The sequence below is a fragment of the Castor canadensis genome, chromosome 8, assembly GCF_047511655.1.
Source record: "Castor canadensis chromosome 8, mCasCan1.hap1v2, whole genome shotgun sequence".
NCBI classification, from domain to species: domain Eukaryota; kingdom Metazoa; phylum Chordata; class Mammalia; order Rodentia; family Castoridae; genus Castor; species Castor canadensis.
The window spans coordinates 23925367-23997455 of NC_133393.1; the positions used below are offsets into that span (position 1 = coordinate 23925367).

The window sequence follows — 72089 nt, forward strand, 5'->3', positions numbered from 1 at the left end:
GTTATGCACAGCAATTCATTCTTGAGCCTCTTTTACACCAAAGAGTATGAAAATCCCATGAATACCTTTTAATACAAAAAGAAACATGATGACACATAGTTAAATACAGCCTTCTCTAAACCAGTTCAGCTTTTATCTTCTGCTATCTGAACACAAGGCATGAACAAGTCTCATAGTGACTGTGAATACCCATGACTGAACACAGAGCAGCAGGACAAGGGTCCTGGGCCATCCAGGACTTGTTCAGATGCTTTTGCCACAGGGAATCTGCAGTCCCACAAAGAACCACAGTGATAGACACTATGGAGACACATCTTTTGGCTGGCAGGGGAGTAGTGGAGATTTGCCCCATGGGAAAGCACAGAAACACCAGAGATGATCTGAAACCTTCCTCTGGGGTCTCAGAGTCTCCTCCAAAGAAGAACTGCCAACAGGCACAGGGAGCCTCTCAGAACCACTCACCATGGAGCAGATGGTCAGAGACACATCTCCAGCCCCAAAACTGAAGTATGGAAAGAGAGTCCCACAGAATGAAACCTCAGAGAAGGAGAAAATGTGCGACCCATCAGCCATGTTATAGAAGGAGACACGGCCTTCACTGTAATCCAGGAAAACCCCCACCCTGCAGGGATCCTGCCTAAGGGATAAGGGAGTCTTAGGTTCCATACAGGCACAATATCCATCTTCAAACCGCCCCACAACCTAAAACTCCTTCTCCGGGCACTCTGTGTACCATCCCTTCCTGGTGCAGAGTCCATAGGCTGCTGTTCCCATTCTCAGTCTCCACCTCCCAGTGACACCTTCCTGATGTGATGCCCTCAAGGCCCAGCACACTGAAGAGGCCATCGGAGTTCCCACTCTTGTCCTTCTAGGTCAAGCATGTCCTTTCATGAGAGATGGCAAGATCTGAGTGAGCAGAGTCTGGATGCAGAGTGACAGACCCTGCAGAGAGTTACCAAATCATGCAAGGTCCCTCCTGACCCAAATGAGGCACACAGCTATTCTACCACCACCTCAAAGAATTAGGCCACCTAGGGGAGGAAGAAGCCCCCTGCCCCAAGACAAAAGACTTGTGATTCAAGCCAATGGTCTCCAAGCTGGGGAAGGAATCAGAAGCCTGATTTAGGGGTTAAATATGTCACAGGGCTCTTGAGAACTAACCACAGCTTTATCATTGTCACCTATGCCACCCACCCCAACTCCATTGAAGGTGCCAGCATCTCTGGCACCACACAGAACTTAAGTAGAGACCAGAAGTGATGGAGGCAGCAGGAGGAGAACTAAAAAGAGCACAAAGTCACTCACATGCCTGGAACATTTCCTTCCTCCCATCCACAAGAGAATCACATATTTCATGTTAAGGATTTGCAGACACTGTGCACATTAGGGTCAGCACCAAGTCTAATGAAACATAGTGATGTTGGAATGACATGGGGAAATGTGTTTGAAAATATTGTGCTGATCTAGTTATTCTTGAACACACACACACACACCCACACACACACACACCCACACACACACACACCCACACACACACACACACACACCCTACTGAAGTCTTCCCAGGAAGACTGGCCTTAAAACTTACACCTGCATCGAGATGATGGATACCAAACTGAACAGAAAATTCATTGCCCAGATTTCACTGCCACATTAGGCTCTCTCAAGTCCCAGACACACACCCATCATAAAAGCTAGGGTTTCTTGAGATATAATTAGGGATATTATAATTTCCAAGTCTTTCATTTACTGCTGAAGAACTGACTGAGCTGAACTTGTAGGTTGCCTCTCAGCCATGAGTAGAGAGAGAATTACACCTGCCTGAGGTGAACATGAAGGATGACTGGAAATCATGGCAGGAAGTCAGGACACAGAATCAGAGAAATCTTGCCCAGTTAGGAAGCAATGCAGAGGTTTCTAGGATGGGAGAGAAAGAAGTTGAAGCTTGAAACACATGTATCCATTCAGAGTCAGACATTAGTGACTGACCTCTTCCCATCTCACAGGCCCATAGAAGAAAAACATCCCTCTAGGAGTGGGGGGAAACCAAAATGTTGGATCTAGTCATTTGCCTCCAGCACTAATTGCCTAAAGTGATTGAAAACTTCAAGGAGAAACTCCATTTTGATTAACTATCAAAGATGTCTATGACCTAAGCTTCAAGGTGGATGGATATATTAAATTCATGGTGAGGGGATTTTACAAACATAATCAAGATTAAGGTTCTTGAGAAAGGCAGGTTATCCTGAATTACCCAGGTGGGCCCACATTGATCACATGAACCCTTGAAAGCAGAGACCTTTCTTTGATCTGGTCAGAGAAACAAGATACCATCACAGACAGAACCAGGGTCACAAACATCCTGTGATGATGGATTTTGAATGGAAGAATGGTCTCACGGTCCAAGGAGTGCAGATAGCATCTAGAAGCTGGATAAGAGCCTCTAGAGAGAAACAAAGCTTTGCCCATGCCTTCTCAGACTTCTGACCTATAGAGCTGAATGAACTGTGTAGATTTAAACCACTAAATTTGTGATGTTTTCTTTTGGCAGGAAAAAGAACAACCTCCTTCCTAATATATAGGTGGTATATACAACATGAAATAGAGCACTGACAAGAGAAGGTGTCTGGAGAAAGCATGACATTCCCCTCCACCTGCACATCGGAAGATGAGGACCCAGAAAATCGTACATGTTCTCTGCTGAAAGGGGTAGGGACAGATAGGTGCCTAGACAGCCAGCAAACCAGGGAACTTCTCTGATCAAGAGGAAGAAGCCATGAGGTATACTAATTTTACCACAAGTGAAAGAAACCAGAACATGGACTTCATTTCACTGTCAGGAGATGGGAGAAGCAATAATAACCCCCAAGCAGCTAAATGGGACCTACTCTACTTGGCATATACCAGCCCAAGGGTCTTATAAACCAGATCAGACTCGCCTCCCTATGGTGAGGACCTGAAATGACTAAGAGGAAAGCATACAGCATCTTTTACCCACTATCTCAAGGTCACATGATCTCCTACAAACTCCATCCACCCTTTAGGGAAGAAGAAAGAAAGTTCACAGACCAAAGCAAAGTCTGTATGTGTCATAACAATCAAAAGTGTATTCAATTGGAAAGCTTTGCTCAGCAGGGTAGATCCTTAACAACACTCTTAAAACAATTAAAGAGGTAACATTCTTAAAATGATAAACCTTTTTCTTGCACATTTGGACTTAAATTTGGGCCCACTATTCCTGCTTATACAGGTTCAATCAGATAAACTGGCACTTCCATCCAACTTGATGAAAACTACATCACATAGAATGACTGGGAAGACCAAGATGATCCTCTGAGAAAAGTGAAGTTCAATTTATTCTATATTCTATATTTTTCTATATAATAACTGATAGAGGTCAACAAAGTGGAAGAAAGAGGAGAAAGAGGAAAAAACTGGCATTTAATTTTGAGAATCACCAATGATTCAAGTGTTTCCAGTGCATTTTAATGCACTTTTCACATAATACCACAGAAAATATTTAATTTATCTCTACAACAAAATTAGAGATAAGGGCAAAATAGTTTCTGCTGGGTATTGGGGGGGGAGTGGGAGGGGGTGGAGTGGGTGGTAAGGGAGGGGGTGGGGGCAGGGGGGAGAAATGAACCAAGCCTTGTATGCACATATGAATAATAAAAGAAAAATGAAAAAAAAAAAAAAAACAAATCATCATTCCAATTTTACAAGTAGATGAGAGCAAACATTTGTCTACCTCACATTACTAACCTCTCAGTGTGAAATGGTGAATTAAGTGTAGTAAATGAAATGGGGATTACAATGTAGTAATGTTACTTTGTTGTCAGAAAATACTAGGGATGCATGAAAACAGATAGACATTAATTAAGCAGAGAAGGGAGAGATGATAAAAGAAGACTATCTGACCCTTACTTTTTCATAAACAAGATCCAAGGAGAATCAGTAAGCTTCTTTAAGGTTGTTCCTTATGCTTCCTTGAACCCACAGCTCTCCTCTGTCTGTCTCTCAGGGTCTATATCTTCGATATGAAAAATTTTTCCAGTGCAGAAGAAGGGCATGTTACAAGGACTCAGAGAACACAGATCCTAAACTCACCCCAGAGTTAAAGATTCCCAACTGCTACTGGAAGGTAAGATTCTCTCATTAGCAGAGGAAAATATAATTACTTGTTTAATTTTAAATGGCTAAAATAAAAACAAATCTTTACAGAACTATCTCTAAGAGATATCTAAGCGTTGGTTACATTATATACGCCCAAATACCCTGCAAATTCTCTTTACACTCCCCAATCAGACTACTTGGTTTGATTTTCTGTTTCTTCTTCACCACTCCATGACACCCAAAATTTCTATACATGAGTCTTGGACACTCTGTTTTCTTTCTTACCTTCTTCTTTCTTCCACCACCTCATCTTCTCTTCTCTGATTTGTTTCCCACCCTTCCTCCAGTTAACAATTTTAACTTCTCTGATTTTGCTTTTTACAGTCGTCACACTTTATCCCACAAAATCCCAACCAAACGTCAACCACAACAGGCAAAATACAATTCTCCTGAACAAAAAGAAAATGACTGTTAGCATCAGTAAGTTTCATTTTTGCTCCTGTAACACAAACATAAAGAAGAAATGTTGTACATAATTTCATGGTATCACAGACACTACCACCAGACCATAAACACCCTGGAGCCTTGGAACCCAGAATCACACATCTGTTTCAAAACACCTACTCACTCAGCAACCAAGTACCCTTAGAGGAAGAAATCCTGCTAGGACAATGAGTCAGAACTAGAGCAAACAGAGAGGACATCAATATCCCAGAAGACCAGGAAAAAAACTGGACCAAAAGGGCAGTAATTTCAAATTAAAGGGATACAGAACCAAGGACCTTCTTAATGAAGATCTGAGTCCTAAACTGCCAAGTATAATTTCTGAAATCTTCTGGAGACCAGCAACACCTGACCTACAGTCACTGCCATGCTCCATCCAATCTTTCTTCACAACTCAACTAGCCATTATTACTGCACCAACAAGAAGTGTCAGTTCAATTAGATCAAGGGCAAACATAACAAGGAGATTGGACTTTGATCACATGATAAAGCGAGAGCACACAAGAGAGGTATGAGGATAGGTAAGACACCCAAAAAACTAGATAGCATTTGTTGCCTTCAACACAGAGAAACTAATGCAGATACTTTAAAGCGACAGAGGCCAACAGAAGAAGGAGACCAGGAACTACAGAAAAGGTTAGTTTCGGAAGAATTAATTTAGAAGGTAACACACACGTACAGGAAAGCAATGTGAGTCAACTCCCTGTATAGCTATCCTTATCTCAACTAGCAAAAACCCTTGGTCCTTCTATTATTCCTTATACTCTCTCTTCAACAAAATTAGAGATAAGGGCAAAATAGTTTCTGCCTGGAAGCAAGGGTGAAGGAGGGGAGAGGGAAGTGGTTAAGGGCGGGGGGAGGGGGAGGGGAGAGAAATGACCCATTTCTCAGTACCCTTGGTCCTCTGAGGCCAGGGGGACAGGCCACAACCTGACTCCTCTGCAGTACAATCTGTTCCAGAGAGCTACTTCTCACCCCTTGTGCTGCTCCAACTGGACCCAAGCCATCATCTCCCTGGAGAACAGAATAGCCCAGGACCATTGTCTATCCTCTCCAAACACCCACATCTGTGATCTTTTTAATGTAAGCTAAACAATTTCCCTACTCTTCTCAAAGGGAAAATTTCTCTCCAATTCCCCCAGTGTCTTTCCAATCCCAACCCCTACAGTATCTCAACCCCTGACTTACTTTGCTCCACCAATTCTTCCCTCTTCTGTTCCCCACACCCCAGGCACACTACAAGCTCTGCACTGGCTGCTCTCCATAGCAGCCATCATGCCTAGTAGGTCTTCATGTCTCACTCCCATTCTCCAAAGCTATGTTCCCAACTGCACTGACCACCTCACTGGCACTGCTGCCTGCCCACACCCACCCACCATGCCCCTGGCTGCTCATATGCTGCCCTGCTTCATTTCCCACCACATTCACTTCAGCCTTGTTGGTTTCTTGCATTTGATTTTCACTGTACCCTGCTAGGATGTAAGCTTTATAAAATGGAGACTCTCTGCCTGATTTGCTCATAGAAGAGCACTGAAGATATAGTCAGCTTTCCATTAATATTTAGGAAATATGAATGAATGAACGAATGCTAAAAGCAACCAAAAATCAGGAAGACATACATGAGAGGGAAGTATTTTCAAACTTTTAAGATTTTGTACTTTCAAATTAAAAAAGAAAAACTTGTCCTTGAACACATGTCAAGATATCATTCACTTATTTTATGAATAAATGTCTCACCCACTTAAAAAAATTTTTTTGAGACAGGGTCAGGTTGTGCAAACCAGGCTAGCCTCAAACTCATCCTTCTGATCCCAAGTGCTGGGATTATATGCCTGTGACACCAAGTATGGCTCATCTTAATAATTGCTAATAAAAACTTATTAAATTGTTAGTAAAAATTTATGGTAGCAGTAATAGCATGACCTTTCTAGATCACAGGCCCAGACAAATTTCATCCAGTCCTGATGAGCAGCTGGAGAATCCCCACACTAGAGAAAAACAAAGGAAGAGGACTAGGGACATTCTCACCTGTAGCTACCCCAGTGGGCAGCTGGGCAAGAAGCAGGGAGGTGATATGGCAGAGTACAAAGTGACTACAGCAATCCTCCATGTCCTCAAAGCTGGGGAGAGAAGCAAGGGAGTCAGGCCAAGACCAACAGGCAGCACGCAGAAGGCAGGTCCAGGCCAGAGCTCTGGTGCCTCAGCAGAGACAGCGGGGCTCAGGGCTTGGGTCAACCTCCTTCAGGAACAAAGCATTTCCACTGGTTCATCACACTAACAGAGTGCTAGGCCCCCACAGCCATGACACTGTCAAAGAGTTGACCCTGGGCTCCTCCCAAACCCTTCCCGGATGACTGTGGTTTTAGGAAACCATTAGGGCTGCCTGGGAAGAAACTGCTCCTTTCCTTCCCACCCCAGTCTCAACCACAGTGCCAGCCCTACTTTGCCCAGCCCTACTTTGCCAAAAAAAAAAAAAAAGGCCCTTCCATCTCAGCACCTGGAATCCTCTGGTAGAAATCAACCCCCATCTATTCATTAGTCACACAATAACTGTGACCGCCAGGGCAGAGAGCCCACATAAACCTACCTATACTCATGAAGGACATGCAGGCTCCGGCATGCCCCTTGTCTGCCACCCCATAATTTGACCAGATGTCACCTAGGAAGCCTCAGAGACAAACACATTCTCAAGGAGGATTCAGCACCTACACGGGTACCCAGCACCCTGTCCTCCAATTTTGGTTTAGTTCACCTGATCTTGCATCTCAGCCTAGTCCCTGCTATGACACAGGAGATGCCTTGCCTGGGCAGATGCTAGGAACTTACCTCAGACAAGTCAATCCTCACCCTCTCTCTTTGGTGAAGATTTCTGTCTGAGAGGTAAGAGACCCTTGGTGGAGACACAGCTGCAGAGAACATAAAGACCTTTTGTCTACCACAAACCAACTGCTGTTTGGAAGCACAGGAGAGGCAGCCTCTTGTTCTAGGAAAGACAGACTCTGCGGGTGACTTGTGGACTCCCCTGCAGGCTCAGTCACTCTCAGTGTGACTTCTCCTGTTTCCTGGGCTGCCCAATGGACAGAGGAACAGCATTTCTCTCCATGATTGAAGTGCAGATGACAGGAATTTATATTTGTAGTCATAAAATGTAATTAGAACAGAGCCTGCTCTTAGTAATTGCTACAGAAATATCCTTAAAACAAATGAATTCAGGGCATAATCTTTGCTGGGTCTGCCTAAAGCAAGACAGTTGTACTTGAACGCTGCCACCCCCAACATTCCACTGCCACCCCCAACATTCCACTGCCACCCCCAACATTCCACTGCCACCCCCAACATTCCACTGCCACCCCCAACATTCTCAGCATCCTCCTGCCTCCAGCTGCCCCTGGTTTCTTACTCATGGCCCACTTGTGTCTTCAAAGCCAACGTACCTGCTTCTCTGTGCTTCCAGCTTTGAAAGACTGTCACCTCCTAATGCATCTCTTAACACAGTAGCTGGAGAAACTTCAGAACCCCAGAGAACCCAGCCGAACCCAAATCTTCCCTCAGAGTTCACCTGCCCTGAGCAGCTCTCACAGAGCCAACTCCTGCTTCCAAACCCCATGTGGCTCAGGATTCCACATCTGAGAGTAAAATGGTTCCCAGGAGAGTGGAGAAGTTGCCATGGCGTCTGCAGAGACTCTCACACAGGGGACCCACTAAGCCCTCCCAACAAGAACATCTCCTCTCTGTCTCCTTCCACAACCAAAATCCAAAGCTTGCAAAAGTAGCATGGGCAGCATGTATGCCCTGCCATGTAGATATTGCTCCCTTTATCAGGAAGAAAGCAGCTGGAACAGAGCAGCAAAAAGTTTCCCCAAAGCACTACAGACAAACTCCATTTAGAGGTGAAATGTCACCACCAATCTCTGCCCAAAGGAGAGAATTCCCAAGGCCTAGAGACCTCAGGAAAATGAAAAGACAGAAAAAACAAAATGAATCCCTAATTAAGTGTCAGGAACTAGACTACACAAATTACAGCTATGCCATTTCATTGTCACAACTGCAGAGATGAAGTCATAAGCACTGACATCCTGTTACATCAGTTCAGTAATTCCGAGTCGAGGTAGGTTGGGGCCACATCTGCCAGGAGACTGCTCCACAACACCAAGTCGCCAGCCCTCCAGCACAGCCCCACCCCAGCTCCAGATAACTCAAAGTGAGAAAAGCCAGAAAGAGACTTTGGACTCCTAATGCTTCAGTTATTCCACGGACACAAACCTTGTCTCCCCTGAATCCCAGTCCTTTGCCCTCCATCTTGGGAGAAAGAAGTGAGAGACACTGACAAAGGACAGGTAGATTTCTTTGAGAACACAGCAGAACTTGAAAACTACTGGCAGAGGACATCAAACATGGACACTGTCCTCTCCCAGCTCATCAGGATCACTGTCCAGCTAGTTGGACAATAAACACTGTGCACTGATTCAAATGTGATTTTTCTTGTTGACACCACAAATGATCCCAATGCTAACGGGGTTAACATTTTACTTTCCTTTTTAACAGACATGTAATAGCTCTTATCTTTTACTTATTTCAAGTGCTGTTTAAGTGGAATCAGATAAATGCTAAGCCATAAATCAATGGTTAATGTAAAAGACATGAAATGTACCAGGATTCTAAAATGTGACGGTGGATGTGAAGTGTTCAGCCCCTTTACTTAAAGGTACAGTCCTACAAGACTTACCTTATCTTAACAAGGTTAAGAGGAGGAGTTCACTGGGCTATGTTCTACTGTAAGACAAAGTTTAAGTTTGTTTTTGTTTGTTTTTTGGGGTTTTTTTACTGCTTATTTCAAGGAAAGAAAAAGAAAAGAAAAACACATACAAGGGCAGGAAGAACGGCTCAGGTGCTACAGGGCCTGCCTATCAAGTACAAGGCCCTGAGTTCAAACCCCAGTACCACCAAAAAGAAAAGCACACACAAGCCAATGGTTTTAGTTCAAGTTTAAATTTTTCCTCCAGTCCTTATCCCACATGAGCCTGGATGGTGGGTTAGCTCTGTGAGTGCCTACTAAGCAAAGGCAGTGGCAGGGATGCCGTCCTTCCTCTGAGCCTGCCCATATAGTCTCTGGTGAGCAGACCCCTCTCAGCCAAGACCCCTCTCCCCAACCACAGGTGGCTGAGGGACATCTTAACACCATACATCTCTGGCTTCTGAACCCTGGAGCAATAGGCCCCTTAGCTCTCAGGGTTTGAAACTAAAAACCCAGGGCCTGACAATCCATCCCCTAGGCCTTGGGTACTCAACGGTCAGGACTGCCAACATTTGAACACTTGCTCCTTGCCTGCTTACAGTTTCTATCCTGGTAAAGTAGAAGGACCCCAGCAGTTGACTGGAAAGAGCTCCATGGACGTATAGGAATCAGCTGCAGAACGCTCCTGGCTGGAGCACCTGTCCTACCATGCTCAGAGTGACCAGTGTGTCCTGCTTGCTATTCTGAGATCTCAGGGGAGTTGAGGGGCATCACTCCCATCAAAGCCCAGAGATAGATGAAGATAAAGGAGTGAGGCCAGAAGAGGAAACATATTCTTATAGGATATTTAAGGAACGTTATTAGGCTAATAAGAAACAAAATAAACGGAAAGAAAGCAGACAGAAGGCAAGATGTCTTAAAGAGGAGGAGGAAGGGAGGGGTGGGGTCCTCTGGGCATTCAGACTGATGCATCCAGAAAGTAAGTATGTGCCCAGAGCAGCTCAAGCACTTTCCCCAGTCACTGCAATGCCAGAAGTCAGTTGCAGACAGCCAGCTCAGGTATGTGCTGGTGACGGGGTAACCCTCTCAGTGCCCCATAATAATTTATGGACCTTCCCAATCCATGGTCAAGGTGAAACAGGCAAGTCCTGGTGGACGGGATTTCAGAATCAAACTAGCAATCTCAAATATTGGCCTCTGACTCTGAGAGAATGAGAGTGCTCTGGGGCAGGGGAGGCAGGAGAGGCCCTGTCCAGCCTGAGGGGCAGCTTCTAGCACTCCCCAGGATGCTGGCTACACTGTCCCTCTCCTGTCACAGAGACACTTCCCCCAGGTATAACTAGGGCCCAAGGTAATAATCACTGACAAATCCTCAGATGTGAATCACTCACTGATTCTGAGCATTTTCTACTTCATTTCAGTGCTGTTTTAGTATAATTTGTTGTTCTTACTGTCCTCATTTTACAACTGCAGTATTGAAGTCAACAATGTAGAGAAATCTACCTGAGGTCACAGGGTCATGTGGACAAACCCTGACAGGAGCCAGATCCACCCCAAATCCTAGCTGAGGTCTAAATGGGGAACCACCAGATTGGGAGCACCAATGCCAAGGTGCTCCAGGGTTCTGGGAGACAGACAGAGAGGAGACTGAGAACACATTAGAACTATTATAAAAGTTTTAATCTTACCTTTTTTAATGTTATTTGTATTTGTTTTTAATAATCCGTGTGATGTTACACACACACATGATGTTACATGCATGTTCAAAATATTTTACTGAAAGGAGGACATATTCAAAGGGGTTTGAAAAGTCTGGGCACAGTGGCTTACCCCTGTAATCACAGCTACTCAAGAGGTAGCTGAGACCTGGAGGTGGGGAGGATTGTGGCTCGAAGCCAGCCAGGACAAAAAATTACTGAGACTTCCCCGCCATCTCAATAAATAATGTGGTAGTGTTGTTTTGTGCCTGTAATCCCAGATACAAGAGAGGCATAGGTAGGAGGATCACCTTCCAAGACCAACCTGGGTCAAGACCAACCCTATCCAAAAAATAACCTAAGCAAAACTGGCTGATGGAGCCCCTGAGTTCAACACCCTGGTACTGAAAAAAAAAGGATAAAGAAAAAAGTGGGGTGTTGATGCACAGGAAATCAATGCCAGTCAACTCCCTATATAGCTATCCTTATCTCAACTGGCAAAAACCCTTGGTCCTTCCTATTATTGCTTATACTCTCTCTTCAACAAAATTAGAGATAAGGGCAAAATAGTTTCTGCCAGGTAGCTAGGGGGTATGGGGGGAGAAGGGTGGGGGGGGAGAAATGACCCAAACATTGTATGCACATATGAATAAAATAAAAATTAAAAAAAAAAGTGGGGTGTTGGAAAATTCCTCTAAAGCAGCCAGCCTCAGAAAGGGAAGCAGCAAGCAGAAGCAACAAGCAGACCCCAGCAAGAGGCTGATCCATGGGTAGGGAAGTAATTCTAAGCCAATGAAGCCACCCAGGTGGCCTTACCTGGTTTATTCAGCCTCTGCTGCCCCCTTGTGGCCAGCTCATGGCAGCCAGAAAGATGATTTCCCAGCAGGAAGCCTGAGAGGTACTGCCATACAGACAAGAAAGCTTAGAAATCTGGAAGGCAGAAAAGGAAACCAGACATAGAATAATAGCACATGCAGTAGGATTCCAAATATATGATGTTACAGGAGTCAGGCTGGGTGCCGGTGGTTCACACCTGTAATCCCAGCTTCTCAGAAGGCAGAGATCAGGAGGATCGCAATTCCAAGCCAGTCCAGGCAAATAGTTCACAAGACCCTAGTTTGGAAACACCCAACACAAAAATGGACTGGCAAAGTAGCCCAAGTGGTAGACCACCTGCCTAGCAAGCCTGAAGCCCTGAGTTCAAACCCCAGAACAACCATAATAAAGACAGAGAGAGAAGGAAGGTGTGGTGACAGACATTAAGAGTTCTCTACCATAGAATAAAAGACAAAAAAAAAAAAAAAAGAGTTCCCTGCCAGGCTGAGGGACATGGATAGTTAGAATAGGCTGGGACCTATGGGTCAATGCTCCATAGCTTGACTGTGTGGGGGCAGGGGCGGCTACACAATGTGCATTTATGCGAAAGCTCTACACACTGGAGATCATTGCATTCATCCTACACAGTGGGAAGAATCCTGCTTCTTGCTGAGTAGTCCTGGGACCCAGGCACAGTTCTTCTTGCTCGGGACTCACCTATGAAATACAGGTGATATACTTCTGCTCTTGTGAAGACGTAATGCAAGAAATGATTCACTGAAGTGCCAGCTCCTATGAGGATTAATTTCACAAGAAAACTGACACCTCACAGAAGGCAGTGTGTGGGCAAAGTCAGCAACTCTCCCTTCAAATTAGTCTACCCACACTGCTCCCCTGAGAAGGTGAGAGTGAGGATTTCCCTCTTCTTGGACTCTCACCCCAATACACGACTGCATCTTTGCAAAAAACCAAGGCCAGACCTGTTCTGCTATTTCACCCACAGCAAAAGCTTTTCTCCAACTCCAAGCCCCACCCCTTAAAACCCTATGAGGAGAGGGAAACATAGTTTCTGCTGAAAAGGAGCATGGTCCTGAGGAGAGGGACCCCATCCCACAGGAACCTCAGCCCTTGCCCAGCCCCTGTGAGGACCAGAGTGAGAAGAGAGATGGAGGGCCCAGGGCAGTCAAATTCCACTGAGAAGCTTCAGCTACAGAGATGTAGTGAAGGGGCTGTGTCCTGGCTGAGGGCAGATAAGGAGACAGTGAGGGATTCTGAGGCACAGGAGCTATGAACCCCACACACTGTCCCAAGCATGAAGGGGTGCGGGAAGGAAGCTGTAGTCAAAGAGGAAGTCAGACACTGAAGGAGAGAGCTGAAGAAATGCCCATCCCCTGTCCTCCCACCACAAGTCTCCCCTAGTGCCTCCCACTGGACAAAGCCAGGGAGATGCCTCCGGCAGGGGGCATCAGTCTCCCAGGTGACAATGCAGGAATGAGAAGGGCACAGAATGGATGAGGAAGGAAACAGATTAATCAACCCAAAAAAGAAAGTCAGAAACAGGAGCAGGAGGTGGGGAGGTTAATATGAGAACCCTGATTCTTCTCTACTTCTGACAGCTTCCCAGGTGACTCACTGTCATTTCTGCCTATTGCTGACTCTCCCTCAACAAAGATGAAAACACCAATGACTGACTCAGTGACAAGGCCAGTGAGTGGGGAATACAGGTGCACTGGGACATGGGAGAGGTTGACCAGCAGTCCAGGGCAGTTTTCAGATGAGAAAGGATAAAGAGAAGAAACTGAGTTCTGTCCCAGAGCAGAGCCCTTAATGTCTGAAAGCGGAAAGCAACAGCCCAGCCACCTGGAGGGCCCACAGAGCCCCTGCTTCCACTTCTGCTCCACCCCACCCTGCCCCTGCTGCTGACTGAACATCCAGGTCCTTGACTGAAAGGACAGTGGCCTCCCAACAGGAGCTACGACTGCCTCAGGTATGGACTCTACCCATGCTCGGCCCAGGAGCCTCCCCAGAGGTAGCCCGTCCACCTCTGCCACCACCACCTCCAAGAGGGAGGAATGGGCTTCCGTGTCCCATCAGTTTACTCAAGAAGTCGAGGGGCTCGGTGTACGCGTGTTTGTTCATTGGTTTGTTCTAAACCACTTTATTGAGGCATGGCTGACCAACAAAAAGCTGCGTGTAATTAATTTATATAAACTGGATAAGTTTGGAGATCAGTATACATCTGTGAAATTATCACCACAATCTATGTCAAAAACATTATCTCTCATCAGCCTTTAATCCTAGCTACTCAGCAGGTAGGCATCAGAAAGATGGTGGTTCACAGCCAGCCCCAGACCCTATCTCGAAAAAATCCATCACCAAAACAAGACGGGGTAGGGCTGCTGGTTTGGCTCAAGCAGTAAGAGTGTTGGCCTGGCAAGCCGTGAGGCCCAGAGTTCAAACCCCAGTGGCAACAAAGGTATTTCTCATCTCTAAAACTTTCCTACATTGAAAAATCTGGAGATGTCCTAAGCTTAATTACAAAGGTCCAAGGGTGGAAGAGGGAAGAGACAAAAAATATTAATCAGATAAAAGGTAAGACTGAAACGGGCAAAAGACTGTTCCACACTGAAAGCTTGACTTAAAGCCCCTAGAAGCCAACCTCAGGTACCACTAGGTACCACTACCCCGGGCTTAAGGATAAGCACTATATACACTTCCTTTCCCAGATTTCTAAGTGCATGGCTCTGAGCTCTCTGGCACACCTCATTCTGAAAGCCAGTGGCTACTGGCCTGACTGTCCAGCAAGGTGGCTGGCTGGGATCAGCATCAGAGCACTATACACACTTCCTTTCCCAGATTTCTCCCTGGGGTGAACTCCCAGCCCCTGCCCCATACCCCTGTCCTCAGGCCATGTAGCCCTTCACACTAAAGATGCTTCCCGGCCCCCTCTGGACTTCCCAATGCACCTGCCTGCTCACGGACAGCCCACACTTCGCCCCTGGCTCCAGCACTTCTCATACCTGCTCTCCTACGTGCCCTCCTGCACATTCTCACACATCACTCTGCCCTCACAGCCACCCACGGAAACCAGTCCCTGGATCAAGAAGCATCCTCAGTTTCCCTTTCATGAGTGCCCCAACCAAGTCTTTCCTGCCAGGCAGCTCTGTTCAGTTTTCTTATACTGCTCACTGCCATTAGCTATCACAGAGAACGAAAGAGATACCAGAAATTCCCAGGTCACACCTACAGTTTCAAATTGTCCACCAAACCTGCTCCCCATTTCCTCTGTATCTTTCTTCCTTGGCTAGAAAGCCAGGAAAGCAGATGAAGGGACTCCAAACATTGTGACTGATAGCCCCTCCCCAAGGTGGCCTCCCCTTGCCTTGATCCTTCCCATTTGCCTACCCCATTGTGGGGTGAAGGGCCTGTCCTGCCCTGGAGCTGCACCTACTACATGTATCACCCCTCTACCAGGGGACAACTGCCGTAACTTCTGAAGGGCTGTGCAGGCACAGGCTACACCTCCATCCCCTGGGACTAATCAAAGCGATGGGACCCTTGGTGGCTAGAAGTCCAGTGACCACATATCAAGGAAGCCTTCTCCTAGGGAGCAGTGACAGGCAGGGTATAGTAACCAAAAGAGATGTTGTGGGTGGAGTGAAAAGAGTCCTCTCTCTTCTGTTTCAGAACCTTCCTAAAGGTTTGCCCACCTCTCCAGCCTCCCAGGTCACATAAGAGTAAAGCCCTTAAATAATCCCAGGATCTCCTATGTGAGCAGTGACAGCCTCCACCCACATCCAGCCAAGAGCACTCCTTTGGGTAAGAAAGGGTCTTTGCCACCACCACCTTCTCTGACGAGGAGTCATTATCCCAGACAGAAGTGCTCTCCACGGCAAAGACTTAGTCATCTAAAATGGATGAATAGGAAAACGAGATTGTGGTATAAGCTAGGAGAAACCATCAAGGGATAAATTTGGGGGAAGGAGCGTTTGTAAGAGGCCAGGGATGAGAAGAAAGAAAGAGACTCAAACCCTGTTGTGGTTTGGATAATTTCCCCCAAAGTTCCATGTGTTAAAGGGTTTTTTCCCAGGGGGGCACTGCTGCAAAGTGCCTAACTTTAGCAAGTGAGGCCCAGATTCTTAGGTCATCGGGGGCATGATCTTGAAGAGGAATTATGGGACTTCAGTCTCTTCCTCTTTCATTATATGGCTGATGAGATGAGTGGTTTTGCACCACTATGTGATCCTGTCACAATGTGCTGCCTCACCACAGCCCAAAACAATGGGACCAGTCAGTTATAGACTGGAACCTCCATGAATCAAAATAACCATTTCCACTTTATAAGTTACTTATCTCAGGTATTTTGATATAGCAACAGAAAGCTAACTAATACAAGCTCTGACAAGTAGGACAACAGAGGAACCAATGTGGTCCTGGTCCAGTTGAGGATCCAAGTCCTGTACTCAGGTCACTTGAAAGGCCCTCAGTACTCTCCTTTTCCAGAAAAAGCTTAACTCTCAACTTTTATCCATCCAGCTCCTCACCTCTTGATGTCTAAGAACCTAAATGCTACTGTGAGCTCAAGTTAAAGCTGTCTGATGCATCCATGTTGCAAGTTCCCTGTGGCTCCTTGGGGCTCCCTATGGCTCTAAACTCCATGGCCCTAGAAAAGGCTAACATGCACAGTTCATATGACACCACTGTGTACAGCCAGCTCAGAGAGTCAGCCCCTGAGGGACACAAAGAGGATTGGGAATGTGTGCCCCAAAGTGGACCCAACAGGGAGCCCAAAGAGACCCAGGCAGAGCCCAACCCTCCAGGACTGGATCTTTGGCTCCTAACACTGTCTTTGATCCATCCTTTTCCCTGGGAGTCCATCAGCCTGCTCAGCCTCCTCAGGGTAAGATCACTCATTCCAGCAAGCGAACTCTGTCAAGGAGAAACTAAACAAGTTAATTCATAATGTCAGGCAGTGCTGTGGGAAAACTGTAGGGTTACCTGTAAGAGGATGACATTTGAGCAGAACCCTGAAGAAAGTGAGGGCAAAGCTGGGCGAGTGTCTAGGAGAAGAGCTTTTCTCTGGCAGACCAGGCAGGTGGGGAAGGGTCCTGAGGAAGGACTGTGCATATCCAGTCTAAGGAGTAGCCAGGAGTCTGAAAGGCAGAGCTCCAAGAGGGGGAGAAGAGGTGGGAGGGCACCTGGGCAGGACAGCAGTTCTCAGACCTCAGTGAGCATCCGTTCCACAGGAGGGTTTGTCCAAACACAGCTTGTTGGACTCCCACCCAGGGTTTCCTATTCAGCCAGTATGAGACACACCTGGGACTCACCATCCCTAACAAGCTCCCAACAGGTATTGTCTCTCCCAAATACACTGGGAAACCTGGAAGGAAGGGTACTGGGAGCCAGAGATCTTTCCTGGCAGAAAGACTCTCCTATTGCCTAAAGCTGAGCCAGACTCAGAGGCCGCATAAGGACTTCAGGCCTTGGACCATGACTGTGTTAGACTGGGGCCTGAGGCCGGTGGAAGCACTTCACCATCAGCACAGGCCAGGACTGGAGATACTACTTCCTGGAGTGTTTACCAGACACCCAGGGCATGCGGGCTGTGAGTAAACCAAGGCAGCCCAGTCAGGTGACAGCTGCAGGCCTCACCACCTCCAGCTGCCCTGATGCCCTGATGGCACGCTGCAGCCTGACCCCCCACCCACACTGTACATCTCAGATCCTCTGCCCCTCACTGAGTCTGCCCCTTGAGTCAGTCCTGGACAGCAGGCCCTTATCCCCAGCCAAACACCTGCTGCCCCACCACAGTATCAAACCCTGCCCCTATCACTTCCCTACCTTCACCCAGTCCATCCTAATCCCCACCCTCCTGCCCCCATGTCCACACAGGCCCCGAGGCTCAGTTCCAGCTGTGTAAGGCCTTCCTCCTGATGGAGAAAACACTATGATTCCACTGTAAACACATCCAACAGTCCCCAGTCCTCAATAAGTGTTTGGTAAAGTTTGGCAAGAGAGACAGAAAGACAGAGAAAATGTGCAGATTCACAAGCCCTTTGGGTGCCTTGGGCTTGGAGCTTAAGGATATTTACTGAAGGCCAAGCAATTGTTTTTCTTATGTTATTCTTCCTATCAATCATACTTAAGAATTCCTTATATGCTTGTGAATTTTACATATTTTAATAGACTTCTTCCTTGTTCTAGACCCCAGCACATGAGTGTTTTTCTCTTCAGAGAAAAAACATAAGGCATTAGCCATGCATTTAACTTTTGCCTATTTATGTGATTGCTTCTAAATTTAAAATGAAGGATAATAATCCTTGATCCTGTGAGCCCAGTAAAAATGCAAACTCTGTCCTCAGGGTTGATTGTCAATCTTGCTGGGAAAGGGATATCCCCAAAAGCTACCAGCTCTGAGTCTTCTAGAACCTCACCAAGTCTCCAACTCCCTTTTTACTCAACACCTACTCACTGACCCACACCAGTCCCCAACCTCCGCTGATAAGGTCTGAGTGCCAAGGTCAGGTGTGTGATGGTGAAAGGGGCTGCACAGGTCTCTGACTTGGGAAGGACACACTCTGGCTATGACAGGAGCCACTCTTAGCCCTATTGGCTCCCAGCCCTGGAGAGCTGGCATTTCTCCTACCCACCCCTTCCTCCTGGGCCAGGCTTTCCAGAAGGAACTACCATGAAGGGCTTGTCCAGGGAATCTACATTGTCAAAGATAAACACAGGATTTACAGTTAAAGTAAGGAAAATATATTTCCTTCAGTAACTATTGCCACTAGGGGAAAGAGCTGGGCTCCATTCCAGTGTGTGCAGAGGTGATATGGCATCTTGAAGGAGATCAAAGGGGTGGGATGTGGTTCATTGCTGGAGCTACACGAAGGCAGGAGGCCCTGGGCTCAACAACAACAACAGCAATAATAATAATAATAATGCAAGAATGAGGGAGAGGTCAGCAGGGGCTCAGAGTCAGAGAAGTGAGAAAGTAAAAAGGGTTGGTCAGTGTAGGTGTGACTAGGCCAGCAATGTTAGCTGGCAGTTATTGAAGTTCTGATTCTGTCCTCCCACAGAGATCTGGACATACAGGCCTTTCCTTGATGACTGCATGTCAAAGAGATGACTCTCAGGCTGCAAGCATGGCTCACGTGGTAGAGTGAGCCCCTGCCTGGCAAGCTCAAGGTGCGGGGTTCAAACCCCAGGACCAGAAAAAAAATAGAGAATGACTCTCAGGTCCTTGGGATATGCTTCTGAATTATGAGATACCTATTTACAGTTGTCAGCCCTTTTGGAGTAAATACCCTATGAAAGAGAGACCAGGGGACTATCTAGCAACAGGTGTTGGTTAGAACAAATAGTAAATCTTCCTGGCAGCACTGAGCTTCCCAAGGCAGCACTTTAAGGGAACCTGTGGTCACCCCAGGGACACAACCTCATGCTGCTTTAGCTGGAGTTATGTCTGTCTGTCAATGCAGGGGTGGGAACAGAGCTGTCACATGCTGACAGTTCTGCAGGGCTCACTCCTGGGTCAGCTCCAGAGCCACTGTCCAAATGCCCCTGGGGCGGGGAGGGGGGTTGTCTAACAGCCTTCTCTGAAACTGGAAAAGGATTATTTAGGAACTATTGAAAGGAATATGACCATGTTTCTACTAACAAAAAGAATAGGGCCAGGCATGGAGGCACACACCTGTCATCCCAACTACTTCAAGTGGTAGAGCGGGATCGTGTTCAGAGCCTAGCCCAGGCAAAATTAGTACAAAGAGTAGGCTGGCAGAGTGGCTCAAAGTGGTAGAGTGCTTGCCTAGCAAGCATAAAGTCCTGAGTTCAAATTCCAAAACTGCAAAAAAAATAAATAAATAAAAGTAGGAGACACTTTCTAAAAAACAAACTAAAAGCAAAGACACTGGGGACGTGGTTCAAGTGGTAGAGCACTTGCCTAGCTCGAGGCCTAAGTTCCACCCCAGTGCTGCAAAAAAAATGAAAAGGACAAATCCCATTCATGTATGAAAATGGAGAAATGAGACCTGCTGAAACTGTTCCAGGAACGGGCAATGGGGAGATAAAGAATGATGGAGGGGGTGAATTCAACTATGATATATTATAAGAACTTTGGTAAAGGTCACAATGTACTCCCATTACAAAAATAATTTTTTAAAAAAGCCCAAATCCCAAGCATTATAAAGTTTGTCATTTCTTGATCATTTATGTGTCAGACTCTATATAAATATTTCTTGTGCAATTCTCACAAAATTCCTCTGCATTAGATTATTATCTTTTCTTTACCGATGAGGGAACTGAGCGAGGCTCAGAGAAGTTACTAACACCATGTGTCAAGTCAGTGGCAGGGAAGGCAGGACATAAACCCAGTGTGCCAAACTCAAAAGCTGTTTTTCTACTGTATTATATTCTTCTCCCACACCAAAAAAAATAAGTAAATCATGACATTTTACTGAAAAATTATGTAACCAGAGTTAGAAGTACTGATAAAATAAGGCCCAAACCTTCCCGTGAGCGCTCAAGAACTGAGGTGATGTGGCACTGCCCTCATCACCAGCCCTGCTCTGCCTTTATCTGTGACCTCTGCAGCCACATCTGACCAATGGGCAGGACACTGGGTGCTGATCCCAGGACTCAGGTCACCTCGCAGGGGGAGGTATTAGAGGGGCTGGGTGTGGCGGCACAGGCCTGTAATTCCAGCAACGTAGGAGGCAGAGTCTGGAAGGTCTGGGGTTTGAGACTAGCCAAGCAAAAAGGTTAGCAAGATTCCCATCTCCATCAGTAAACTGGGCATGGAGGTATGCATCTTTGAGTCCAAATACTCAGGAGGCGTTAAGTAAGTGATCGTGGTCTGAGGCCAGCCACAGCCAAAAACACAATATCCTGTCTGAAAAATAAAGGCAAATGGGTTAGGGTTGTGGCTTGAGTGGTAGTGCTCCTGCCTAGCAAGTGCAAGGCCCTGAGTTCAAATCCTAATACAGAAAAAAAATGGGGGGATTAAAAATAGACCAGTGTTTCCAGAATCCTGAATCCTGTGGGAACCTCTCAGGGGCTGTCTGAGGGGTGTTCTCAGGAGAAGCCACACAGGACCAGAGAACTGATCCTGTATCTCTTTTCTTTTTGGGACCACAAATATGATTTTTTTTCTGTATCATTACTTTCTTGCTTATGTTCCATATTCCAAAAAATATGTTTAAAAAGTAAGGCACATGAAAAATTGTGTAAGCTCCATATTATTCTAAAATCCTCCTGGCCAATAAAAGCATTTCAATTACAGAACTGCAAATATCTGGAAAAGGAGGGCTGGCAGAGTGGCTCATGCTCTAAGAGCACATGCCTAGCAAGTATGAGGCCCTGAGTTCAAACCCCAGTGCTGCCAAATAAATAAATAAATAAATAAAGTGGATATGGTCCATTTGTTGCATGCAGAATATCTGAATCATTCTTACGTTTCACTCATGTCAGTCAGCAAACCCAAGCTTTGCTTTATAAAAATATAGTTACTCTTACAGCAAAGCTCTAACCAGCTTACTCACATGTGTACAGCCAGGTCCCCAAGTATTAACTGTACAAAAATCTACAGGAGCAACAGCATCTAATTGTGTCCTGTTCCCTTTCATCACAGCTAAGGGATTTGGCATTTCTTTAAATGTTGTTTTGATATTGGCAAGGCTTGGTTATGCAATGCTGAAGACCAGGAAAGATACAGCTCATAAGCCACCAGAGTTCAGCCATCCTAATCTGTGTTGAAGCGCCTGAATATGTCTTTCAACCTCTGTGAGATGATGCAGCCCTGCATGAAGTCATCAAACGCCATCTGCCCTCCACCTTGTCTGTCAGACTTTCAGATGAGGATGTTGTGGAACTGGTCAGAGAGCAAGTAGCCCAAACCTGAGAGTGCTTGCTTGAGCTCGTTCTTGCTGATCATCCCGGAGTTGTCCCTGTCATAGGTGCAGAAGACATTCTGCCAGGGTGTGACGCTCTCCCCACACCCAGGAATTCGCTCAAGTTCTCACCAGCCTTGTGCTCCTGGTCAAACACAGCAATGACTGACCTGACAGTCACCGGATTAAATGGGGTCTGTGTGCTATTGGAGAGTGCTTGCTGAGGCACATTGTCTGATATCCCCCCACTTCTGTCTTTATCGACCCACATTCCTCAGGAAGCTCTGGTCCAGATGCACTGGGCCATCCCTGAGGCCTGGAGGTAGAAGTAGAAGTAGGTGGCCATGGGCTGAGGCTCCAGAGACAATGCAGCTCCACTCCAGGGCTCCACTTCTTCCTCTACAGAAATGATTTTGATGTACAAATCTCTATATTTGATGTAACTTTCTTAAAAAGTAAGAAAAACCACAGGCAATACCATCACTAAGATGGCTTTCAGTTCCAAAGTCTTTCAACTCCACAAGCGACACTTAAGTCCCTGCCACCTCTCTCCCCTCCCTGAGAGCACTCCTGCTTTGACTTCTGTGATGAGGTCACTCACCGTCCTCACGACATGTGCTTTTCAGTGGGAATGAAGGGTCTTCATATCTGAAAATCTGTTACACCAGTGTTTTGACCCCAGAGGCTTTTCTTATTAGAGTTCACTGTTATACAAAAATGTCAATTAACCAGAAAGATCACGGGGGGTGTCTGAGGAACGGAGGCTGTCCTGTTGGCCTGACTTCATGAGGACAACAGTTACGTTTAATGAGGGCACAAGGGTTTGGCTTAGCTCAAGGTGGATAGTCCTTTCTTGTAGAATGAATGAATGAAGGCTCAGGACTTTTCTATGATGGTCAAGGATAATGCAGGGCTTCAGCTACTCTGCAGAAGGTGTAGCCATTCTCCACCACCCTCAGCTGCTCCTGTGGCTACCATTATCAACCTGCCAGTCACTACCTCCCGTCACCATTCATTAAAAATTTCAGTAGTACACTCCTATAATCCCAGCACTTGGGAGGCTAAGGCAGGAGAATTGCAAGCTCTGCTTAAGGAAAAATAGAAGATCAGTCCCTTGAGTCACTGTCTTTCTCTTCATCTTACTCCTACTACCATTCTTGGTAACTACTCTATAAACCAAGAAATTCCACTTGACACCCTGAGGCCCTGACCTCCTCACCTTCAAGGACCTTGTCTTCTGCCAACTGCAGCTTCTCACGCCACAATCATGCCTTGATCTGTAGACCTGCGACCTCTTCATAATCTTGAAGTACCCCCACTCTGCTCACCAGGTGTCTTCAGATCTTTTCTTCTCAGGCTCTCTTCCCCCAAATTTCTCCACTTCCTAGACTCCAACCCTTTTGATCCTGGCAGTATGAGATCCCTTCCCATTCCACCTTGCCCCTGTTAGGTTTTAAGATCCAGCACACTTAACTCCCATTACCCTCACTTCCTCCATCACACCAACATGGCAAAAGCCAAGCTCTGGACAAATCCCACTTCCCACCTGCTCTACACCAGCATCCAAGCAGCTGACACGGCGGGATAGTAACACTCTGCCATGTTTGTGAATTATTAATGATCACAAACTTCAAGTTGGTCCTCACATTTTCTTCTTCATTACACACCTTCTCTCCTTACTTCCAAATGATTATTCCTTGCCAACAGGTACTATCCTCTCAACTTTTTTCTGTAAATCTAAAAAAGTTCTAAAAAATAAAGTCTATTTAAAAGAAAAGAAAAACTTAACATTGATGGATATCAGGGTTGTTTTATTTTTATAAAAATAAATAAGTAAAATTCTTCCCTAGCACCCATGCTGTGGTCATTCATTCTAAAGAGAACAAAGTAACATGATTATTTTGACAACAAGAAAGCCCTCAAAGACCAGGATCACATCAACTTGAGACACACGCTTGGCAAATATGGGACAAACTGAGCAATGACTGAGTTCAATCCCCAGTCCCACAAAAAAAAAAAAAATAACCCAAGGCACATTGGCATTTATAACCTATTCTAACCCTCAGCTCTGAGCAACCACTAATCTTTCTGTCTCTGCAGATATGTTCACTGTGGATACTTCAGTAAGTGTATTCATACAATATATATTTCAAGTCAGATTACTTTCATAGCATGTTTTCGAGGTTCATTCGTGGTGTAGCATGTACCAATATTTCATTCCCTTTTATTGCTAAATAGTATTCCGTTTTATGAATATATCATATTTTGTTGACCAGTTCGCAAATTCACACATATTTGGACTATTTCCATTTTACAGTATTGTGAGGAATACTGCTATGAATGTTCTTATGCAACTATTTGTGTGGACATGAGCTGTCGTTTTTCTAGGGTAGATGTCTAGCAAGGGAAACGCTGGGTCATATGATACATCTGTGTTGAACATTTTAAGTACTTGCCAAGCTAGCTTTCACTTCCAGGTCAAGCTGACACTAAATACAGACACAACTGTGGGGTTAATATATAAAACAAACACAAGAAACTATGAAAGATGGGAGAAAATGGCAGACTGGCAAGAATCGCAGGACCCAATGAACAGTATGTTGTTGAGTTCTCTGGGTTTTGTTTTTGCCTCGAATATATGAAACTGGGTGCTGGAAAAGCCAGCAACTAGGAAAATGCAACAGGCACAGATTAAAAAATTCCCCCCAGCTGGGTGCCTGTGGCTCAAGCCTATTATCCTAACTACTCAGGAGGTAGAGATCAGGAGGATCACGGTTCAAAGCCAGCCTGGGCAAATAGTTTGCAAGACCCTATCTTGAAAACACCCATCACAGAAAAGGGTTGGTAGAGTGGCTCAAGGTGTAGGCCCTGAGCTCAAGCCCCAGTACTGGAAAAGAAAAAAATTCCCCCCAAAATCACTAGACCAGGAAGGGACATCCTGAGAAAATAGAAAACTTTAAGATAAGTACTTCTACTCCAGACAAACACCAAAGAAAAAAATATGCCCCACTCCCACACCTGCCAGCAAGGCTGAGTGGGGTGTTTAGATGAGGTGGTACCCCCACCTCATGCTGATATGGTCAGAGAAGACCACATGGAAAGCCAGGAATTTCAGCCTGCCTGGTGGTACCAAATGCCATCACAATGTCCCTAGAAACCAGATGGGGAGCAGGAAGGAGGTGCTTCACACTTTCTCAGCCAATCTGTGTCAGCAGAGGCCTAGTGGGGAACCTGGACTTCTACCCCCACCTGACACCAATAAGACAGCACCTTCTCCTCTAGTGCCACATCAGAGGCTACCTACTAAAACAGATTTAAATAAGATCCAGAATCTCATAACATAAAAGTCAAAATGTCCAGGTTGCAAGTGAAAATCACATGCCTTACCAAGAATCTGGAAAATCTCAAATTGAAGAAAAGATAATAGACACCAATACCCAAGAGGACGAGATGAGGGAATTATCTGACATGAGTGAAATAGGTAGGTGTTTACAGCAAATACTAAAAATGCTTCAGAAACCAATTACAAACATTCTTGAAACATATCAAAAATAGTATTGGCCACAAAAACAGAAGCTACAAAGGATAGACAAATGGAAATTTTAAACCTGAAATAAACAATAATAAAAATTTTACAACTGAATAGATTGGATCAACCACTGAGTGGAGAATGCAAAGAAAAGATACAGTGATCTTAAAGATAGAAGATACCAATTACTCCATCCTGACAATAGAAAAAAATGAACACAGGATCAGAGATTTATGAAACTGTAACAAAAGGAGCTAATATGCATGTTATAGAAACTCAAAAGGAGAAGAGAGAGTAGAACAGGAGAAGCATTCAAAGTAATAATGGCTGAAAACTCCAAAAGTTCCTGAATTAGTCAATACTTATAAACAGGTATTCAAGAAGCTAAATGAGCCCGAGACAGCATATTTTTCTGTGTTTTTTCACTGTTAGTAGATCTTTTTTTGTCAAAATGTCTTTTCAAATCTTTTGTTCATTTTATTTATTTATTTATTTATATTTATTTTTATTGTTTTATTATTCATATGTGCATACAAGGCTTGGGTCATTTCTCCCTCTGGCCCCCACCGCCTCCCTTACCACCCACCCCACCCACTCCCTCTCCCCCCAACCCCAAAATACCCAGCAGAAACTATTGTGCCCTTATCTCTAATTTTGTTGAAGAAAGAATATAAGCAATAATAGGAAGGAACAAGGGTTTTTGCTGGTTGAGATAAGGATAGCTATACAGGGCGTTGACTCACATTGATTTCCTGTGCGTGTGTGTTACCTTCTAGGTTAATTCTTTTTGATCTCACCTTTTCTCTAGTTCCTGGTCCCCTTTTCCTATTGGCCTCAGTTGCTTTTAAAGTATCTGCTTTAGTTTCTCTGCGTTAAGGGCAACAAATGCTAGCTAATTTTTTAGGTGTCTTACCTATCCTCACCCCTCCCTTGTGTGCTCTCGCTTTTATCATGTGCTCAAAGTCCAATCCCCTTGTTGTGTTTGCCCTTGATCTAATGTCCGCATATGAGGGAGAACACACTATTTTTGGTCTTTTGGGCCAGGCTAACCTCACTCAGAATGACGTTCTCCAATTCCCTCCATTTACCAGCAAATGATAACATTTCATTCTTCTTCATGGCTGCATAAAATTCCATTGTGTATAGATACCACATTTTCTTAATCCATTCGTCAGTGCTGGGGCATCTTGGCTGTTTCCATAACTTGGCTATTGTGAATAGTGCCGCAATAAACATGGGTGTGTAGACGCCTCTGAGTAACCCGTGTCACAGTCTTTTGGGTATAGCCCAAGAGTGGTATTGCTGGATCAAATGGTAGATCATTGTTTAGCTTTTTAAGTAGCCTCCAAATTTTTTCCCAGAGTGGTTGTACTAGTTTACATTCCCACCAGCAGTGTAAGAGGGTTACTTTTTCCCCGCATCCTCGCCAACACCTGTTGGTGGTGGTGTTGCTGATAATGGCTATTCTAACAGGGGTGAGGTGGAATCTTAGTGTGGTTTTAATTTGCATTTCCTTTATTGCTAAAGATGGTGAGTATTTTTTCATGTGTTTTTTTGGCCATTTGAATTTCTTCTTTTGAGAAAGTTCTGTTTAGTCCACTTGCCCATTTCTTTATTGGTTCATTAGTTGTGGGAGAATTTAGTTTTTTAAGTTCCCTATGTATTCTGGTTATCAGTCCTTTTTCTGATGCGTAGCTGGCAAATATTTTCTCCCACTCTGTGGGTGTTCTCTTCAGTTTAGAGACCATTTCTTTTGATGAACAGAAGCTTTTTAGTTTTATTATGTCCCATTTATCTATGCTATCTCTTAGTTGCTATGCTGCTGGGGTTTCATTGAGAAAGTTCTTACCTATATCTACTAACTCCAGAGTAGTTCCTACTATTTCCTGTATCAACTTTAGAGTTTGGGGTCTGATATTAAGATCCTTGATCCATTTTGAGTTAATATTGGTATAGGGTGATATACATGGATCTAGTTTCAGTTTTTTGCAGACTGCTAACCAATTTTCCCAGCAGTTTTTGTTGAAGAGGCTGCTATTTCTCCATTGTATATTTTTAGCTCCTTTGTCAAAGACAAGTTGGTTATAGTTGTGTGGCTTCATATCTGGGTCCTCTATTCTGTTTATATCATTCCCGTACTAATCAACCCACTGCCAAATTAATTATTCTACCCATTATAATTATAGGAACAATAATTAAAATTACAAACTCCCACTGACTAGTAATATGAGCGGGTTTAGAAATTGACATATTAGCATTCGTCACTGGTCTTCATTTCTGTTTTTGTGCCAGTACCATGCTGTTTTTATCGTTACTGCTTTGTAATATAGTTTGAAGTCAGGTATCGTGATACCTCCAGCATTGTTCTTTTGACTGAGTATTGCCTTGGCTATACATGGCCTCTTGTGTTTCCATATAAATTTCACAGTAGAGTTTTCAATCTCTTTAATGAATGTCATTGGAATTTTGATGGGAATTGCATTAAACATGTAGATTACTTTTGGGAGTATAGACATTTTTACTATGTTGATTCTACCAATCCATGAGCATGGGAGATCTCTCCATTTTCTATAGTCTTCCTCAATCTCTTTCTTCAGAAGTTTATAGTTTTCCTTTTAGAGGTCATTCACATCTTTTGTTAGGTTTACACCTAGGTATTTGATTTTTTTTTTTTTTGAGGATATTGTAAATGGAATTGTTTTCATACATTCTTTTTCAGTTTACTCATTGTTAGTGTATAGAAATGCTAATGATTTTTCTATGTTGATTTTATATCCCGCTACCTTCCTGTAGCTATTGATGATGTCTAGAAGCTTCTGAGTAGATTTTTTTGGCCTGCAAATAGGGATATTTTGACAGTTTCTTTACCTATTTGTATTCCTTTTATTCCTTCTTCTTGCCTAATTGCTCTGGCTAGGAATTCCAGTACTATGTTGAATAGGAGTGGAGATAGTGGGCATCTTTGTCTGGTTCCTGATTTTAGAGGGAATGGTTTCAGTTTTTCTCCGTTAAGTATAATGCTGGCTGTAGATTTGTCACATATAGCTTTTATAATGTTGAGGTACTTTCCTTCTATTCCTAGTTTTCTTAGAGCTTTTATCATGAAATGATGTTGGATCTTATCAAAGGCTTTTTCTGCATCTATTGAGATGATCAAGTGGTTTTTGTCTTTGCTTCTGTTAATGTGGTTTATTACGTTTATTGGTTTTCGTATGTTGAACCACCCCTGCATCCCTGGGATGAAGCCTACTTCGTCGTGGTGAATAATCTTTTTGATGTGTTGTCGAATTCAGTTTGCCATTATTTTGTTGAGGATTTTTGCATCAATGTTCATTAAGGAGATTGGCCTATAGTTCTCCTTTTTGGAGGTGTCTTTGCCTGGTTTGGGGATAAGTGTAATACTGGCTTCATAAAATGTGTTTGGCAGTTTTCTTTCCCTTTCTATTTCGTGGAACAGTTTAAGGAGGATTGGTATGAGTTCTTCTTTAAAGGTCTGATAGAATTCAGTGGAGAATCCATAAGGTCCTGGACTTTTCTTTTTGGGGAGACTCTTGTTGCTGCTTCAATTTCATTTTGTGTTATAGGTCTATTCAGGTGATTAATTTCCTCTTGGTTCAGTTTTGGATGATCATATGTATCTAGAAATCTGTCCATTTCTTTAAGATTTTCTAATTTAGACTGATTCCAATGGGGGCTAGAGGTAGGAAGCAGAAAGTGACCCTCCTATAGTGAAATCTTGGAGAGATGCTGGAGACACACTTTGCAAGCATAATCACCGAGAAAAGGCATAACTTTGACTCCTCCACATCTCCAGCCGGCGCAGAGAATCTCCACTTCACGTTAAATGGAGAACCGATGAGGGCCCCCGGGGCCGCCAGTGGCCGGCGCCCATATGGCTTGGGAAGACGCGGACCAGTACAGGGACAGTAACAACACCAAGGACAATGACAGGAAGACAGAAAAAACAAGGAAACCAGTTTCCCCACAGCAAAAAATTAGTACAGGAACCAGAGGGGAATGAAGAGAACAGAAACTCAGAGCCAGATTCCAACAAAATGAAGATAAACTATGCCAAAAGACCCAATGAAGCCCACAAGAATAATTTAAAAGAAGACATACTACAAGTACTCAATGAGAATTTTATAGAGATGATACTGGATAGGGTCAACCAAAATGTACAGGAGACACTCAAGAAATTCCAATACAATAAAAATAGAGAATTTGAAAAAGCAAAAGAAGAAATAAAGGAAACCATAGAAGCACTGGATAAACACCAAAGTGAAAGAGAGAACACAATGAATAAATGGATAAATGAACTCAGGACAAAAATAGACAACAATAAAGAAGAAAACAGCCAGGATATGGAAAACCTCAGAAAAAAGAACGAAACAGAACTGCAAAACAAAACAGAAGGCCAATCCAGCAGAATAGAACAAACAGAAGACAGAATCTCAGAACTTGAAGATGAAATGGTAATTAAAGGAAAAACTGAAGAACTATTAATTAAACAACTCAAGACCTGTGAAAAGAAAATGCAAGAACTCACTGACTCCATCAAAAGACCAAACTTGAGAATCATGGGCATTGAAGAAGGAGAAGAGGTGCAAGCGAAAGGAATGCGTAATATATTCAACAAAATAATAACGGAAAATTTCCCAAATCTAGAGAAAGATATTCCCATACAAATGCAAGAGGCCTCCAGGACACCAAACAGACCAGATCAAAATAGAACTACTCCACGACATATCATCATTAAAACAACAAGTTCAGAAACTAAGGAAAGAATATTGAAGGCTGTAAGAGAGAAAAAACAAGTAACATACAAAGGTAAACCCATCAAAATCACAGCAGACTTCTCAACAGAAACATTAAAAGCAAGAAGAGCGTGGGGTGAGATCTTCCGGGCACTGAATGAAAATAACTTCAACCCCAGGATACTCCACCCAGCAAAGCTATCATTCAAAATAGATGGAGCAATAAAAGTCTTCCATGATAAGCAGAAACTAAAACAATATGTGACCACAAAGCCACCATTACAAAAGATTCTGCAAGGGATCCTGCACACAGAAAGTGACACCCAACTTAACCATGAAAAGGCAGACAGCACCAAACCACAGGATAAGAAAAAGCAAGACAGTAGAGAGTAACATCAAGTTAGGTACACACAATCAAACCTTCAAACAACTAAGATAACTAAATGGCAGGAATCACCACATACCTATCAGTACTAACGCTTAATGTTAATGGACTTAATTCACCCATCAAAAGACACCGTTTGACAAAATGGATTAAAAAAGAAGATCCAACAATTTGTTGCTTACAGGAGACTCATCTCACCGACAGAAATAAGCATATGCTTAGGATGAAAGGCTGGAAGAAGATTTACCAAGCCAATGGCCCCCGAAAACAAGCAGGAATAGCAATACTTATCTCTGACAAAGTAGACTTCAAACCTACATTGATCAAACGAGATAAAGAAGGACATTCCATACTAATAAAAGGGGAAATAGACCAAAAGGAAATAATAATCATCAATCTGTATGCACCCAATGACAACGCACCCAATTTCATCAAACATACCCTGAAAGACCTAAAAGCATATATAAACGCCAACACAGTGGTTGTGGGAGACTTTAACACTCCATTATCATCAATAGACAGGTCATCCAAACAAAAACTCAATAAAGAAATCCAAGATCTAAAATATGCAATAGATCAAGTGGACCTAGTAGATGTCTACAGAACATTTCATCCAACCTCTACACAATATACATTCTTCTCAGCAGCCCATGGAACCTTCTCCAAAATAGATCATATCCTAGGGCACAAAGCAAGCCTCTGCAAATATAAGAAAATAGAAATAATACCATGCATACTATCTGACCACAATGCAGTAAAAGTAGAACTCAACAACAAAAGTAAAGACAAAAAACATGCAAACAGCTGGAAACTAAATAACTCATTACTTAATAAAGAATGGATCATCGATACAATAAAAGAGGAAATTAAAAAGTTCCTAGAAGTCAATGAAAATGAAAACACAACCTACCGGAACCTATGGGACACAGCTAAGGCAGTCTTGAGAGGAAAGTTTATAGCCATGAGTGCATATATTAAAAAAATTGAAAGATCCCAAATCAATGACCTAATGATACATCTCAAACTCCTAGAAAAACAAGAACAAGCAAATCCCAAAACAAATAGAAGGAGAGAAATAATAAAAATAAGAGCTGAAATCAATGAAATAGAAACCAAAAAAACCATACAAAGAATTAATGAAACAAAAAGTTGGTTCTTTAAAAAAATAAACAAGATCGATAAACCCCTGGCAAACCTGACTAAAATGAGGAGAGAAAAAAACCCAAATTAGTAGAATTAGGAATGCAATAGGGGAGATAACAACAAACACCATGGAAGTCCAGGAAATCATCAGAGACTACTTTGAGAACCTATATTCAAATAAATTTGAAAATCTAAAAGAAATGGACAGATTTCTAGATACATATGATCATCCAAAACTGAACCAAGAGGAAATTAATCACCTGAATAGACCTATAACACAAAATGAAATTGAAGCAGCAATCAAGAGTCTCCCCAAAAAGAAAAGTCCAGGACCTGATGGATTCTCTGCTGAATTCTATCAGACCTTTAAAGAAGAACTGATACCAACCCTCCTTAAACTGTTCCATGAAATAGAAAGGGAAGGAAAACTGCCAAACACATTTTATGAAGCCACTATTACACTTATCCCAAAACCAGGCAAAGACACCTCCAAAAAGGAGAACTATAGGCCAATCTCCTTAATGAACATTAATGCAAAAATCCTCAACAAAATAATGGCAAATCGAATTCAGCAACACATCAAAAAGATTATTCACCACAACCAGGTAGGCTTCATCCCAGGGATGCAGGGGTGGTTCAACATACGAAAATCAATAAACGTAATAAACCACATTAACAGAAGCAAAGACAAAAACCACTTGATCATCTCAATAGATGCAGAAAAAGCCTTTGATAAGATCCAACATCATTTCATGATAAAAGCTCTAAGAAAACTAGGAATAGAAGGAAAGTACCTCAACATTATAAAAGCTATATATGACAAACCTACAGCCAGCATTATACTTAACGGAGAGAAATTAAAACCATTCCCTCTAAAATCAGGAACCAGACAAGGATGCCCACTATCTCCACTCCTATTCAACATAGTACTGGAATTCCTAGCCAGAGCCATTAGGCAAGAAGAAGGAATAAAAGGAATACAAATAGGTAAAGAAACTGTCAAAATATCCCTATTTGCAGACGACATGATCCTATACCTTAAAGACCCAAAAAACTCTACTCAGAAGCTTCTAGACATCATCAATAGCTATAGCAAGGTAGCAGGATATAAAATCAACACAGAAAAATCATTAGCATTTCTATACACTAACAATGAGCAACAGAAAAAGAATGTATGAAAACAATTCCATTTACAATAGCCTCAAAAAAAATCAAATACCTAGGTGTAAACCTAACAAAAGATGTGAAAGACCTCTAAAAGAAAACTATAAACTTCTGAAGAAAGAGATTGAGGAAGACTATAGAAAGTGGAGAGATCTCCCATGCTCATGGATTGGTAGAATCAACATAGTAAAAATGTCGATACTACCCAAAGTAATCTACATGTTTAATGCAATTCCCATCAAAATTCCAATGACATTCATTAAAGAGATTGAAAAATCTACTGTGAAATTTATATGGAAACACAAGAGGCCACGAATAGCCAAGGCAATACTCAGTCAAAAGAACAATGCAGGAGGTATCACAATACCTGACTTCAAACTATATTACAAAGCAATAACAATAAAAACAGCATGGTACTGGCACAAAAACAGACATGAAGACCAGTGGAACAGAATAGAGGATCCAGATATGAAGCCACACAACTATGAGCAACTTATCTTTGACAAAGGAGCTAAAAATATACGATGGAGAAATAGCAGCCTCTTCAACAAAAACTGCTGGGAAAACTGGTTAGCAGTCTGCAAAAAACTGAAACTAGATCCATGTATATCACCCTATACCAAGATTAACTCAAAATGGATCAAGGATCTTAATATCAGACCCCAAACTCTTAAGTTGATACAAGAAAGAGTAGGAAATACTCTGGAGTTAGTAGGTATAGGTAAGAACTTTCTCAATGAAACCCCAGCAGCACAGCAACTAAGAGATAGCATAGATAAATGGGACCTCATGAAACTAAAAAGCTTCTGTTCATCAAAAGAAATGGTCTCTAAACTGAAGAGAACACCCACAGAGTGGGAGAAAATATTTCCCAATTATACATCAGACAAAGGACTGATAACCAGAATATACAGGGAACTTAAAAAACTAAATTCTCCCAAAACTAATGAACCAATAAAGAAATGGGCATGTGAACTAAACAGAACTTTCTCAAAAGAAGAAATGGATGGAATTGGAGAACATCATTCTGAGTGAGGTTAGCCTGGCCCAAAAGACCAAAAATCGTATGTTCTCCCTCATATGTGGACATTAGATCAAGGGCAAACACAACAAGGGGATTGTACTATGAGCACATGATAAAAGCGAGAGCACACAAGGGAGGGGTGAGGATAGGTAAGACACCTAAAAAACTAGCTAGCATTTGTTGCCCTTAATGAAGAGAAACTAAAGCAGATACCTTAAAGCAACTGAGGCCAATAGGAAAAGGGGACCAGGAACTAGAGAAAAGGTTAGATTAAAAAGAATTAACCTAGAAGGTAACACCCACGCACAGGAAATCAATGTGAGTCAATGCCCTGTATAGCTATCCTTATCTCAACCAGCAAAACCCCTTGTTCCTTCCTATTATTGCTTATACTCTCTCTACAACAAAATTAGAGATAAGGGCAAAATAGTTTCTGCTGGGTATTGAGGGGGGGAGCGGGAGGGGGTGGAGTGGGTGGTAAGGGAGGGGGTGGAGTGGGTGGTAAGGGAGGGGGTGGGGGCAGGGGGGAGAAATAAACCAAGCCTTGTATGCACATATGAATAATAAAAGAAAAATGAAAAAAAAAAAAAAAGAGAGCTGACAAACTTTAGTCTTACACATATGCATCTGGGGACCTCTAAGAAACTTCGAACTGCTAACAATTGAATTAAAAAAAAAAAAAAAAAACCTTAGAAAAATCTTCTAGTGCCTAACCCAAACTTCTGTATTTGAAACTGTAAGAACAATCTAAAATACTCCTATTTAAATAAAAGCTCTATTTTTCTAAAAAAAAAAAAAAAAGAAATTCAAATGGCCAGAAAACACATGAAAAAATGCTCACCATCTCTAGCAATAAACGAAATGCAAATTAAAACCACACTAAGATTCCACCTCACCCCTGTCAGAATAGCCATCATCAGCAACACCACCAACAACAGGTGTTCGCGAGGATGCGGTGAAAAAGGAACCCTCTTACACTGTTGGTGGGAATGTAGACTAGTACAACCACTCTGGAAACAAATTTGGAGTCTACTTAAAAAGCTGGACATCGATCTACCATTTGATCCAGCAATACCACTCTTGGGGATATACCCAAAAGACTGTTACTCCAGAGGCACCTGCACATCCATGTTTATTGCGGCACTATTCACAATAGCCAAGTTATGGAAACAGCCAAGATGCCCCAGCACTGACGAATGGATTAAGAAAATGTGGTATCTATACACAATGGAATTTTATGCAGCCATGAAGAAGAACGAAATGTTATCATTCGCTGGTAAATGGATGGAATTGGAGAACATCATTCTGAGTGAGGTTAGCCTGGCCCAAAAGACCAAAAATCGTATGTTCTCCCTCATATGTGGACATTAGATCAAGGGCAAACACAACAAGGGGATTGGACTATGAGCACATGATAAAAGCGAGAGCACACAAGGGAGGGGTGAGGATAGGTAAGACACCTAAAAAACTAGCTAGCATTTGTTGCCCTTAATGCAGAGAAACTAAAGCAGATACCTTAAAGCAACTGAGGCCAATAGGAAAAGGGGACCAGGAACTAGAGAAAAGGTGAGATCAAAAAGAATTAACCTAGAAGGTAACACCCACGCACAGGAAATCAATGTGAGTCAATGCCCTGTATAGCTATCCTTATCTCAACCAGCAAAACCCCTTGTTCCTTCCTATTATTGCTTATACTCTCTCTACAACAAAATTAGAGATAAGGGCAAAATAGTTTCTGATGGGTATTGAGGGGGGGAGCGGGAGGGGGTGGAGTGGGTGGTAAGGGAGGGGGTGGTGGCAGGGGGGAGAAATGAACCAAGCCTTGTATGCACATATGAATAATAAAAGAAAAATGAAAAAAAAAAGATTTTCTAATTTACTTGAATATAGGTTCTCAAAGTAGTCTCTGATGACATCCTGGACTTCCATGGTGTTTGTTGTTATCTCCCCTTTTGCATTCCTGATTCTACTAATTTGGGTTTTTTTCTCTCCTCATTATAGTCAGGTTTGCCAGGGGTCTATTGATCTTGTTTATTTTTTCAAAGAACCAACGTTTTGTTTCATTAATTCTTTGTATGGTTTTTTTGGTTTCTATTTCATTGATTTCAGCTCTTATTTTTATTATTTCTCTCCTGTTTGTTTTGGAATTTGCTTGTTCTTGTTTTTCTAGGAGTTTGAAGTGTATCACTAGGTCACTGATTTGGGATCTTTCAGTCTTTTTAATATATGCACTCATGGCTATAAACTTTCCTCTCAAGATTGCCTTAGCTGTGTCCCAGAGGTTCCAGTAGGATGTGTTTTCATTTTCATTGACTTCCAGGAACTTTTTAATTTCCTCTTTTATTTCCTCTTTTATTTCCATTGTTCATTAAGTAGTGAGTTATTTAGTTTCCAGCTGTTTGCATGTTTGTTGTCTTTAATTTTGTTATTGAGTTCTACTTTTACTGCATTGTGATCAGATCGTATGCACGGTATAATTCCTATTTTCTTATACTTGCTGAGGCTTGCTTTGTGCCCTAGGATATGATCTATTTTGGAGAAGGTTCCATGGGCTGCTGAGAAGAATGTATATGTGTAGAAGTTGGATGAAATGTTCTGTAGACATCAAGTAGGTCCATTTGATCGATTGTATATTTAGATCTTGGATATCTTTATTGATTTTTTTTTGGATGACCTATCTATTGATGATAATGGGGTGTTAAAGTCTCCCACAAGCACTGTGTTGGAGTTAATATATGCTTTTAGGTCTTTCAGGGTATGTTTGATGAAATTGGGTGTGTTGACATTGGGTGCATGCAGATTGATGCTTATTATTTCCTTTTCGTCTATTTCCCCTTTTATTAGTATGGAATGTCCTTCTTTATCTCGTTTGATCAATGTAGGTTTGAAGTCTACTTTGTCAGAGATAAGTATTGCTACTCATGCCTGTTTTCGGGGGCAATTGGCTTGGTAAATCTTCTTCCAGCCTTTCATCCTAAGCCTATGCTTATATCTGTTGGTGAGATGGGTCTCCTGGAAGCAACAAATTGTTGGATCTCCCATTTTAATCCATTTCCTCAAGCAGTGCTTTTTGATGGGTGAATTAAGTCCATTAACATTAAGTGTTAGTACTGATAGATATGTGGTGATTCCTGTCATTTAGTTGTCTTAGTTCTTTGAACGTTTGATTGTGTGTACCTAAGTTGAGGTTACTACCTACTTTCTTGCTTTTTCTTTTCCTGTGGTTTGGTGCTGCCTTTCTTTTCATGGTTAAGTTGGGTTCCATTTTCTGTGTGCAGAATCCCTTGAAGAATCTTTTGTAGTGGTGGCTTTGTGGTCACATATTGTTTTAGTTTCTGCTTATCATGGAAGACTTTTATTGCTCCATCTATTTTGAATGATAGTTTTGCTGGGTAGAGTATTCTAGGGTTGAAGTTATTTTCATTCAGTGCCCAGAAGATCTCACCCCACGCTCTTCTTGCTTTTAATGTTTCACTTGAGAAGTCTGCTGTGATTTTGATGGGTTTACCTTTGTATGTTACTTGTTTTTTCTCTCTTACAGCCTTCAATATTCTTTCCTTAGTTTCTGAACTTGTTGTTTTAATGATGATATGTCGTGGGTTAGTTCTATATTGATCTGGTCTGTTTGGTGTCCTGGAGACCTCTTGCATCTGTATGGGAATATCTTTCTCTAGATTTGGGAAATTTTCTGTAATTATTTTGTTGAATATATTACGTATTCCCTTCGCTTGCACCTCTTCTCCTTCTTCGATGCCCATGATTCTCAAGTTTGGTCTTTTGATGGAGTCGGTGAGATCTTTCATTTTCTTTTCACAGGTCTTGAGTTGTTTAATCAATAGTTCTTCAGTTTTTCCTTTAATTACCATTTCATCTTCAAGTTCTGAGATTCTGTCTTCTGTTTGTTGTATTCTGCAGGATTGGCCTTCCGTTTTGTTTTGCAGTTCTGTTTTATTCTTTTTTCTGAGGTTTTCCATATCCTGAGTGGTTTCCTCTTTAATGTTGTCTATTTTTGTCCTGAGTTCATTTATCTGTTTATTCATCGTGTTCTCTGTTTCACTTTGGTGTTTATACAGAGCTTCTATGGTTTCCTTTATTTCTTCTTTTGCTTTCTCAAATTCTCTATTTTTGTTGTCTTGGAATTTCTTGAGTGTCTCCTGTACATTTTGGTTGACCATATCCAGTATCATCTCTATAAAATTCTCATTGAGTACCTGTAGTATGTCTTCTTTTAAATTATTCTTGTGGGCTTCATTGGGTTCTTTGGCATAGTTTATCTTCATTTTGTTGGAGTCTGGATCTAAGTATCTGTTTTCTTCATTTCCCTCTGGTTCCTGTACTAATTTTTTGCTGTTGGGAAACTGGTTTCCCTTTTTTTTTCTGTCTTCCCGTCACTGTCCTTGGTGTTGTTACTGTCCCTATACTGTGTGCAATTAAGTATTTTCTAGCTTGTAATAATAACAATGGTAATATATACAATGGAAAGGTGAGAGGAGATGGAAAGCAAGAAGTTAAAGAAAAGGGAAAAACAGACAGGTAGGAAAAAACAAAACAAGGAATCAAACAAGAAAGTTTCAAAGGTATAAACAGGGAGTGGTAGTGTACTAATCAACAGTAAGCTGGACAGGCCTTAGAGAGACAGAGAGAGGATTGAAAATAAAAAATAAAAAGAATAAAGATAAGAATAAAAATAAAAATAAGTAAATGAAAGTAATATATGTATACAAATAAAATAAAACAAAATGAAAATAGAACAAAAAAAAAACCTCCAAGTTCAAATGGAATGAAGTTTCAGTCTTAATAATTTTGGTGTCCATCTCAGTCTCCAATCCTGGAGATGGTGCTTCAGATGTTGTTCTGTAGTTGTCTCATCAAAGGGGTGCATAAAGTAGAACAAAACTGCACACAAAAAAAAATTTTCTTTAAAAAAAAACCCACAGTGTCCCAAGTTCAAATGCAATACAGTTTCTGTAAGTTTTTCAGCATGCAGGTGTAGTTCGGTTGTTTTCTCATCAAAGGTAGGGAGAAAAAGAAAAAAAAAGAGTCTGGAGACAGTTCTGTGAATGGTATCTGCAGCTGTGGCTTTCCTGCCCACTGCTGTCAGCCTGCTGTTGCTGGAGGCGTTATTTATGCAGATCTCAGGGGTGAGCTTAGCACTCATCTGGCCCTGCAGGCTTTGTTTACTCAGAGTTCTCCTGTGCTCCAGCCTCTGCTAAAAGCTTCCCCTTTCCAAGCACACTGGGGGAGGTGACACTGCATCCACTTTCTCAGGCCTGCGTGTTTGTTTACAGTTCACATGGGAAGTGGGTCTTTCCCCCTCTCCTGCAGAGATTTCCTCCCACCGCCACTTTTACAAGTTTTCCCACTCGTGATTACTGGGCAGTGCTGCTGCTCCTGCCAGTCGCCATGTTTGTTTACAGCTCAGGTGGGAAGTGGATCTTCCCTCCTCTCCTGTGGAGTTTTCCTCCCTCCGCCACTCTCACAAGTTTTCCTGCTCCTGGTTGCTAAGCACGTGCCCCCACTCCCGCCAGAGCCTCTCCGGCCAGGACCGGCTTGTTTATTTACAGTCCCGGGAAGGATTCCCTTCCCCTACTCTTCGGTGCTCAGTGTGCCCCACCCTCTTTCTGCATGTCTTTATTGTTCTTATTGCTTTTTACTCAGTTTCTCTTTTTTCCCCAGGTGGAGGTCGGTCTGTCCAGGGGAATATGCTGCTCTGGCCCAGGCTTGTCTGTGGGAGTACCACAGTACCACTAAGCTCACCTTGTCCGCGTCTTCCCAAGCCGTCTGGGCACGGGCGACTGGCAGCCCGGGGGCCCTCCTTATTTATCCCTTTAACGTGAAGTGGAGATGCTCTGCACCGGCTGGAGGTGTGGAGGGGTCAAAGTTTTGCCTCTTTTTGGTGGTTTTGCCTGCAAGGTGTGTCTCCAGCGTCTCTCCAAGATTTCACTATAGGAGGCACACTTTCTGCTTCCTCCCTCTAGCTGCCATCTTGGAATCTCTCTTTTGTTCATTTTTTAATTGCCATAGTTGAGTTACGAAAGTTCTTTCTATAGGTTGGCAGAATGGTTCAAGCAGTAGAGCAGCTGCCTAGTTAGCATTAGATTCTGAGTTCAAATCCCAGTACCCCAAACAAAAAAAATTGTTTCAATATCTTGGATACAAGACCCTTATCTGACACATGATTTGCAATTATTTGCTCGCATACTGTTGCTTGTCCTCTCACTTTCTTTTTTTGTAGTGAAAATGAATGTAAAGTTTATTCAGAAAGGAATACACTTCCAATAGGCTGAAAGAAGGTCATCAGTAGAAAGACAATGAGCATGACCTTTTCACTTTCTTGATCATCAGTGGGATTCTGATAGGGAATGCATTGAATCTATAGATCAACTTGGTAAGTACTGCCATCTTAACAATATTAAAACATTAAGTCCTCTGACATAAGAAAATGGGATGCTTATTCATTTAGATTTTTAAATTTTTCTTTCAATAACATTTTATCATTTTGAGTGAATGAGTTTTGCCATCTCTTATTAAATTTATTCCAGAGAAATTTATTCTTTTGATAATATTGGAATTGTCTTTCTTAATTTCAATTTTGAATTGCTCAATTGCTAGAACAATGACAAATATATTTGGATTTTGTGTATTGATCTTGTATTCTGGCATCCTGAAAAACTTGTTTATTAGTAATAGTAATATTTGGAGGGATTTGTTATAATTTTATGCATACAAATTCATGTCATCTACAAGTATAGTTTTACTTCTTCCTTTTATTTCCTTTTTACATCCTCCACCCAATTTATACACTTGCAATTTCTTTTTCATGACTACTTATGCTGGCTAGAATCTCCACTACAATGTTGAATAGAATTTTGTTCCTAAATTTAAGAAGAAAACATTAATTCTGCAACTATTATGTTAACTTTACATTTTTTATAAATGCTCTATCACAAGTTGAGTAAATTCCCTTCTACTTATAATTTGTTGAGAGTCTTTATTGTAATCATGCATTGGATTTTGTCAAAAATTAATTCTGTGCTGAATGAGATGATTGCATGATTTCTGTCCTTTATTCTAACAATATGGTATATATTATATTACTTGATTTGGAGGTGTTGATTACTAATTCAATGTCTTTACTTGCATGGTTTATTCAGTTTTTCTCTTAAGTCAGTTTTAGCAATTTGTATCATTCTAGGAAATTGTCTATTTCATGTAAATCATCTAATTTGTTGGCACACCGTAGCTGATAGTATTTTCCTATATTATTTCATTATTTCATTCTCATTTGTAATAATGTATGTCTTCTCTTTTTCTTGGTCAATATAACTAAGGATTTATAAAGTTTATCTTGTCAAAAAGGCAACTTTGGGCCTGGCTGGTAGTGCACCATGCAATTCCAGCACTTGGGAGTTGGAAGTGGAAAGATTATAAGTTCAAGGCCAACTGGGATACATAGAGAAACTTCATCTCAAAATGAAAATGGTAACTTTGAGTTTCGTAAGTTTTCTCTACACTTTTTTTCCTATTTCATTTCTATGTCCATGTTTATTCTCTTCTTACTTCTGCTTGCTTTGAGCTTAATTTGTTCTTTTTCTACTTTTTTTATGGTGGAAGTTCAGATTATTATGATTGTTATTCTATATTCTTTTCTAATATTAGTGTTATGGACTTTAAACTCCCTATAACCCTAGTTTTATCTGCACCTCAAAAGTTCTGGTATGTTATGTTTTCATATTCATTCAACTCAAAATATTTTCTTTTTTATTAGCATATATCAATGCAAAAATAATGAGTTCAAAATACTTCTCATTGATTCACTGGTTATTAGAAGTGGTTGTTTAATTTTTACACACTTGTAATTTTCTCATTTCCTTTTGTTGTTGATTTCTAATTTAAATCAATTGTGATTAAAAAACATACTTTGTCTGATTTCAGTCTTCTTAAGATTATTGAGTCTTGTTTGGTGGTCTAACATTTGTCTACCCTGAAGAATGACCCAGTGCACTTGAAAAAATACATTATATTCTGCATTTTTTTTTTTTGGTGGTACTGGGGCTTAAATTCAGAACTTTATGCTAGCTAGGCAGATATCCTACCACTTGAGCCATTTGCAAACTCTATATTCTACTATTTTTTAGCAACATGTTCTATAGATGTCAGTGAGGATTAATTAGTTGATAGCATTGTTCAAGTCTTCCACTGGAAGACAGTGCTCAGATGTCATTCCTCTTTGTGGACTATAGGTAACTGGTTCCCCAAAGATATATTCTTTTCAGATGCATCTCATCTCATGAATGAATGGATGAAAAGGACTGGATACCTCACCCCAATTCAGGACAACTCTGTGAGGCCATCATTAAATCCAGATTAAATCTCAAAGTCTGCTTCCTGGAGACCCAACCTACATAGCCCTAATTTAATAAAATTATGGCAACTCTGGTTTCAAAATACATTCCAAATCAGACAGCTTCTCACCATGACCCTGTCTTCTCTCACAGTGTAGAGAATGGAGAAGGTTTGGAGAGGAAGATTAGGTAAATTCTTCATAGGTGCTATCTAAATCTGTCAGGGAACCATAAGATGAGATCACTTAGGGACAGATTTAAAAATAGAAAAGATCCAGCAATTGAGGCATAGACACTAGTGTAAGAAGTTAGAGAATAACCAACCCCCAAGAAAGTAGAGAGGTCTGGGGGGATCAAGGAGGCCCCATGTACCTTGAATTTATATTTATAAATAATCTATAAAGAGATTATGTTTGTACATAACTTACCAGGATGGATCAGTCTTGCTTATTTTTATGTCTGCAATGAGCTCTCATCTTCTCTGTATTCAGTCACAATATCAGAGCTCAGCTCATAGGTTGATCCTCTTAAGGTCAAAATCCCTACAACTGAAGTGTGAATGATTGACAGATTTACTTTTCCCTGGGGATATACTATGAAAGAAAAGTCAGTTGAGCCAATGAACCTCTATTTGTTGGGATATTGTAAGGAAAGGGGTAATTCTACATGCCCCTAGCATGCAGCAGCTTTGGAACTGCAACATTACTAGAAGCCAGGAAGTCTGGGACCCAGGAACAGCTCATACAGCCTGAGCAGGTGCACAGTGACTTACCTTAGACAGGATAAGGCAGTAAGTGAAGTAGGCACCTTGCTGACACTGTCCTTAAACTAGCTTCAGCTCCAGCCCTCACGCATTCTTGGTTCCCCTTCCACATAACCTTTTCTCTGTCTCCATTCTATTTCTTTTTTCTCTCAAGCTCAAGAGTAAGGTCCCAGTCTCTTTTCAAACAAAGGGTGTGAGATCAGCAACAAGGCAGAAACGGCAAGTTCAATTCTTTCCACCCAGGTCTTTGTGGTTCCACAAGAAATTTAATGTCTCTTCCAATTTTCCTTTTACTCACTAGTACCGAAACCCTCCAAATGCAACTAGAGAGTACAAAAATAGGGACTTTGCACACTAGGTTTTCCCTTCCAAGATCACTGCAACCTCCGCTGCCTCCTCAACTAGGGAAGGTGATGGAAAAAAGACAACACCAATAGGACAATGAGCAAAACCACAGACAGGAAATCACAAAAGAAAAATATGAATAACCATTGCACGAATGAAAGTTAACCTTTACAACAAAATGTGGGGTTTATTTTGGTGGGGGGTATTTTTTGTAATGTGTTTTTTTTTTTTCTTGCTGTCATTGTTGCTATTTGAGAGGTCTCTGTCTGTAGTCCCAGACTGGCCTCAAATCCAATTCTTCTTGCTTCAGCCTTCCAAGTGCTGGGATTATAGCTGTGAACCACCACACCAGCACAAAATGCAATTTTAAAGCAACAGTGAGATCAGGATGGCAAGGCCAGTAAGACCGTGCACTGCCAATGATATCAGACCTCATTGCCCTCTTCAGCACTTTTTCAACCTCTTCCCATGTCCTACCCTCTCAATAAAATGACTAGACCTCCAAAAGAAAATCAGTAATATGATACATTTCACCCTAACTGGCAAGGTTTAATACCTAGGACTGGCAAGAAAAGGGTTAAAGACACTACTGAATAAAATATAAAATCCTTCACTGCTCCCTGAAGGATGACATGGTCACACTTAAGGACAAAGAGTTTTGGTTCAGTAGCTATCCTTGACACAGTGGTTTCACTTCTAAAAGTTAGTCTCAGGAAATAGCCACACAAATATGTAGGTTTAAGAATATTTACTGCAAAATAATTATCATATTTTTAAAATTTGAGACCCAGCTAAATGGGCTTTGATATGAATCTGATTTAAATGAACCTAAAGTTCACCAAACATTAGAATTTGGGGCAACCATTAAGGATGGTTTTGGTGACATGGAGGCGTAACTCAGTAGTAGTGCACATGTTTAACGTGTCAGGTCCTGAGTGCAATACCAAGCACGCACGCACACACACACAGAAACACACACATGCACAGAAACACACAATCATGGACACACACACAGGGACACACACACACACACACACATATACACACACACGGACTCTCACATACACATACACACACACAGCTAAACATCAGATATACCTAAATTTAGGAACATTCTACAAAAAAACTAACCCATAGTCTTTCAAAATGTCAACATAAAGAAAGGAAAACTAAGTCTAAAAACCTGTACTCATATTAACTGAAACTAAAAGGACCTAACTTCCAAATACAGTATAATGCATGTTTCTATATTAGATCCTGGACCTAGAACTAAAATTGTCATAAAAGACTTTCTGGGACAATTGGAAAGTTTTGAATATGGACTATAGATTATAGTGTTATATCAATCTAAGGTTTCTGATTTTAACTGTACTATGTTATATAAAAGAATGCTCTTGTCCAAGGGAAGTTCACATTGATGGCTTAGAAGTAGATGACACCTTATGTGTCACTCACTCTCAGATGGTTCATTAAAAAGAAAAAGGACTGGGCTGGTGGAATGGCTCACATGGTAGAACACCTGCCTAGCAAGCATGAGGCCTTGAGCTGAAACCCCAGTACCACAAAGAAAAAATTATGACAGTGTGTTTCACATGACTGTAATCCCAGCAGTTGGGAGTCAGAACCAGGAGGGTTGCACATTCCAGGCCAGCCTGGGCTACACAGTCAGACCCTATCTCAAAAACAAACAAATGAAAACTACAAGTCTGTATTTGTAGAAAATAATGATAACTAGGCACTCATGGTTCATGCCTGTAATCCTAGCTACTTGGGAGGCTGAGACTAGGAGGGCCAAGGCTTGAGACCAGCCCAGGCAAATAGTTTCTGAGACCTCCATCTCCAAATAACCAGAGGAAAATGGACTGGAGTTGTGGCTCAAGTGGTAGATTACCTGCTTTGCAAGCATGAAGTCCTGAATTCAAATTCGGATCCCACCAAATAAAGAAAATAATGAGAAAGCAAATGTGAGCAATACCAATTGGTTAATCTGAGTACAGGGTATCCTGGTATTTTTAGTGGTCTTGCCCCTTTCCAGTAGGTTTTTAATTTTTTGAAATGAAAAGGCTTTAAAAACAAAAAAAAAGAAAAGGGCAGTGCAAGTAAAGTACGCTCCTTGGCAGAGGAGGTGCTTAGGTGTCCAGGCTACATCCGGGGAACCTCAACACTAGATGTGCTTGGCTGTTATAGACACTACTGCCACCCTAGGCTCTGGATTCTTGGTGATACTGGAGGAGCATGGTGTGTGGCTGGCCCCCAAGCTGTCCTGGGTTGACTTAAGAAGGTAGAATGAGCCAGCACCAGTGGCTCACACCTGTAATCCTAGCTACTCAGGTGACAGAGATCAGGAGGATTATGGTTCGAAGCCAGCTGAGGCAAATAGTTCATGAGACCCTATCGTGAAAAAACCCATCACAAAAAAGTGGACTGATGGAGTGGCTCAAGGTGGAGGCCATGAGTTCAAACCCCAGTACTACCAAGAAAAAAAAAAGATAGAATAAACTTTTCAAGGCAATGAATTCCCTCTTGTGATTTTATTTACTCTGATTTTATGTCCTGACTGGCATCCCAGGGTCCTCTTCAGTGGAGGAAGGCAGAGATGAGTAGAGGAGTCGAGTAAAAACTACCCAAATTCAGGGTTTATTACAGATAATCCAGACTGCAAAATTTAGAATTTTAGAATTGGAGTGGACTTTAGAATAGAATATAATTTAGAGTAGACTGTGATCATTTATTATTGATAATGACAGTCTTAACACATTCCTCTCTAGAGGCCAAAACACCCCCTAAACAGCCCAGCGTCTTGCCCATTCCAAAGGAGAAAAAGAAGTCCAAGCAACAGCCAAGTTAAGGCCTGGAAGTCTCCTGGGTTCCTGCTGCCAAAGTGAGTGGTTGCAAATTATGATACATTGCAGAGCCTCAGAAGGACCTGTACTGACCTGGAGCTAAGTATCCTCTCTGGGAAAGGGAATAAGGAAGTCCTTTTACCACTCCACACCTCTGTTTCCACGTCCTGCCCCTCCTGGAACACAAGGATAGCCAACTTGCAATTCCCATCTCTAGAAAAGAGAGAGCATGTCCACCAACAGAAGGGCTTGGACTGCCCCCAGGGGTCCCAGAAGCCAAGAAAGCTCTCCCTTCTTTCACCTGTCCCCCAGCAACTCTGTCCTTCTTCTCTACTTCCCCAGTGGTTGTCAGGGACAGAAAGCCCCTCCCTCATCCCCCTCAATGCTTTTCCACCCCTCCTTCCCATCACTAGAGTGTCCAGGACATTGTGTGATTCAGGAAACAGCTCAGACTGAGGCTTGAAGCAGGCTGAGGAGAAGGAAGGGACAATAGGAGCAGGGGAGGTAGCCAGCCTCTGCAAGGCTCTGGGGGTCCCTGCCTAAAGAGGGAGAGGGGATCTGGGCTTGGGGAAGGGGCTCTGGAATGCAGCCGCCTTCCCAGGTGCTGCTGCTGCCACTGCTGCTCCACCACTACTGTATTTCCCAATTGTCATGACCAGAGGTGAGGCATGACGGGGGGGGGGGGGAGGGGTGAGGATGGTTTCTCCCTTAGGAGGATGTCCGATGGAGTGGGAAAGAGAGCCTAACCTCAGACTTTGAGGGGATACTGGATGAAGGAAATTCTTTTCCCCAGTGGAACCAGCCCACAGGGAGAGCAGAGGACTAGGACTATAGGAGGTGCTGCTCAGACTCAGGTTTAGGGCCTGGTGCCAGGGGCGGTGATTGCTAGGGGGATGAGTGCAAGGGTGTAACCAGGGAGAATCCAGTTGGCCTTGGAGCTGAGGCAAGGGGCTCTCAAAGTCACACTAAAGGAGGAAAAGGGAATAGACTGACCACCTGCTAAGGGAAGAGATGAGAGAAGAGCTGGCGATGGATGCATAGAAGGTCAAGGGCCCACCAAGTCCCTTTCCTGTCCAGCTGTCCCCACCCCACAGTGGCTCAATACTAGGCCCTTCCTGAAGGAAATCCCTTCCAAGTCTCAGCCATTCACCTCCCAGGAGCCCTCCCAGCACCCTCCCCCTCCTGATCGCTGTTGTCCTGCTTCCAGGGATGGAGCCAGGCTGGACTTGGGAGGCCAGAGAATAAACAGGAAAGGGGGTGGGGAGTAGTATCTAAGAAGCCTGGGATGGAGGGAGCTGGGGCATGGAGACCACATGAGGACTTGGACCAACCAGAGTATGAAGCAGAAGGAGGATTACAGTACAGGTGGGCATTAGGGGCTGCTTCAGGCAAATCTCTGAGGAGCACCTGGAGGATGAAAGGACAACACAGGCCCCTCAGCTCCATCTCATCCTCATGTTCCATCTCCAGGGCTGCTGTGCAGAAGTTTTAGAACATAAGAATAGAAGATGAATTTGGGATAAGACCCCAAAAATCAGAGGCAACAAAACCAAAAGTAGACAAATGAGAGGTCAAATGAAACGCCTCTGCACAGCAAGGAAAATAATCCACAGAGCAAAGAAACAAAATACAGAATAGGAAAAATGTTTGCAAACTATACATCTGACAAGGAGTTAGTACACAGAATATATAAGGAACAAATTCAGTGATAAATAAATAATTTAAATTTAAAATAGTCAACAGATATTTGTCAAAATAAGACATGCAAAATGGACAATACACAAAAAAAATTCAATATCACAGGCATCAGAAAGAAAAATACAAATCAAACCACAATGAGACACTTTTGGAGCCATCTTGGCCATTTTTCTGGGATTTACTATATGTCTGGAATTTACCTGGGTTTCTCCACACTGAGTCTGCAAGCAGCTTTCTCTACCTCTGCAATACTGCACACCCCCAGCTAGCCCTGAAAGGTTTCCTATAACTGTACCCACATTCTATAAAGGGGTGGGGGTAGCAAATTCTGTAACTAACTTGTTTTCCTGTAACTCACCCACATACTGCAAAAACCCCATACACTGCAAAAAAAAAATCCTGGTTGCATAACCCTGCCAGGTGTATATAACCCATCTCCAGACACGGATCAGGGCTCAGGGCCTTGAGAACTTATCTCCCCTGAGTCTACTAGCATAATAAAATTCCTGCTTCCTCCAAAGTGGTCTCGGTGACTTTCTTTTCCTCGCAGTCTCCCGCAACATTTCTGGTGCATTGGCCAGAAACAGGAGTGACCAAAGTTGGCATTTTTGCCTCCCTGGCTGTCAGGCTATGGACCAACTCCTGAGCATGCAACCCAGCCAAGGTGCAACTGGACACTTAGTCCAGACAGCTAGGGGAGACTCCCACGGAGACTGAGACCTCAGGTCTGTGCATGCCAACAGAACCTGGATAGAGACCTCAGGAACCAGGAAAACTTGGAGCAGGGCCCATCTGGAATAGGTAGGACAGGGGGCCATCAGAATAGGCCCATCCATGAACAGATGTAAAAGGGGTTTGATCATCCCCTAGGTGCCCACCAGTACCCTTGAATCTGATTTTTTTTTTCATTTTTGGGATTATTCTATGGGAAGCTGGGATACATTCCACACCAGGTTTGTTGGGCTAAGGAATGTGTGATGTGTAACAGCATGAAAAGCGTGTGACTTTGCTCACCACAAGGTGTGCAGAGTTCATTTCCAAAAGCCAGAGACACTCTCAGTTGGTCTAGGGTGAACCTCCTTGGGCATGGACTCGCTACAGCTATGAGACATCTGAAATATCTCTGCAAGGAGAACACCTAGGGATGGACAAAGTGAAAGTTGTCTGCCTTCCCTTTGTGTTGGAAACTGAGGACCCTGCACCTCATTTCCAAAATCCCTGACCCTCTTGTACCTTGCCTCAACATGGGTGGGAGCCAAAGTAAAAGCACTCCTTTACAATGTATGCTGGACAACTTCAAGAAAGGGCACACAGGTGATTACAGTGTGGAGCTCACGCCCCAGAAACTTTGGAAATTCTGTCAAATACACTGAGTGTCCTTTAAGGTTGGATGGCCCCCAAGGGATCTCTAGATCATGAAACCATTCGTAGGGTCTATCAGGTAGTGACAGGGACAACAGGTCACCCTGACCAGCTCCTCTACATAGACATATGGCAGACATTGTCACCTCATCCTCCTCCTTGGCTAAAGAAATGCTTTGGGAGGATTCCATGATGGTGGCTAGAGGGAGGAGGCAGAAAGCATGCCTCCTAAAGTAAAATCTTGGAGAGATGCTAGAGATACACCTTACAGGAAAAACCACCGAGAAGAGGCAAAACTTTGACTCCTCCACACCCCCCAGCCTGCGTGTAACATTCCCACTCCACAATAAATGGAGAAACCAGGAGGGCTCCCGTGCCGCCACCAGCACCCAGACAGCTTGGGAAAACGCAGACCACAGGTGAGCTAAGCAGCACATGGTACTCCCACAGACAACCCTGGGCCAGATCGGCATAGACCCCTAGACGGACCGACCCCCACCCAGGGTTAATAAAGAGAAACTGAGTAATAAGCAATAAGAGCAAAAAAGACACGTAGCAAAAAGGGCAGGGCGCCCTGAGTGCCGAAGATGGGGGGAGGGGAAATCCCTCACGGAACTGTAAATAAACAAGCGAGCCAGAGAAGGCAGGAGCAGCGGCACCGGCCCAGCAACCAGGAGCGGGAAAGCTTGTAAAAGTGGCGGAAGGAGGAAAACTCCACAGGAGAGGGAAGAAGGCCCACTTCCCATTGAACTGTAAACAAACATGCAGGCCTGAGAAAGCCAGTTCAGTGTCACCTCCACCAGTGTGCTTGGAAAGGGGAAAGCTTGTAGCAGTGGCATCACGCCCAGGAGATCTCTAACTAAACAAAGCCTGCGGGGCCAGGTGGGTGTTAAGCTCACTCCTGAGATCTGCATAAATAAAGCCTCCAGCAACAGCAGGCTGAGAGCAGTGGGCAGGTGAGCCACAGCCTCAGATAGCCATTCACAGAACTGTCTCCAGAGTCCTTTTTTTTCTCCCTACCTTTGATGAGACAACAACCAAACTTCATCTGCATGCTGATAAACTTACTAAAACTGTATTACATTTGAACTTGGGACACTTTGTGGTGTTTTGTTTTGTTTTGTTTTGTTGGGTTTTTTCCCCTTTGATGAGACAACAGAACTACTTCTGAGACACCATCTCCAGGATTGGAGACTGAGGGACCAATATCAAAATTATTGTGACTGAAACTTTATTGCACTTAAACTTGGAGATTATTTTTTTCTCAATCCTCTCTCTGTCTCTCTAATGCCTGTTCAGCTTACTGTTGATTAGTACACTATCTCTACCGGTTTATCTCTTTGAAACTTTTGGTTGGTTGGTTGGTTTGGTTTTTTTGTTTCTTTGTTTTTCCCTCTGTTTTTAACTTCTTTGCTTTCCCTCCCTCTCACCCTTCCATACTAAATATCACCCTTGTTATTATTATTACAAGCTAGAAAATACTTAATTGCAATGATGGGAAGACAGAAAAAACAGGGAAACAAGTTTCCCCACAGCAAAAAATTAGTACAGATACCAGAGGGAAATGAAGAAAACAGATACTCCGATCCAGATTACAAAAAAATGAAGACAAACTATGCCAAAGAATCCAATGAAGCCCACAAGAATAATCTAAAAGAAGAAATCCTACAGATAATCAATGAGAATTTTATAGAGATGATACTGGATATGGTCACCAAAATGTACAGGAGACACTCAAGAAATTCCAACACAACAAAAATAGAGAATTTGAAAAAGCAAAAGAAGAAAGAAAACAAACCAGAGAAGCACTGTATAAACACCAAAGTGAAACAAAGAACAAGATTAATAAAGAGATAAATGAACTCAGAATGAAAATAGAGAACATTAAAGAGGAAAGGATTCAGGATATGGAAAACCTCAGAAAAAAGAACGAAACAGAATTGAAAACAAAATGGAAGGCCAATCCAGCAGAATAGAACAAACAGAAGACAGAATCTCAGAACTTGAAGATGAAATGGTAATTAAAGGAAAAACCAAAGAACTATTAGTTAAACAACTCAAGGTCTGTGAAAAGAAAATGCAAAGACTCACCGACTCCATCAAAAAACCAAACCTGAGAATCATGGCAAGAACAAGGAGAAGAGGTGCAAGCAAAGGCAATGCGTAATATATTCAAAAAAATAGTAACAGAAAATTTCCCAAATCTAGAGAAAGCTATTCCCATACAGATACAAGAAACCTCCAGAACACCAAACAGACCAGACCAAAATAGATCTACTCCACAGCATATTATCATTAAAACAACATATACAGAGTCCCAAGAAAGAATATTGAAGGCTGTAAGAGAGAAAAAACAAATAACATACAAAGGTAAACCCATCAAAATCACAGCAGACTTCTCTACAGAAACATTAAAAGCAAGAAGAGCTTGGGGTGAGATCTTCCGGGCACTGAATGAAAATAACTTCAACCCCAGGACACTCTACCCAGCAAAACTATCATTCAAAATAGATGGAGCAATAAAAGTCTTCCATGATAAGCAGAACCTAAAACAATATGTGACCACAAAGCCACCACTACAAAAGATTCTTCAAGGGATTCTGCACACAGAAAGTGAAACCCAACATAACCATGAAAGGGCAGGCAGCAACAAACATGAGAAGCAGGGTGCTTCTGCTGGTATCAGAGCTAGCAAGGTGTATGGGTTTGGAACCAGCAGGTGCAGAGTCACTGTTGCTTGTTTGACTGTCTGGAGATTTTGCACTGTGCGATAATCATTGGTGCCTGGCTTCTGAACTGGCAGCAAGGGAGTGTTCAGGCAGACTGACAAGATCTCAGGATTCCATACTTTAAGAGTCTCTGGAAAACTAATGCAGATACTTTAAAGCGACAGAGGCCAATAGGAGAATGGAACCAGGAACTAGAGAAAAGGTTAGTTTGAGAAGAATTAATTTAGAAGGTAACACACATGAACAGGAAAGCAATGCAAGTCAACTCCCTGTATAGCTATCCTTATCTCAACTAGCAAAAACCCTTGGTCCTTCCTATTATTGCTTATACTCTCTCTTCAACAAAATTAGAGATAAGGGCAAAATAGTTTCTGCCGGGTAGCAAGGGGTAAGTGGGGGTAAGGGAGGGAGCAGGGTGGGTAAGGGAGGGGACTGGGGTAAGGGGGAAGAAATGACCCAAACATTGTATGCACATATGAATAAAAAAAAGAAGAAGAAGGATCAAGACACACTGGTTATACAGTGGTATCTCTGGATGCAGTCCTGTAACCACAGGCAGTGGCTCCAGGCACATCAGCTCAAAAAGCTGAACTCATTGCACTGACGAGTGCCCTCCAACTGGCAGCTGAGAAGACTGTTAACATAGACACAGATTCTATATATGCTTTTACCACTTTTCATGTACATGGGGCCATATACAAAGAAAGAGGACTAATTACCTCAATAGGAAAAGACATAAAGTATGGGTCCGAGATTCTTGAGTCCTTGGAGGTAGTGTGGGCCCCCAAAAAGGCCTCTGTTATGTATTGTCCAGGGCATGAGAAGGGCAAGACTCCAGTAGCACTGGGAAATCAGAGAGCAGATCAGGAAGCTTGTGCAGCAGCTCTCTGGGCTCTCCCTGCCCAGCCTATGGCTGTAACTGCTGCACTCCTCCCAAAACCACTGACAGAATGTGTTCCACATTGCTCCAGTCATGAATGTGAGTGGTTCACTCAAGAGGAAGGAAAATATTGCAAAGGGGGATGGCATCAGCTTGCAGGGGGGCAAATAGAGATTCTAGAGACATGAACCCCCACCTTTGTGAACAACACTCATAAGGACTCTCATATGGGAAAGTCGGCCCTTGAGTAGTTGCTGAGCCAACATTTCTGTGTCCCCCACCTCACCAGCCTAGCCAGCAATATTTGTAAGCAATGTGAAACATGTGCAAAAATAACCCCAAACAGGAGTCCGATATGTGGGTAGGTCCCCTTTTGAACACTTGCAAACAGACTTCACTGAAATGCCTCGAACCAGAGGCTACAGATACCTTCTGGTGAACGTGTGCATTCTCTGGGTGGGTAGAGGCGTTCCCCATCCGAACAGAGAGGGCCCAAGAAGTGGTCCGTGCCTTACTAAAGGAAATAATTCCCAGGTATGGGATTCCCATCTCCATTGGGTCAGACAACGGACCAGCTTTTGTGGCAGAAGTTGTTAAACAACTGATAAAGGGGCTAAAAATAACCTGGAACATTCACACAGCATACCAGCCTCAGTGTTCAGCCAAAGTTGAGAGAATGAATTGATACTGAAAACTCGGATGAGTAAACTCTGTCAGGAGACACACCTGACTTCAGAAAAGGTCTTGCATTAGTTTTACTTAGGGTCAGGTGTAGCCCCACCAAACACACTAGATTCTTGCCCCCTGAAATTCTCTATGGAAGGCCAACCCCACTAATAAAGAACATTAAGGGAGATTTAAAAGAGATAGGAAACCTAACTTTGCTCAAACAGATGCTCGCTTTGGGAAAAGTGCTCAATGACCTACACTGCCATGTTCGAGAGAGAATCCCTATAAGCTTAACCACTGATGTACATTCCTTTAGGCCAGGTGATCAGGTTTGATAAAGGAGAGGAATCTTCAGCCTCCTCTTCAGCCTCTCAAGCCTTGGTGGAGAGGGCCCTATTCAGTGATCCTGACTACTCCCACAGCAATCAAGATGGCAGAGATCACTCCGTGGATCACCCCAGAGAAGAAAGCAGCTGCTGAGTGGAAGAGTCAAGTGGACTCCAGCGATCCACTCAAACTGACCTGAAGAGGGGACCTTCAGCCTTGCCCTAGTCACAGACTGGAAGTTGACTAGTCAACACATGGCAGAAGCTTAAGGAGTCAACTGCACAGTTGACTTCCAGGGGAATGTTGGAGCCATCTTGGCCATTTTTCTGGGAATTACTATATGTCTTGAATTTACCTTGGTTTCTCTACACTGAGTCTGCACACAGCTTTCTGCTACCTCTGCAATATTGCACTTCCCAACTAGCCCACCAAGGTTTCTTGTAACTCTACCCACGTTCCATAAGGGGGTGGGAGGTAGAAAATTCTGTAACCAACTTGTTTTCTTTGTAACTCACCCATATACTGCAAAAACCCCATATACTGCAAAAAAAACCCTGCTTGCATAACCCTGAAAGGGGGTATATAACCCATCTCCCGACAGTGATCGGGGCTCAGGGCTTTGAGAACTTATCTCCTCTGAGTCTGCTAGCATAATAAAATTCCTGCTTCCTTCAAAGTGGTCTTGGTGACTTTGTTTCCCTCACCGTTTCCTGCAACAACATACCTCACTGCAGTGAGACTATTATTAAGAAGGCAAATGGGCCAGGCATGGTGGTGCATAGCTATAATCCCAACACTTGGGAAGAAGAGGCAAGAGGATCATGAGTTTGAGGCTAGCCCAGGATGAATAGTGAGACCCTGTTTCAAAAAACCAAGGACTGAGGGTAAAAGAACGAAGTACAGAAGGTGAATATGGTTGATACACTTTCTATACAAGAATGAATATAAAATATTTAAGCATGTCAAAAATCACCATAAGAAGAAAACAGAGATAGAAAGGGGAAAAATGGAGAGGATCAACCAATTTGGGATACAATACATATATACATGAAAATGTCGTAATGAAACTTTATGTATATATATCTTAAACAAAACCGCCAGCCAGCTGTTCTGGAGGAAATCCAAGTCAAAGGGCACCGCGGCGGCTCAGGCTCCAGCTCTGCGGCCAGGCAGCTCTTTATCGCCTGCCGCTTTGGGCGGGCTGAAAACCGCATCTTTCTGATGCTCCTCGCTGCGGGAATCCAGGGAAGCCCAAGCCGCGCGCCCTCCTGGCCGCCAGGCGGAGCCCGCCGCAGTTCGCGCCACAGAGAGCAACTGCCTGACCCCGCCCCCGGCTACCTGACCCGCATCCGGCTGCCTGACCCTGCATCCGGCTGCCTGACCCTGCATCCGGCTGCCTGAGCCCCGCATCCGGCCGCCTGAGCCCCGCCCTCAACTGCCTGAGCCCACCCCGGCTGCCTGACCCCGCATCCGGCTACCTGAGCCCCGCCCTCAGCTGCCTGACCCCGCCCCCGGCTGCCCTTGCCACCTCTGCCTTCCTCAGACTTCCGCCTTCGCCAGACCCTCGTTTCCAACACCGGGTCCCCTCCATTCCCCTCGGCGTTTCCCTTCAGCCCTCTTCGCCGCCTTCCTCCTCCATTCTCTCAGTCCCCGTCTCTCCCAGCAACGGTTGCCCACCTCCTTATGCCGCAGTCCCCTCAGTTCCCCCTCAGTCTCCCTCATTCCCTGACTGTTCCCCTTCCCCCTCAGTCCCCATAGGTTCTCCTTGGTTCTCCCCACCTTCTCCCTCAGTTCCGCCTGCTTCCCCTCCCCTCCTTACTCCGCAGTCCCTCTGGGTTCCTCCTCAGTCTCCGTAGGTTCCTCGATGACCCCTCAGTTCCCCCCTAGGTTCCCTCTCTGTGCTCCTCAGTCCCTTTCTGTCCCCCTCAGTCCTCCTCACACATTGCCTGGTGTTCCCGTGGTTTTCAGTGTTTCAGGAAAGAAGGGATGGGGCTAAGGAAGGAGACAATTCCCCTAGAGAATACACTGGCCAAATGCGGAGACAGCACAATATTCTGGAGCAGAGATGATGGCAATGTAAACTAAAGTGTTGCACAAAGGAATGGAGAAAATAATTTGGATTGAAGAGGAAGGAGCCATTATTTCTCAACTCCCTGAGGTCCCAAGGCCAGGAGCTCCCATCCCCTCCTTTTTCAACCCATCGGATGGTGTCCTCCCACTTCCCTCTTTTGAGGAAACTATGTTTAAACTGTCTTTTCCTCCTGTTTGGCTCTATCTCAACTAAGGAAAACCTATAAGGTATTTCTAAATATCACAATACCATTCTAATTTTGGTTGAGTTTTTTTTGTTTGTTTGCTTGTTTATATATTTACATGCTACTTTATTTTAACATACTAAATAATCAGTTCTAACTATAAAATGAATTTGTGGAATTCCTTAAGGTGATGACTAAGAAAGACTAAGGGTGACTCCCATGTCTCTGATATGGACAGCTGAGTGTCTGGCAAGAGCACTGAGAGCAAATTTAGAGAGAAAAGTGGTATTCTGCATAAGGAGAGGATCACTGTGTTATATCCTGAACAAGTTTGATTTGAATAATTTGTGGTAAGAGGTAATGATTTTAAGTTTTAAAATGCAATTTGGAAATTATTTTATTCACCCCCTTTGAATGAAAAACAGTACCTTAGGGTCGGGTACATAAGATGCCTTAAGAGTATAGAATGTAGATGAGAGTATAAAGCTATACTTTAAGAAAGGGATTGAGCAGATGTACAGATTGTAGTCTTGAGACTGCAGATGAGAGCTGATGTCTAAGACATGAATGAGACCTCCCAGATATAACATCTAGATAAGAAGAAGAGAATCTAAAACTGAATCTTGGGATACACACACATTTTTAAAGCTGATTCAAGGAGACTCTGCAGGGACAAAAGAATTGGTTGAGACAGAGTCAATAGGTTTAGTATTGCCAAAGCCAAAAAGGAACTGAGGGAGAAAGCAGGGCTCCTTTCAGCAGCACATATGCTAAAATTCAAATGACACAGAGATTAGCATGGCTCCTGCTCAAGGATGACATGAAAATTCACGAATTCAATATTTTAAATAAAAAGGAAAAGCAGCAAAAGGAAACAGGGGAGGATTGAGAAGAAATGAGGGGGAAGATAATAAGGGAAGCTCAGCAAGGAAAGTGGCCAGGGGATATGGTGATCTGGAAAGTCCAAAACCTCAGCAAAATTGGATATCTCACTCATTTTTTGGTTGGTATTTTTGGTTTGTTTGCACGTTTATTTATATGCTACTTTATTCTAATGAATTAATCAGGACTAACTGTAAATTGAAATGACTACCCCAAAATTAAGGAATAGAATTTTTTGAGACCAAATAATGAAGATATGCAATTTGGAATGGAGAGAGTTTAAATTTCAACTTACCAAATAAAAATGACTAGAGAAGGAAGTGATGGAAGAGGCTGAGATTAAAAAAAAAAAAATAGTAACGATGCTAATAAAAGCCAGAACATATTCAAATGCTTTCTAAAGTATTTGGCAAATTTGTTTCTATAATCTCCTATTACTCATATCATTGAAAGCTCTTAGGGACAAATACTTTAACCCAGATCAAGAAAGAATTATGAATAGATATCAATTTATTAAAGGGAAGCACTTCAGTGCTGAAAAATAAACATGACCTACAAAGAGTGGCATATGAAGTTCAAACACTGATATTTAAATTTCTCTGAAGAAATTTTTTGTTGGTGGCAAGGGCTTTGAACTCAAAGCTTCATGCTTGCTTGGTAGGTGCTCTTACCTCTAGAGCAACTCCACCAGCCCTTCTGAAGCAATTTATATTTCAATAATTAAGCAAAAGAGATGAAGACTTTAAACTGAGAAGCCTATTACTACAGATCATGCTATGGAATGACTATAGACTCAAAATTCTGCTCTATTGGGATGTCAGTCTGAAAAGGGCTTCATTCTCCTTTTAAAATTATCGCATACACCAAAACTAGATCATATAAATTAACACTGATTATTAGTCCCCATATTTGTCCATTTACAAAGTTCTACAGGCTTCATAAAGTATACTAAAAAGTAGTATTTTCACCTTTTTTAAGACAGGTTTCAGAAAACCATCTAATAAAACAAATCTCTTCATGAACTTCTACTTACAACATTTTTGTGTAAGAAATGGACAAAATAATCTGTATTTTTGTAAACAGTCACCTCAACATCAGAAAATAGTAATGAAAGAGTTCAGTACTTGAGCCAGCCCCAGGAAAAAAAGCAAGACCCTATCTGAACAATAACCAAGAGCAAAATGGGCTAGAGGAGTGACTCAAGCAGTAAAGCACTTGAGCACCAGGCCCTAAAATCAAACCCCAGTACCTCCATGGAGAAGGGAGAGGAGAAAAACAAAAGGAGAGGAGGGAGAGAGGGAAGGAGAGAGAGAGAGAAAAGAAAGAAAAGAGAAAATCACACATCACCCATCAAGCAGTGTGACATGGCTAGGTGTATAAACCAAATGAATGAAAATGAAGTGTGTAATAATGGACATAATAGTCCACACAGAACAGTCAAAAATGTAGGCTTAAATGTTAAAACAAACCTCAGTGCTTGAATAGGCTCACATAGTGAGGAAACCTAGAAACACATCTCTCTTTTCATGCTCAAACCAAGGCAGATGGGCTCTCAACTAACTGAAACAGTTTTCTGTTTACATTACTACATTGTTTTCCCTTGGATTTGCTTCTTTTACAGAAAATTCAGAGTTTAGTTCCCTTACCTTCGCCTGTGTGTTACTCAGCTTCCCAAAACTATATTACAAATATCTGAAATAATCATTTAATAAAGAGAAAAAGGTATTTTTGCTAACAGAGATTTCAGTCCCAGGTAGTTGGCCCTGATGCTTAAGGCATTATGACAGAAGACTGTGGTAGAGCAAAACCTCTCACCTGAAAGCCAGGAAGTAAAAGAGAGAAGAGAAAGGGGTTCCACAACCCCCTTCAAGGATATACTCACCATGACCTAAAGACCTCCCACTAGGCCCCATCTCTCTAGGCTCAGGCAATTCCCAATAGTACTAAGCTGGGTACACAACCTTTCACATGGTCTTTTGGGGAATATTCAAGATCTAAACAATAGCAGCATGGTACCACTCCAACGTTTCCTAGTTCTAAGGTCTGAGAAGCCCACCCTTATGCTCCTCAGAAAGAAAACATGCCACTTAACAATAGAGAGAGCAAGGCTCACAGCAAAACCCCTGAAATACACCAAGAAGAATCCAAACAGATTGTGCTTTGTGACATTCCTTATGTGACCAGGGCAAAATGCCAAAGCAAGGTCACAGGAGCAATCTCCAGGGGAATGAGACAAGAAGGCCGGGGACCCAACTTTCTATCTCCTCAGATTAGTCAGACATAATGTGATAAAGCAGTAGATGGGCTGTGCCCTTCATCACAGTGCTCATCTCAGAGGAGATTTTTTAAAGAATCCAGTGGCAGTGTGATCCCCAAATGGAGAATTCATATTTTGGCTGGTACCTGGAGGGTAGCTCAGATGGAACATGAATAATTGTCTTGATCACAATAGGATTATTACAGCATCCTTCCAACTGCAATGGAAGGGCCTTATGAATAATCAAAGGCATGAAATTGGAGGAAAGAAGGAAGGAAAGAATAAGGAACCCTGTGGAAGTGAATGATGAGCTAGTGAACTCCCTCAGCACCATCAAGGAGATATCTGGTCTGGGCCTAACCCAAGAGTCATGGATTTTTCTCCAGAGCTTTGTGTGGTGGGAGGATGCCCAGAAGGCATCTCCTTTTGAGGGCTCTTCTCCTTCTGGTAAAGACATGGGCACCCCATCTGATGTGCACAGAAAAGAAATGTCAGAAAGGTGAGCGCGAGAGGTTATGGGCAACAATCATGGGTCCATAGAGAGAATGATGCAAAGGAAACTTCAACCGAGGGCTTTGTGAGAAATTGGAAGATGAGAGCACGAAGCTATTTGGAAGTGCCTACTAATGAAATGAGAAGGGGATCCACAAGTGGAAGATAAGAAGCTTTCAAGTTAGAAAAGAGAATCTGCACTCCAACCGTATCATGCTGATCCAGCAGAAAACTCTCTTGCTCTTTTCCAGCTTCTCATCAATTCTGCAGGGGAAAAGATACAGTATAAACATTCCAATGTTTTCCATTAAGTTAATAAAATGAAATTTTCATAATGTATCTTTAAAATTACCCTGCATAAAAGTATCCTTACATCTAATACAAAGGTGTTTTAAATAAAATCAATCTTTTGAAAATAAGAAAATACTGGGTCATGACTCAAGCAATAGTAGAGTGACTGTCTAGCAAGCACAAAGCCCTGAGTTCAAACACCAGCACCACAAAATATAGACAATACTGTACAGTTTACATAGCCATAAATGTAACTCTCTGACAAATATAGAAATCAAAGAATTTATTCAATTAGTCAGTGATGGAAGAGGTACAATTGTAAGGTTGGTTCACTAAGCATTTGACAAGTAGGGTTTGTATTGTCCTAGAGAGAAGACAGTGTATGGTAAGTATGCTATGGTCCAGAAATCCCACTATCAGAATATGACCAAAGGAAATGAAATCACTATGTCAAAGTCCCATCTGCCATCCCAAGTTCACTACAGGCTATTCACAACAATCAATACATGGAAATCAACCTAGGTGTCTATGGATGAATGAATCAATTTTTTAAATTGGCATGTATACACAGTGGAATTTCACCCCACTGTAAAGAATGAAATCCTGTCATTAGTGGCAACATAGATGGCCTAGAGGACATTGTGCTAAATGAAATAGTGAAGCGCAGAAAGAAAAATTATTGTTTGGTGCAACTCATATGTGGAAGTTTAAAAAGTTGATCTCATACTGTGGTAGGAAAGCAAGAAGGGGAAAGAGAGATTAATAAGTGCTACAGTGAAAGGAAAAAAAACCAGAGCTGGGGAATGTTCCCTGGAGACCATAAAAGGATCACCTGGCTCCAGAGGTGAACATGACTATGTATGGGACAAGTTGTAACACCCCCCACACACTTCTGTAACTTGCTCTAAATAGTATATAAGGAAAGCCCCCTTTGTTCCCAAGGCTCAGCCTTTGGACTCGAGTCTGCTGAGTTGCTACTGTCATGTTTAACAAACTGCTTCCTGAAAGCTATGGTGCCCTCTCAGTCTCTGTCTGAACCCTCCTGCAACAACACAAGTAGAAATAAGAACAAAGGTCTCCAGAGGGTAAAGAGAGAGAATAAGATGGGTAATGGCTACCAAAAAGTTAGACAAGAGTAATACTCTTTCATGTTCTATAACACAGCAGGGTGACTACAGTTAACAATTTATAGTATTTGAAAACACCTTGATTTGGTGATTACACATTATACAAATATATCAAAATATCATACCATACCTTATAAATATGTACAATTATGTGTCAAGTAAGCAATTAAAAAGAAAAACACAGGGTCAGACATAGTGGTGCACACCTGTAACCCCAGCTACTCAGGAGAAAAGTAGGAGAATCACAGTCCCACACCAGGCCAGGTGAGACCTACCTGAAAAACAGTAAAAGAGAAAGAACTGAGGGCATGGCTCAAGTGGTACAGAGCTTTCCTTGGAAGCAGAAGGCCCCGAGTTCAAGCCCCAGTACCACAAAAAATAAACAATAAAATCTGAATAAGAGAAAAAATCTGGTTAATGTCCTATGGAGTAACAAAACTGTAGCCATTAGGGTTATCTTTTCTTCTAAACTGATAGTATATAAATTCGCAGAAAACAAACCTTTAATTTCTCGCTTAAAAAAGCCAAATGCAGATACATCCCCAAGATATGACATAATCTTTGTATGAGCCTACAGCGAGTGGGAGTGGCAGATGGTACTAGGTATTGAACTCAGGGCCTCACACTTGCTAGGCAAGCACTCTACCACTTGAGCCACAGCTCTAACACTTTTTGCTTTATTTTCACAGGAGGTCTCTTGTTTTTCCCCCTCTGGCCAGCCTCAGACCATCATCCTCTTACATATGCCTCTGGAATAGCAAGGATTATAGACACGTACCACCACAGGTGGCTTATTTGTTAAAATGGGGTCTTGTTGACTTTTTTCCAAAGTTGGCCTCGAAAGTCCATTCCCATCTCTTAAATTGCTGGGATTACGGCATGTGTCACTATGCCTAGCTATGTATGAGCCTATTCTTAATCCAGTATGACACTGAAAGGGCATAAAACACAACATTTTGCCTCTTTTTAGGTTTTAAATAGATTTTCCTGACAATATAAAAAGCAGATCTCATCAATGAGGTTGATGTAATACCAAGATATGGGAGGGAGATGGCGGTGGGGTGGGGTTTGGAGCAAGACACTACAGAACCACCAGAGATTGAACAGAACTGCTTAAGCAAGGACCTGCAGCAGCCATTCGGTGTGGTCAGTGAAGTGGACCTGAGGCCTGTGGGGTCAGCTCACACCCTCTTCTCAAATCTGAGGGGCTTCACAGAACCTGTGCCTGACGAGAAGAGTCAAGAGGCCTTTGGAGAAGGAAAGTGAGTTCTATTCAAAAGTAAGGAGAGCGGAAAGTGGAAGATCCATTCTGTGAATTTGGATGAAACAAATGCAGCCAGGAGAAAAGTCTTCCTTGTGTGTATTTAAAGGTTTTCCTAACATTTGTGTGTGTGTGTGTGTGTGTGTGTGTGTGGTACTGGGGTTTGAACTCAGGCTCTTCCCTAACAACAATATTAAAAAGCTCAGAAAAGCACTTACAGTGTTCATAAATGTTAACTTCAAAAATTAAACACATTGCAATATGCATGCCTAGGTCACTTGTCAATCACTCCATGCCGACAAAGCTCTACCAGTAGTGGTGACATTAGTCACTCTTTCTGGAATTCCTTAGGCAGCAGGTCCACTAGCTAAAGAGGTCTCCTACTTTCCATGGCTGAAACTCGTATGATCTTACTACCATCCTTTTCCCTCTGTGTTGAATGAACTGTGCCTGTAGCTCACTCAAAAATAATATAATATCACAAAAGCAAACACTAAATTGAAGACGGAAAATGCTTAAAACCCACACAAGGAACTCAATGTATTTGTATTGACTTATTGTTGGAGTGAACAACTTGATACATTTGTAATTCTCCAGTTGTCCTTTCCACAGGCAGTGAGCAACTTATGGCTCTCCTGTAAGATACTAAGTAACAAAGTCCAGTTAGATAGAAACCACAACAGTCATTTGACAGAAAATGTTAATAAAAAGAATTTTCTCATGGGATCCTGGGTACAATCACCTATGCAGAAAAAAAACAAGAATAACAGGTAAATATAGTTAATTACTAAAATTGGTTTTTTTAAGCCCTCAAAATGCAGAAATAGGACTGAAGTGGCAGGTATAACTTATACAGAATCTGAGCTACTCAGGAGGCAGAGTTCAGGAGGATCAAAACTCAAGGCTAGCCTGGGCAAAAAGTTAGCCCAACCCCCATCTCAACAAACAAGCACAGCATGTTGGCCCAGGCTGTAATCCCAGTTACAAGTGAAGCATAGGTAGGAGGATTGCAGTCCACCGCCAGCCCCAGGCAAAAAATAAGGGACCCACAACTGAAAAACCACCTGATGGTCAAAAGGGCCAAAGACGTAGTTCAAGAAGTAGAACAAGGCCCTGAGTTCAAAACCCAGTACCACCCAAAAATGCAGAAATTGCAGACATAGACAGGAGATACTACTTCATGAGCTGAGGCAGAAGAGCTAAGGAAGAAAAATGTGGGAGAGGGTCCCCAGAAAGACTGAGATGCAGAATTCATTGGGGAAGGTGGCACTATGACTCACGAGAAGGTTGAAAGGGATGTGTAATAATCCTATTAAATGGTATCTTTTTTCTCTCCTTCTCAACACCTGCAGATCAATTTTGACACCAAATATGTGGGGGTTTCCACATCAAATAATTCTCCAATGCTATGAACACATGGGTGGGATGTCTATTTTATTTCTTCTTTTGTTTTGTTTTGTGGTATTGGGATTTCAATCAGGTCCACACGCTTGCTAGGAAATTGCTCTACCACCTAAGCAACACACCCAGACTCAATTTTAATTCAATGAAGCAATTAGCATGGATCCCAAGGATTAAGGGCTCTGTCCTACAAGTCTGCCCCCACCACTTCGATGCTAATCACACGTGGGTCTTTAGGTTGCCCACATACACTTTTCATGGACTACATATAAACCAGAAGTTCCCAAGATTCTGTTTCAGGTTGGCTGATTTGTTAGCATGACTCACAAAACCAAGGGAGATGCTTCATTTACTAACCAGTTTATTATAAAAATATATATATACATTGTAAAGACTGAAAACAAATAGCCAGTGAAGATGTACACAGGGTGAGTCCAGAGAGTCTCAAGTACAGGAATATGGAATCCCCATGGAGCTTCAGGGGTGCCACCCTCCTGGCACATGGATGCATTCTTCTTCACCAACCAGAAGCTTCCTGAAACACATCCTTTAGCAGTTTTGTAGAGATTTTACTGTGTAGGCACATTAATTAAAGCATCAGACATTAGTGATTATTAACTCACCTCAAGCCAGATGCCCTCCCTTGTTCCAACTCTCTAATCACAAGATCAGTTTCCCTGGTAACCTGCCCTCATCTGCAGGTTTCCTAGGGCTTTCCAAAAGTCACCTCATTAACATAAACTCAGATGTCCTTGAAAAGGGCTAGTAGAAATTACACTTTCTCACTGGCTACAAAAATTTTTTTTTTCTATTACCCTCTTGTTTTAAGTCTTTTTTTTTTCTTTTATTATTCATATGTGCATACAAGGCTTGGTTCATTTCTCCCCCCTGCCCCCACCCCCTCCCTTACCACACACTCCACCCCCTCCCTCTCCCCCCCCCAATACCCAGCAGAAACTATTTTGCCCTTATTTCTAATTTTGTTGTAGAGAGAGTATAAGCAATAATAGAAAGGAACAAGGGTTTTTGCTGGTTGAGATAAGGATAGCTATACAGGGCATTGACTCACATTGATTTCCTGTGCGTGGGTGTTACCTTCTAGGTTAATTCTTTTTGATCTCACCTTTTCTCTAGTTCCTGTTCCCCTTTTCCTATTGGCCTCAGTTGCTTTAAGGTATCTGCTTTAGTTTCTCTGCATTAAGGGCAACAAATGCTAGCTAGTTTTTTAGGTGTCTTACCTATCCTCACCCCTCCCTTGTGTGCTCTCGCGTTTATCATGTGCTCATAGTCCAATCCCCTTGTTGTGTTTGCCCTTGATCTAATGTCCACATATGAGGGAGAACATACGATTTTTGGTCTTTTGGGCCAGGCTAACCTCACTCAGAATGGCTACAAAAATTTACTGAAGTCTGGAAATGTATTTGTGTTCCATTTATTCCTCCCCATAAAAAGAGTTATTTTAAATATTGCATCATCATCCATTTCCATGGAAATTTTTGGATGACAAACTTCGGTCATCAGACAATGCAAACAGGGATCAACTGAAACCTCCAGGTCCCTCTGCACACGTCAAGGAGGACAAAGTGAGGTCCCCTTTGGTGTACACTGTACTTCAGCCCTCTCAGCCCCTTTCACACCAAATACTACAAAAACCCTATGTAACATCTTTTAATACCATAAGAAAAATGACTTCCCATACTTAAAGTCAGCCTTCTCTAAACCAGTTCAAAAAGTCAGCTTTTATCTTCTGCTGTCTTAACACAAGGAAAAAGCAACAAGTCTCATACCCACACACCCAGGACTGTGAACAAGAAGGAACAGGACAAGGCTTCTGGGCCACTCATCACAGGGGCTTTTTGCCACAGGGAATCTATAGCCCCACCAAGAGCCACAGTGGGGTGTCAGGGAGAGGGATAAACCCTATGGTGACACAGCTTTGAGGTGACAAGGGAGTAGTGGAGATTCAACCCCTGAGGGATCCACAGCAACACCAGAGCCTGAGCTGAAACCTTCCTCTGGGGGACTCAAACTCTCCTCCAAAGAAGAACTGTCAACAGGCACAGGGAGCCTCTCAGAACCACTCGCCATGGAGCACATGGTCAGAGACACATCTCCAGCCCTAAAACAGAAGTATGGAAAGACAGTCCCACAGAATGAAATCTCAGAGAAGGAGAAAATGTGGGACCCATCAGTCATGTTATAGAAGGAGACATCACCTTCACTGTAATCCAGGAAAACACCCACCCTGCAGGGATCCTGCCTAAGGGATAAGGGAGTCTTAGGTTCCATACAGGCATGATATCCATCTGCAAACCGCCCCACAACCCAAAACCCCTTCTCCGGGCACTCTCTGTACCAGCTTTTCCTTTCTGCATCCTCCCTACAGACCCCCAGAGTCCACTCATTTCTGTTCCCTTTCTCAATCTCCACCTCCCAGTGACACCTTCCTGATGTGATGCCTTCAAGCCCCAACACACTGAACAGTCCATCAGAGTTCCCACTGTTTTCCTTCCAGGTCAAGTGTTTCCTTTCATGAGAGATGGCAAGGTTTGAGTGAGCAGAATCTGGATCCAGCGTGACAGACCCTGGAGAGAGAGTTACCAATCATGCAAGGTCCCTCCTGACCCAAATGAGGCACACAGTTACCCCACCACACCTCCAAGCAATTAGGCTGTCTTGTGGAGGGATAAGATCCCAACTAGAGAAAAGAGACTTGTGACTCAAACCAATAACCTCCATGTGGAAAAAGAGATCAGAAGTCTGATTTGGGTGTTAATATATCACAAGAGCTGAATTATTGCACAGAACAAAGGGGATCTAACTTTATCTCCTTAAAAGTATTCCAGGTAACCAGTCTGAGCTTTGCGACAATTACCTCTGCCACCCCCAACTCTATTGAAGGTGCCAACATCTGTATCACCACACAGAACTTAAGGAGAGGTCAGAACCATGGAGGAAGCAGGAGGAGTACCCAGAAAGAACATGAAATCACTCACATGCCTGGAACATTTCCTTCCTCCAATCTACAAGAGAATCACATATTTTCTGTCAGGGATTTGCAGAGACTGTGCATATCTGGGTCAGCACCCAATCTTTTGAAACAAAGAAATGGAGGAGTGACAGAGGAAAATGTGTTTGAAAACATTCAACTAATGTATTTATTTATTTCTCCAGGGTTTTTTTGTTGTTGTTGTTGTTATTCTTGGATTTGAACTCGGGGCCTATTCCTTGAACCATTCCATCAACATTTTTTGTGAAAGTTTTTTTTCAAGATAGGGTCTCACAAACTAATTGCCTAGGCTGGCTTAGAACCAAGATCCTCCTGATCTCTGCCTCCTGCTAGCTAGGATTACAGCCATGATGTCTGGCTGATGTACTAATTTCTTGAACACACACACACTGCTGCAGCCACAGCCTTCCACAAAGACTAGGTGATAAAGCTTAACAACTCTGGATTGAGATAAAATACCAACATAAACAGGAAACTCAATGTCCAGATTTCTCTACCACACCCCCAATCAGATATTTAAGACCCTTGGATTGGTGTGTATTAAGAAGTGGCAAGTCCCATCTGGACACTTGGGAATGTTTTTGTCCCCTTCCCTTGATCCTCAGTTGAAGGCCACGGTCCAGGTACCTTTTACTTGTTGCAAAATTGGTACACCATGTGGCATCTTCCTCTTGACCCACACATTCCCTGGTTCACTAGCTGTCTGGCCACCTGTCTGTCTCTCCCCATCTTAGCAGAGCCTGTGGGATTATCTTGGTCCTCAGCACTTCACATACAGGTGACAGGGAATCTCAAGCTTTCTTCAGACACCTTCCCTTGTCAGTGCCCGATTCCATGTTGTATATGGCACCTAACCTTATGTGGACACTGAGGAGGGCTGTTCTGTCTGCCATAAGGAATCACCACAGATTTAGTGGCTTAAACCTGCGTGAGTTTATTATCTTAGAGCTCCGTCGGTTAGAAATCCAAGCAGGTGAGGACAAAGCTGCATTCCTCTCGGGAGGTTACTGTCCAGTTTCTAGAAGCCATCTGCATTCCTTGTTCTGCAGGCCCATTGCTCCACCTTTAAACAGAACCACTGCATGTCTGTGACCCTGGTTCTGCCTGTGATGGTTTCTGTTTGTGTGACTAGAGCCAAGAAAGTCTCTGCTTTCGTGGGTCCATGCAATTGGTTTAGGCTCACCTGGATAATCCAGGAAAATCTCCTCATTTCAATAACTTTAATCATAATCACATTTGTAAGTCCCATTTCCACGTATTTAATATTTTCATCCATTTGGAGCTTAGGACATGGACGTCGTTGGGGGCCTAGCATAGCAAGGTTTCTCCTAGAAGCTTTTTGGTGGATGCAAATGACTTGATCCAATATTTTTGGTGCTTCTACAAATATGGGAGTACTTTTCCACCCATCAGCCTTTCAAATGGGAAGAGAAGTCACTAGTGTCTGGCCTCTGAATGGATACATGCACCTCCCACTTTGAACTTCTTTTCCTCCAATCCTAGAAGCCTCTCCATTGCCTCCTAACTGGGCAAGATTTCTCTGATTCTGCATTCTGACTTCCAGTCACTCATGATTGACATTCACCCTCCACATTCACCTCAGCCAGATGTCATTCTTTCTCTAATCATGCTTTCAACTACCTACAAGTCCAGCTTGGGCAGTTCTTCATAAATTATTCGTAGGAAATTTTCATTTTATATCTCAAGAAACCCTAGTTTTCAGGATGGTTGTGTGGCTGGCAGTGTGGCTCAAGTGGTAGGCAGGCTTGAAGCCTTGGGCCCTCTCCTTTCTTTCTCATCTCCTATCTCCTCTCTCTTCGTGATGAGGTTTTTTTCTGATTTGTTTCCCACCCTTACACAGGTTAATTATTTTTTTGGAGGGGGGGAAGGGACTGGGGTTTGAACTCAGGGCTTCATACTTGCAAAGCAGGTGCTCTACCACTTGAGCCACACTTGCTGTCTATTTTTATGTGGTTATTTTGGAGATGGGTCTCACGACTTTTTGCCTCGACTAGCCTAGAACCATGATCTCCTGATATCAGCCTCTCAAATAGCTAGGATTATAGGCATAGGCCACCATACCTGGCACATCTATTTCTTTCTTTCTTTTCTTTCTTTCTTTTTTTTTTTGTTCCTTTTTTACCAGGACTGGGGTTTAAACTCAGGGCCTACCATTTGAGCCACTGAGTCAGCCACAGGTTAACAGTATTTACTCTTGTGTTTCTCCTTTTACACTCTTCACATATCCCACAAAATTCCAACAGCCAAACAAAACAAAATTCTAAAAATGGAGAAATTGGTTGTAAAATTTAAGTTACATTCCTATATCTGTAACACAAACAAAAACACAAAATGTTGCATACAATTTCAGGAGGATCACAGACTCTAAGACCAGGCCATAAACATCCAAGAGACTCTGGACCCCAGATTCAGAACACCTGCAAAGCACCTACTTGCTCAGCAATCATGGGTGCTTAGAGAGCAAATATAGATAGGACAATGAATTAGAGAATAACCAAAAAGAAAGAAGACCAGGAAGAAACAAGAACCTGGGACAAAAAGGTAAAAGGAATACAGAACCCAGGAACCTTTACAAAGGGGTGAGTCCTAAGCTGTCTAGTATAATGTCTGAAATCTTTAGAGACCAGCAACTCCTGATCTACACGGTCATTGCCCTGTTCTGTGTAGTCTCTCCTCACTACAGAACTCCCCACTGTCATTGCACCAACAGGAAGTTTCAGATGGACAAATTATTTGCAGAGGGTATTGACAACCCTAACAATGACCTGCAATAGAAGAAGAACCCAGAATAGAGGCAGATCTGTGATCCAAAGAAGTCCCTGCAATCTTCTGATGAAGGATACAATAGTGACAAGAACAGTAGGGACACACATCCCATCTACAGTGGAGGCTACTGACAGAGAAGGAAACAGCAGAAGCTGGGGGAGGTAAGGTCAGAGGAGACATGAGAGTCACTGACCTGCGTATAGCTGGGCCTTCTTCCATGCTGAAAAAGAACACACCATGGTGAGAACTCAGCCAGAACAACCCTGTTCTCCACAGATCTACTGGCCTTTTCCTCCACTCCGTTCTAAAGGTGAGGCTATACCCAGGGTGAGGAAGACCAGAAAGGAGGTGGCCTCCTGCAACACAGAGACAGAAGGGTGTGATGGGGAATTCCCTGATCCACAGATCAGTTGGGCTGCCTTAAAGGCCAAGTTCACCACTGTCCCATTCCTATGTCATTTTGGGCTATCAAATAGTTGTCTGTTCCCCAAAACCCACAAAAATACATATTCTATCTTTATTAAGTTTTGCCTGTATGAATCAAGATTGTATACTATGTGTGAAAACATTTAGGGAATAAAACATAAGTACTTGCAGAATTATCAGAAAACTTTCATTGGGCCCTTTTTGGTAAAGATATACTTGGAAAATGCCTGAAAAGGAGTGAGACAGACTCAGGACAAGGATGTAAGGTGAGTTCTGGACTAAAGTTCTCAGTCTTTCACAGGTAAAGTATTTCTGGAAATAAGCATCACGATGCCAGGGAGCACTCATCTCATCCAATCACATTCCCGTCCACCCTCAGTAGCCCAGTCCTCTGCCCCGCACTATGATCAGCACCTTTAGGAGCTGGAGAGAAGACCCGCCCAGGATAGTGATGGGCAAGAGAGGAAGGATAAAGTGAGGGTCAGACTCCTGAACTTAATGACCCCACTTTCTTTTACAGATCACCTAATGAATTCTCAGTATCTGTCTTTGTGTGTGTGTGTGTGTGGTACTGCAGCTTGAACTCTGGACCTTCACCTTGAAACACTCCACCAGCCCTTTTTTGTGATAGGATTTTTCAAGATAGGGTCTTACGAACTATATTGCCCAGGCTGGCTTCGAACCATGATCCACCTGATCTCTGCCTCCTGAAGAGCTAGGATTACAGGTATGAACACCAGTGCCCAGCCTCAGTATCTGTCTATTGAAGGCCAAAACATAATGCATTAAAGGCTAAAAAAGCAGACTGGGATTGGAATAAAGCCCTGGATGCCTGACTGACTCCAAGGGTCACCATCCAACACAGGTCCCCCAACTCTGGGTGGGAAAGCAGCAGCCAAAATCAAAGACAGCCCAAGGACCAGGGTCCCCACACACACCAGGTTCCATTGCTGCCCCAGGTAAAGAGGGCCATATGTATATGCCTAGACGAAAACAAGAAGAGGAGACACCTGTTCACAGTTGAGATGAGGAATAAAGGAACACCGGGAGAGTCTCTTACCCACAAGGTATGCACTCTTCCTCTGACCTGAAAAGGTACACAAGGAACAGGTGAGCTACAAAGCAGAATATCTGGGATTAGGGGGAGATAGGGGGTTAATAAGGGAAAGCTGGCTTACCAAGATCTGCCTGGAGTTCACCTGAAAAACAGTGAGAAACAGCATGATTTCCCTTCCCTGAGAAAAGGAGACACTTTTCCTGGAAAACACACAAAAACATACTTTTCCCTCCTGGAAGTTCTAACTGCAGAACACCTGAGCCCCCAGAATCCCAGCTATCCTCTCTGGATATCCTCAGCCACCTGAGGGCTCAGAACTCAGGATCTCCCTGGAGTGCTGGACTCACAGACTATGGCCCTGCCAGCTTGTCCCTCTCAGCACCACCTCTGCGCTTGCCCAGCCTTGGCCCTGTCCCATCTTACCAATGGCGTTTTGCTCCTTCTCCTTTGTCTGTTGGTCCTCCTCCTTAGCCCTCTGCAGATTCACCTGTTCCTGATACACCTGCACCTTCGTAGAATGTTCTCTTTTGAGAAAATAGCCAGCCCCAAAGAGTAGGAGTCCAAGCAAAGTCAAGCTCACAATGAAAGCTGGCTTCCCAGGAGAGGCCTGAGGGAAGAAGGGCTCTGTGGCCCAGGAAAAGACTCATCAGGGGAACATCCCAGGACACCCAGCCCAACACACTTGGAAATGCCATTCTCTCCCTCAGCTCTGCTGTGAGTGCAGAGCAGCACTGACCTGGGATGAAAATGGCCATGGCCTTCTCCTGGCCCAGGATGGGGTTGAGGATGGAGCAGGTCACGTTCCCCACAGAGCTGTCTCTCACCACCAGAGTGGCCTCCACACTGAACAGCTCTTTAGCATCTTGCCTATAGGCCTCAGAGAATGTCAGGAACTTCTTTCCACTGAGGCCTCTCCACTGCACCTGGGGCTTTGGGAACCACCCCGAGGCAGTGCACACCACTCGAACTCCATCCTCTTCTGGCCCTTGGATGTGCACTTCAGGAGCAGAGCCCATCCCTGTGGGAGAGAAGCTATGGGAGGCACCTGGAAACCACCTTGGGCTCAGGGACCCCAGAAGTGTCTCCATGTTGCACAACTCAAGGGAGAGCTTTTCACATTACATTCTGGGG

General features: G+C 43.0%; 1 protein-coding gene and 2 pseudogenes across 3 annotated transcripts in view; 1 reads left to right on the top strand and 2 right to left on the bottom strand.

The window, feature by feature from the left end:
- Positions 1-21493: 21493 nt before the first annotated feature.
- LOC109679587 (programmed cell death protein 6 pseudogene) lies at positions 21494-54231 on the bottom strand (annotated as a pseudogene).
- Positions 54232-56713: 2482 nt separating this feature from the next.
- LOC141410516 (U6 spliceosomal RNA) lies at positions 56714-56814 on the top strand (annotated as a pseudogene).
- An 8256-nt stretch (positions 56815-65070) lies between these two features.
- LOC109680274 (butyrophilin-like protein 1) overlaps positions 65071-72089 on the bottom strand; it is a 14111-nt gene continuing 7092 nt past the window's right edge. For all 3 annotated transcript variants that reach the window (XM_074082488.1, XM_074082490.1, XM_074082489.1), the window contains exons 4-10: positions 71695-71976; positions 71382-71582; positions 71080-71100; positions 70962-70988; positions 69669-69695; positions 66675-66701; positions 65071-66263 (exon numbers count right to left, since the gene is read on the bottom strand). In XM_074082488.1, the coding sequence (XP_073938589.1) occupies positions 65599-66263; positions 66675-66701; positions 69669-69695; positions 70962-70988; positions 71080-71100; positions 71382-71582; positions 71695-71976 (1250 nt within the window). In that variant the 3' untranslated portion in view covers positions 65071-65598. The remainder of the gene's footprint in view (positions 66264-66674; positions 66702-69668; positions 69696-70961; positions 70989-71079; positions 71101-71381; positions 71583-71694; positions 71977-72089) is intronic.